The sequence below is a fragment of the Chenopodium album genome, chromosome 16, assembly GCF_948465745.1.
Source record: "Chenopodium album chromosome 16, dcCheAlbu1.1, whole genome shotgun sequence".
In the NCBI taxonomy this organism is placed as follows: domain Eukaryota; kingdom Viridiplantae; phylum Streptophyta; class Magnoliopsida; order Caryophyllales; family Amaranthaceae; genus Chenopodium; species Chenopodium album.
In genome coordinates, this window is record NC_137849.1 from 29,790,078 (window position 1) to 29,862,166 (window position 72,089).

The 72,089-nt window shown below is 35.3% G+C and overlaps 1 protein-coding gene and 1 pseudogene across 1 annotated transcript; one reads left to right on the forward strand and one right to left on the reverse strand.

The window, feature by feature from the left end:
* Window positions 1-802: 802 nt before the first annotated feature.
* On the forward strand, window positions 803-3,519 carry LOC145585092 (GDSL esterase/lipase At1g33811-like). The gene is made up of 5 exons (XM_081641833.1): window positions 803-1,105; window positions 1,341-1,465; window positions 2,195-2,443; window positions 2,581-2,842; window positions 3,092-3,519. Exons 1-5 carry the CDS (start codon window positions 823-825, stop codon window positions 3,313-3,315), a joined length of 1,143 nt encoding a protein of 380 aa, XP_081497959.1. The 5' UTR covers window positions 803-822; the 3' UTR covers window positions 3,316-3,519.
* Window positions 3,520-50,141: 46,622 nt separating this feature from the next.
* LOC145585093 (putative 12-oxophytodienoate reductase 11) lies at window positions 50,142-58,659 on the reverse strand (annotated as a pseudogene).
* Between the last annotated feature and the right edge of the window lie 13,430 nt (window positions 58,660-72,089).

Below are 72,089 nucleotides of genomic sequence, written 5' to 3' on the forward strand. Positions count from 1 at the left end.
AAACTTAATTGATAAATCAAATTCTAACACCTTAAAGTTTAGGATAATGATCGACGGAGTTCAAATTTTGATGTAATTTATGCTTTTAGGCGGTTTTACTCCATAAATATAAAGTGCTAAAAATGAATCAGTGTGTGGGCATAATTTTAGTTTGATAATCAATGATATGTGCATTTGTAAGACGATCAGGGTATGTGGTGCATTTTTTTACAAACCTCAAGGGTACATGGTGCATTTGAAAATTTTCAAGGGCACACGGTGCATTTTTCAAAATCTTAGGGTACACGGAACAATTTCTTTTTTTTTTTTTTTTTTTTTTTTTTGAAGAATCATTTATAAAATTTTATATTTCACATGCTATTAAATTTTATATTTCACATGATAAGTCAATAGAAATGTCATTATTTTTTTAACTAACTATTGTTTCACATTCTCTAGAGAATTTTATATTTCAATTACTATTAAATTTAAAACCGAGCATTGCTCGGGAAGTATCTAGTGAATTATCAAAGTAGAGTATGCCTTTATCTATTAATTAGAGCACCTCACCTCACACACTAAATCAACAAACTCACGGGATATAGGAACCTCGTCACCGTCCGTCAAATTACAAGCTAGCATCAATTAATCTCACCGCATATCTTATTTATACACTTGAAATTAAAATATATTAAGCAATTAAATGATTAAAGTACAAATTGCATGTTTCCCATGAAAACAATTGTTTTGACCGTCATTTTCATCTCTATATATAGTTTATACGTATTATCCAAAATAAGAAAAGAACAACAACAATTTTTTTTTTAAAAAAAAGAAAAAAAGATGGAAAATATGAAGTTTAGTAAGAAGAAAGTATTTTCAATCGTAATTGCATTGTTGTTGTGTTACATTGCTTCGGCATGTAATAATAGGACGTCAGCTACGAAACAACCAAAACAAGTGCAAGTGCCTTGTTTCTTCATATTTGGTGATTCTTTAATTGATAATGGTAATAACAATGGTATTCTTACATTGGCTAGAGCTAATTATCAGCCCTATGGTGTTGATTTTGCACAAGGAGCCACGGGTCGTTTTTGTAATGGTCGAACTGTTGTCGATGTGTTGGGTAACTAGACTTTTTACTCTCTCTGTTTCATATCGTCTAACCACTTATTTTTTTCCCATTTTCATCGTATTCGTACTCTATATCGTTTAAAATATTGTTGTGATATTAGTATTATATCAATTACCAACTTTAAATTTATTTGTAGTTGTAACCATGTAACTAAAATTTTATATAAAATTAAATTTGACTAAAGTAATAATTAAATACTAATAATGTTTTGTGTAACAATACACAGCTCAACTTTTAGGATTTACAGACTACATTCCACCATTTTCAAGTGCAACGGGTGATTCTCTTATAAAGGGAGTGAATTTTGCATCGGGAGCTTCTGGTATTAGAGATGAGACTGGCAATAACTTGGTACGATTTTTTTGCTTCTTTTTTTTACAATATATAGGTTGCATTTAATCGAGTGCTCGAGGTTCACTTATTTTAAAATGTTTATTCTGTTAAAATAAATGTGACAAATATTCCCGGCCTCTATTTATTTTTTCAGTCTCTTTCTACCCTACTTCGGTTTTTGTTTTACTCATTTTTAAAAGTTCTAACCTATCACAGGAGGGGTACGGTGGGGGTGAGGGTGCAAACCCTAATCACACCGGGGAAAGATAGAGGGACTGATCATCCCTCAAATCCTTGATCATCATATTAATTGTATAGAACTCTTATTATTATCGTATTCTATCAGATAGTTTAAAAATATTTTATTAAATTGCATATCTATAATATTTGAGTAATAATACAAAGAAAGAGGAAAATATAATCCCTCAATTAATTTGACTAGTTCACGTGTTAATGCATAATTTTGACCATTAATATATATAATCAATTAATCATACATTAGTAAGAACATTAAGATGTATAAAGCTCATAATGAAAATATACATATATAAGGCTGATCAAAAGATATTTTACATAGTAACATATGTTATTTATATATTGATAAAAAAAAATAGTGAAAGTAGATATAAAAATAGTGTAAAAGTCAAACTATTACGATTATTATGATATGAACCATTGTGTATAAGTTACCAATTAGGAAAAAGGATGATTGCTTCCAAGAGTTCTAACTCATTCATATATATGCAGGGTGCTCATATTCCAATGAATCAACAAGTGAACAACTTTGGGAGAGTTGTACAACAATTAAGGAGATTTTTTAGGGGAGATGCAAATTCCCTTCAAAATTATCTAAACAAGTGCATCATTTATTCCGGATTAGGAAGCAATGACTACCTCAACAATTACTTCATGCCTAATTACTACTCTACTCCTAATCAATTTACCCCTGAAGCTTATGCTACTTCCCTTCTTCAAGAATACTCGCGCCAACTCACGGTTTGTATTATTAACTCTTAAACAGAGTTCGTCTGTTTGACAAAAAAATACACACATAAAGTGACCACAGTTAGCCTAGTTTAGCATTACAAACGTTTTCTATAATGATTTTTGAAGAAATGAATAAATTCGTGTAGGATTTGTATCGACTTGGAGCAAGGAAGGTGATCATACCAGGAATCGGGCCAATTGGATGCATTCCTTATGAGCTAGCAAGGTTCAATGGGACAGCACAAAGCCGTTGTAACGAGGACAAGAACAATATTATCAATCTGTTTAATTCAGGACTAAAACAATTGGTTGATATTATAAACAATGGTCAATTTCCAGGGGCTAAATTCGTGTACTTAGACTCTTTTAAAGGCAGCAAAGAATTGACCGCTAATAAAAAATCTTATGGTACGTATTCTTTCCTTGATCGTAATGTGAGAATATCAGCAAATCTTTCACCTTATACTAGTGGAGTTGATCTCAAGGTCAAGTTGTTCACATATTTTAGAGTTTCTTATTGACTCAATTTCACCACTAAGCGTATGTAAAATGACACTAGCTAGTGGTACATACATTAGACTCTCTAGTCCTATTTAACTCGTGTTTGTGTTATTGCTTGGTTATTAATTTTAAATGTTATATTCGTTACGTGTGTAGGACTCGAGATAACAGAAGAGGGGTGTTGTGGAGTAGGGAAAAACAATGGGCAAATTACTTGCCTTCCTTTGCAAACTCCTTGTGAAAATCGCTCCAAGTATCTATTTTGGGATGCATTTCACCCAACTGAGGTAGCCAATGTGATATATGCCAAGATGGCATACAACTCCAAGGCCAATTCATATGCACACCCTATCAATGTTCGCCAATTGGCAACACTCTAATTAATAATTGTACGGAGTATTGTTTTTATTTTTATTTTCAAGCATCCAATTGTATTAAATTCTGTGAGTTGTACTATTTTTTTTAATATCGTTAGCTCTATTAAAACCACAGATAATGGATTTGAGTTGAAGCAATTTGTGTTGGGTTAGGACCAAATTGTTTAAGTGTAGTGTGTGGAATGACCATATATCACTATTTTTTGTTTTTGGATTGAGTTTGGATGGATGTTTAAACTTAAATATTTCGTCTAATTAACTTTTTCGTTGGTTTTTTTACTTGACTTGTTTTATTTATCGCAATTGTCAATGATTTATAAAATTAGTTGGATCTACAAATTGGGCAAAGGGATGGGACAACTACGACAGTATCCAACAAAGACTAACACTCTGTTTGAATAGAGAGAAATGGAGGAAAGGGAAGAAAAGAGAAAGGAAAACTAAAGATGTATCATCCATTGCTTGGATACCTAATGTCATGGCCGTCTAAGAGGCTATGCAAAGAGACCCTCTAAACAAGGCCTCACTATGTGAAGGGCCCCTAATAATTCCTTTTTCCCCTTACCTGAGCAGCTAATATATCTATCATTGCATAAACTATGATATTTTAACTGCAAATTTATAGTTTTTCATCAACCAATATCTCCGTAAACTTTTATCAGCCTTCTTAATATCTAGAGTTTCTATTAGTTAAATTCATTAATTACACAATTTTAATTAAAATTTTACAATTTAGTTGGCTTTTATGACATTCTAAGTTCATAATTTAGATTAAACACATATATTGTTTGTTAACCACATAATACTACTACATATATTTGATAGGGACCAATCTTTTATGGTAGCAGACTAATGCAAGGAAGGAAGAGGATGAAATTGGTAGGATTCATTGTTCTTTCCCTTTTAATAAACTAAATCCCTCTATTATCGAAGAAATTTGCAAGTAAAATGGGAGTTCACCTTCTCCCTCCCCTAATCTCCATTTCCCTTCCCTCTGTCTTCTTCTTCTCCCTTTCCCTTTATTATTGTTATCGAAACATAGTGTAATTAAATGATAACTCTATTATGGCCAAATGCAACAGATTGGATTTGGGGATTAGAGTATAGAAAGGGCCGAACAGATCACAAAATCCTCTTTAGATTGGTCGACATATACTTCAATTCAATATGACACAATTATTGCAATGCTAATAATAACATAATATACCAAGATAATAATTCAATAAAAGCTCATAACATTACTAAAAGGTCAATTTAAGCATTTTATAACACACTGAAAGCGACTATTTAGTGACCAATTAATTAAATACCAAGATTATTGGTCACCTAGCAAATAGGTTGTTCAAATTATCTTATCAAGCATGATCATAAACATGTAATATGGGTATTTATTGCTCCCTTCGTTTGAAAAAAAAAAAAAAAAAAAAAAAAACATTTGCTTCTCGTTTCTTTAGACACATATTTCTTGGTCTCTTGGAAAATATTTGTAACACCCCGACCCCAAACAAATTATCGAGGGGCCTATTGTCACGAAATGCGCATCGAGGGCCAACAACTGTCCTTACAGACCAATACAAGTCCTTCCGGCACATTTTGTTATCACTCATACGCACCCCGAGAAAACTTCCCAGGAGGTCACCCATCCCAAGACTACTCCGAGCCAAGCACGCTTAACTGTGGTGTAATACCTCGTATTTTTATACGTATTTTATTTAAAATAAGTATTTTGAGAAGTATTTAATTGAATTGAAATGTCCTATTTAAAGTATTTTAGTTATTTATTTTAATAGGTTTGGAAATATTTTTATAAAAGGAAAGTTTATTTTAATTAATTATTTTAATTAAGTTGGGGTTTAATTTAGGAAAGTTTTATTTTAGTAAACTTTTATTAGGGATGGGATTAGGAAAATTAAAAAGGAAAGTTTAGGGAGAAGGGTCTTAGAGAAGGGGTATAAATATTCCACATATGAGGCAAATCAAACTTTGCCCAGAGTGGAGAAAACTCAAGGTAAACTTCTCTCTCCTTTTTCCTTATTTTCTTTCTCTTTTTTTCCCCCTTCCCCTTTTCTTTTTTCGGCTACTCTTCACCACCACCGGCCGACCACCTGCAGCGGTGGCTGCCAGCTGCCAGCAGCCAGCAGCGCCAGCCGCCAGACGCCGCCAGCAGGCAACCACCGGCGCCGGCAGCAGCCTGGTGGCTGTCGGCTGCCAGGTTTTCCGAGAAAAAAAAAATTCAATCTTTGTTTTAAAAGCTAATTTAATCCTAGATCTAAATATTAATTATGGGTTTTGTGATTTGATTTTTGATGTTTGATTATGAGTATTATGTTAATTAATTTTCAGATTATGTTTTTAATTAAAAAGCCCCAATTTTTGAAACCCTAGGTTCTTGATTTATAAATTATTGAAGGATTATGATATATAATGGTGTAAACCTTTGATTAAAGTGTTTTAAGACTAAATTACAGCAAGTTTTAATTAAAATATAGTGCTGGAATTTTTGGTAAAGCATTAAAAATCAAGTTTCTTTAAGAAATTTTAATTACCCATTAATTGGGATTAAAGTATGATGTTTTAAATATAATTTCAGTTTATTTAAATAAATTATGAGGGGTTTTATAATAGTATATATTGCTGGAAATTTGTGTAGAGTGGATTTTAATACTCTTTAATAATTTTAAATTGGTAGGAGACTTTGAAGTGAGCGATTTTTATTAATTGTGGCGATATTAAGATAGTATACAAGGTACGTTCGCGTACTTAGCATAATTATGTTGATGTAGAAGCATGCTAAATGTGTTTGATTGATTACAAGTAGTATCATGCTAGGTTTGGATTGGAAATTATGATTTGGATGTTATTGGTGAATGGATTATGAGGCATGATTTATTCGTGATGGATTATTGATTGGAAAATAATAGTTGAAATATTATTTATGAACCACATATTTATTTATGGCATGATAGAGAGCATGTTTAATTAAATTAAATGTTTAATTTGGTTTGGAATATTAAAAAGGAATTTTATTATGGTTCATATAATTTTTATTGATGCTATAAACATGAGTAAAGAGCTATATAAGTGTCTATGTACACGAGGAATAAATTGTATGTTGGTGCCTTGGTGCACTTAAGGTGTTTTTTAATACCGATGGATAGGATTTGTGGCGCTTTATGCGTTTAAGGTGTCTTTGACACCGAGGTAGAATTAAAAAGGGTTCAACATTAAATATTATATGATCACTAATTATTCAAGACTTAAATTGGTATATTGAATTGTTTGATTAATTATTATGAATGTATAATTATGGTTTGAGAGTCATCACCAAGTTTAATAATATGTAAATAACGTAAAGTGAAAGAGATTACGCACCAAAACTCTTGGAACGTATATACCTTGAGTATGAACATATGGGGGGAGTTATGGGGTTTTATATTTAACCATAACTTCTACTGGAGTACAGGACGCTGTACATTCCTTTTTTTATTATTATGCGCAGGAGTTCCGCCACTTACGAGTGGTTTTTTATGCTGGCACGGTTAGCTCCCGTATCAGTAACCTCAATTTATTTGGGGGAGGTTAGTGGAAAACCCGTTCGATGCGTAATCAACGCTAAAAAAATTATTTAGTGTCTAGTGAGAACTTTTATTGAATGTTGTATGCTTGAAAAACAGATGCAACAAGGTAAGTCGTGTGTTGATAGGGAATTGTATGCTAGTGTGTTAATTACGCTTATGTACTCAGCTTTGCTGATTGTGTGTTTTGTGTGTTATTGGCCTTGTCTTTATCATGGCCCTATGATGACCCATTTTCAATGGAGAGTAGTGGAGATAGGTAGAGATAAGCTTTTCAGGTGATGAAGCATTTTCATGAATGGGCATGAGTGAAGAGCGAATCATGCTAGTTTCTATAAGTATATGATGTGGTATCGCTTTAATTAATTGTGATATTATTATTATGCATGACTAACGTAAAGGTTTTGAGTTCGGTTTGGTTTTTAATAAGGCCTATAAAGGTTCCAAGTTGTAAGTTGATTTTATTTTACTTCGTTTGACTTTGGTTTGACTTTACTTTCGTTGATGGACTTTTCAAGTTGACTTGTTTTGACTGGTTTTGAAATTTGTCTTCCGTTGTGTGTCTTTGATAGTTGCCTTAGTCGTTTTCACGGTGGTGGTAATGTCTTAGATATTCCTATTTAAAGTTTAATACAAGGCAAATCAGGTATTTTAAAAGAAAGGAATTTCTAGGGTGTTACATGTGGAGTATCTTGGCAAATAAGCTTCCTAAAAGGAATATGCACTTTGTTGATATGAGTAGTATATCAAATCATTTGAAAGAAATCTTGAGGGTATTACGTACACCCCCACTTGAGAATGGAAACGCCCTCGTTGCGCTTGGAAAGATAGGGACTCCATTATTACTCCTGATGGCAACTGGGTAGCCAAAGTGTTACATCCAATCTGGATACGGCCATATAGCCCCATAATTCTTCCCTGCTAGGCGATTGACATAGGATTAATTATCCACGGTCAGCAAGCGGTCGCAGGGTTGCTTTGATACCATTTGTAACACCCCGACCCCAAATAAATTAGGGAGGGGCCTATTGTCATGAAATGCGCATCGAGGGCCAACAATTATCCTCACATACCAACACAAGTCCTTCCGGCCCATTTTGTCCTCACTCATGCGCACCCCGAGAAAACTTCCCAGGAGGCCACCCATCCCAAGACTACTCTGAGCCAAGCACGCTTAACTGTGGAGTATCTTGGCAAATGAGCTCCCTAAAAGGAAGATGCACCTTGTTGATATGAGTAGTATATCAAATCATTTGAAAGCAATCACGAGGGGTATTACATACACCCCCACTTGAGAACAGCAACGCCCTCGTTGCGCCTAAAAAAAATAGGGGCTCCAGTATTACGCCTGATGGCAACTGGGTAACCAAAGTGTTACATCCAATTTGGCTACGGCCATATAGTCCCAGAATTCTCCCTCGCTAGGTGACTGACATAGGATTAATTATCCACGGTCCACACGCGGTCGCAGGGTTGCTCTGATACCATTTGTAACACCTCGACCCAAACAAATTAGGGAGGGACCTATTGTCACGAAATGCGCATTGAGGGCCAACAACTATCCTCACAGACCAATACAAGTCCTTCCAGCGCATTTTGTCCTCACTTATGCGCACCCCGAGAAAACTTCCCAGGAGGCCACCCATCCCAAGACTACTCCGAGCCAAGCACGCTTAATTGTGGAGTATCTTGGCAAATGAGCTCCCTAAAAGGAAGATGAACCTTTGTTGATATGAGTAGTATATCAAATCATTTGAAATCAATCATGAGGGGTATTACATACACCCCCACTTGAGAACGGCAACACCCTCGATGCGTATTTCGTGATAATAGGCCCCTCCCTAATTTGTTTGGGGTCGGGGTGTTACAATATTTGTGATAAAGTTTTGTTCAATCATAATGAATAAATTGGCCTCAACACTCGAAACTATAACTTCAATGTAATCAATACTCCGAACTTTGACTAATAGCTGAATCACCACCAACTATTGATAGTGCATTTTCATGGGTTATAAGGACATAGAGATGTTAAGTCAATCACATGGATATGTATGAATGACACATGATCGAACTTTGACTTTCTTTGAAATTCAAGTGTAGAACTTCCGGATATATTAGTGGATTCCTTTGACATGAGTGGAACACTGTTGTCATTTAATGACTGTTTTAACTGTGGGACATCAAAACGTCATGCCATAAAAGGGGACTATAAAGGGTGTTTCCTGGTTACTTCAAAAGTAATTGAGAGATTTAGTTTCAACAAGAATACAAGATTGGATTGAATCTACCTATAAAATAGGAAATGTGTTAGGGCCTCTTAAAGAGGGAGAATTCCGAAAAAGCATGGCCATGCTCAAATGTACATAGTAATTATTTGTTTTGCAATTCTAACTCAGAGGTTCAAGAAATAATTTGTAGATTAATATGATCTCGACATGCATGTGATGCAATAATATTATCAAACCAGACACAATTTGACTTAAGGAATTTGAATATTGCGCACTTGCAGCAGACAAGTGGGAAATTGCGTTTTGCAGACAAGTGAGAGATTGAAGGTTTTATGTCTTTGTCAGCTGCAATTACTAGATGTATAATGGATCTAATTATGGAGATAATTAAGTTTGTTCTTTTAGGTCATCGGTATATCATAGTTAGGGGTACTAACGATCTTTAGGCTAGTAAAATAGGCCAAATCCTAATTAAATGGATCCTATAAGGTCACATAAAGGTGCTAGATTAAACATAAAAGGAATAGGCCCATGATGGGCCTTCTCCCTTTAGGTGGCCGGCCATATGGAGGTGTTTTAGTGGGTTTGGTTTTCCTACCTAGTCTAGAGATAATATGATTATAAATATACTAGGTGCCTAGTTGATAACTTGTTTTTTGGTATGATTTTAGGGTACTTTTGAACCTTGTTTTCGTTATTATTCAGCATCAAAGTTCATTATTTATCCTGTTTTTATGTAAATTTTTTATCATCCATGCTTCACGGGTTGTTTGTGTTTTTGATGTAATGTAGCTGTTTTTAGCACAATGGATGTGATCAAGCATGAGTGAGCAAGGAGAAGGGAAAGCTTGATTCATAAAGCAATGCAGGAAGAAGGATGACTGCCTTAAAGAGAAATGAAAAGCCTTGAAGGGTTATTTGCACAAGGGTCAACTTCAACTGATCATAACTTTTATTCTACTCACCATTTTGAAGTGATTCAAATTGGAGATTAAAGCTCGTCTCACGAGCTTTCCAATGATTGGTCACAAGTCCATTTCCAGCGAGAAACAAAGAAGTTACAACCTCTCAAAGTCAAGCTGCTCATGCAGGGGTTTTTGCACGGACGTGCAACCAAATGGCACGTCCGTGCCAAAATATGCACGTCCGTGCAGACCTGCTCCAGACTTGGCAGTAGGTTCGGCCTCATTTTTACCTATCTTGCACGTCCGTGCCAAAGTTGGCACGTATATTGTTTTCGGGTTTTTTCTTGTTTTCATCGTCCTTTCTATTTAGGGGTAATATAAATATCTTCTTAGCTTCGAAATGAGGGGGAGACCTTCTTAGTGTAGTTTTAGCTTAGGTTAGGGTTTTAGAAAGAGAATCTCTCATTTTCTAGAGAGAGAAAGTGTGAAAAATTTGTTGAAAGCTTGGAATATGAAGAATTGAAGGAAGGAGACTTGAAGATTTGATTATTTCTTGCAATATCAATGAGGATTTCTTACACTCTCTCTTATTTTATTGCTTTAATTGCTTTTTTTTTGTATCTTTTCTAGTTTTATTACTTGTTTATGTTAAATTAGTGTTTGATTTCATGTTCTTAGTTGTTAATTATTCCTTTAGTTTTACTTGGGATGGTTGAAACCATTGATGAATTCGCAAATACTTGTTTGCACGTGTTAATTTAGCTAATGTGGGATGTTAATTAGTTGAGCTTAAGTGGTTTCATTGTAAGTTATTGTAAGTGGCCATTGCTAGAAAACTTTATCTAAGCTTTCTCAATGAAGGATCGAGAGATGAACTTGAGAGTTAGCTTTCATATGCTTAATTGACTTGAAATGTCATGAGAATAGAAATTTCCAGTCAAGGGAATGTTTATGTCATTGTGATTATGCTTTAACACTTGTTTTATGCTTTGTAACCACGAGAGTAGGTTGTAATCATGACTTAAGTAATCCTTCTAGCTTGAGAGAGTAGTTGGGTGCCTTAAATGACTTCCCCTAATTTATCCCCAAATTGCTATGTTTTGTATGTTAAATTGTAGTTTGTGAATGACTTAATTGGTGGGTACCTTCCCAAGATCCTTTTTATTATTGTTTGTAGTTTTTCTTTATAACTTAAAACCCAAAAAGACTTAAATTTGTTAGTGCTCCCCTTGGTCCTTGTGGGATCGACCCTTACTTGCCCTTTCTACCTATTAGAGAGACCAAGTTAGGTTTTTATATATCTTTGGTAGGCTCGACAACGACCTATCAAATATTGGTGCCGTTGCTGGGGACTTCGGTTGACATTGGCTAAGTATTGATTAGACAAGTCTAGGTCTTTGTACATATTTTATATTTCTTCTCTTTTTATTTATTTATTTATTTATTTATTTTATTTTGGGGTTTCTTCCATTGAAATAAATGACAATTTTTTCCCTACCCAATATGAGAATGAAATGTTTAGGAGATATTTTCATAGGGTTAATGATTATATTGGTTATAATTATGGTCATAGACTTTTAATGGTGGATATTTTTGAAGTAATTTTTGAAGGTTTAAATGATGAAATACGAGTTGTTGTTGAAACTATGTCTGAAGGTCAATTTATGTCTAAAACCATTAATGAGAATTGGAGTATGTTTGAGTGGTTAGCTAAAGATACTTATGATTAGAAGATGGCTGATCACGAAACGTATAATCATATTAATGATGCAAACTCATTTGAAGAATGTGGTGATAATGTTTTGGATTCTATTGTTTCGAGTTTTGGTGATGTAAACTGTCAAAACTCTTCAAATTTTTTCTTGGATTCCAATTTTATGTCATGTACTCCTTATGATGTGGCTAATGTGTATAATGTTGACACCTCTTCCCAATGTGATTTTCGAAATTTCTCCTATCCTCAAAAACCCAAGTCTTCTTTAGAGCTTGTTCTAGAATGTTTTTTGGGAGGGTTGTGAAGAGATTAAGAATCTAATGGACATAAAGAGAACTTGTACATCCATGAATCATCATAGTGAAGCTTCTAGGGTTCAAATGAATGAAAATGAAAATTTTGAGCCTCTTCTTGAAAAACCTTTGGTTGATGACCCTATTTTTCCAAATATCATCAATTTGCATAATGAGCCTAATGTATCATTAATTATGAATGATGACAAAGTTGATAATTGTTTTTTGAATTCCACTAATGATACAAGCCTACTAAAGTCAAAATATAATGTTGATGGTATTCTTCAATTTGATTATATTGATGATTATTCAAGAGGTGTTGAGGATAACTATCAATTTGGAAAGAGTAGCCTAGATATTCATGATGAATTTTGGACAAGTAAGGATAAAAGGTATAAAGTGGAGGAAAATCCCTCTTTTGAGGACCATAGAGTTGAGAGTGAGGTAATTGTCGAGTCTTTACCAATTGAACATTCTTTTTTTAAGCCTCATGTCCCTTTCTCAAAAACTCTTGATATTATTGTCTCATTTCCAAACCTTTGCCCCTTCCTCTTCCTAAGTTCACTTCACATGAGCCTCTTTGTACTTCATTCTATGATTTGCATGACCATTTTCCAACCAATGATGCTCAATTTGGTGAATTTGATGTTAATATCGTTTTTGATTTATCAAATGAATATCTAAAGTGTTTTGTTGATATTTATACTTTTATTTTTCCTTCTTCTTTTCAATCTAGGACCTTTTTTTAGATCTTTTCATTTTTATTTTAGGAAGCTTTGTAGATTAATGTATATCCTTTTCTTCTTTTCATTAAATTTTCTTCTTATTTTTATGGTTTTAATTTATGAAATGTGCTCAAGTTCATATGATAAGCTCCTTAGGAGTTTGTCAAATTACTTACTAGCTAAGGTCTAGCCAAAGACCGAAAAGAAAGGCAATTTTTCTTTTCCCTTGTTTTGTTTTGTTTATTTATTTATTTTTTTGAATAATGATCTGCATGGAATTTAACTGTATGATGATTTGAACTAACAAGATTTATGACATGATTCTCAATTAGGTACTCTCTATGATCTCTCTACTCCAAATTACATCTCACAGTCTCAAATTCACAAGAATTTTGGAGTTTTGCTACATTGGAAAGACACAACATACTCTACTAAGTTTTGAAAAATTTATGAAGAATTTTACATCAAATTGTGTAATATCTCTTTCTCTCTTCATCCCTTCTCAAGCTAGTGATTTTATAATTAATTTTGCCATTCATTGGTTGCTTGTTAAGGAGTTTGGCTTGGGGCTAGATTTTATTGTATGTTGTGGTTTTTCGTTGTAGTTATCGATGTTGGATTAGATGTACTTGTTGAGATTGATTGTGTTTCCTTCCCTCCATCCCCCTTGATTATCGCTTCAAAACATTGAGGACAATACTTCGTCTAAGCTTGGGGGGTAGCTTCACACTTTCATGAAGGGGTTTGATTGTTAGTTTGATGCTTAAATTTGTTCATAGTTATACATTTGGATATTCATGATTTTTCTTTTCTTTTTCTTCTTTTCTTTATTATAACTTTTAAAAAATTGAAAAAAATGAAAAACAATTGCCCAAGGATGAAACTCATATGACAATAGATGCTTATATGTTTTACTTGCTTGACTCTTGAGTGATGAGTACTGGTTCTTTTAGAAGGGTGTATGTAAGAGTTGGGGTCATTAAGAGGCTTATTAATCTTGATTGCTTTAGTGTATATGAAATGAAAGCCAATGAATGCTCAATTGCACGCCTATTATAAGATATTGTCTAATTTGCTCAAGTACGATATGTTTGAATTAATTTGCGGTCCCTTGTGCCCTTGATGTGCCCCTTTTCCTCCCCAAAATGAAACTCTATTAGGGAATTGATTCTACTCGTATCTTGTGTGATAAGTGGCATAATAAGCCACACATTCTCAATAAAGAAAGAGCTGCTTATAGTTAAAAGAGGCGAGGGCATTGAAAAATTGAAAAAAATAAAAAAAAAAGAGCACCATAGAAAAAAAAAAAAGGAGAACAAAAACTCCCCTAAAACTTCTCAAAAAAAATTTCTCTTCTTTAAAGGTCAACTCGTGGATGCCTCCCACACCTTGTTTGCATTGATGTTTATTATGAAATTCCCGAGTTAGAGTGTAGATAAGGGGCCTTGGGTGTGCATTTTGGGAGGTGGACTAGCATTTTGAGATTTTATAATCGAAAGAGGACTTGTTACAACTTTGGAATATCTAGGTGTGCTATAATGAACTAGTAAAAGGTTTAAGGAAGTATCCTAGTGCAACCTTGCTTAGTTCTCCTCTTTACCCCTAACACATGTGTACATTTGTATGATTGGTTATTCTTGAAAGTTACTCACTTGTCTTGCTTGTGTCTCATATCCCGATGAGTTGACTTGGGCGAAAAAATTGAAATTGTGTGATTTTTTGACGATGTGTTGTGGATTGTGTGAGTTGTGGGGCAAGCTCATTGGAAACCTCACGAGATAAAAACTCGTCCTCTAGGGTGACTTAGAGGTTTAAATTGCTTCTCACTTGGCTAAAAGTGATCATGGTTGTTACCATGCAAATTCGTGTTTATGTGCATGACCCCCTCCTTGTTTTAATTATAGCAAGTTATTTTTCTTCTTTGGTTTGACATTAATGTTTTGCTCGAGGACGAGCAAAAGCTTAGCTAGGGGGAATATGATAAATTGTTGTTTGGTATGATTTTAGGGTACTTTTGAACCTTGTTTTCGTTATTATTCGGCATCAAAGTTCATTATTTATCCTATTTTTATGCAAATTTTGTATCATCCATGCTTTACGGGTTGTTTGTGTTTTTGATGTAATGTAGCTGTTTTAGCACAATGGATGTGATTAAGCATGAGTGAGAAAGGAGAAGGGCAAGCTTGGTTGATAGAGCAATGGAGGAAGAAGCATGAGTGCCTTAAAGAGAAATGAAAAGCTTTTGGAAAGCCTTGAAGGGTTGTTTGCACAAGGGTCAACTTCAACTGACCATAACTTTTGTTTTACTCAACATTTTGAATTGATTCAAATTGGAGACTAAATTTTGTCTCATGAGCTTTCCAACGACTGGTCACAAGTCCATTTCCGGAGAGAAACAAAGAAGTTACTATAGGGTTTTAGGTACTATAATGCGGAATTTCACGAATCATATTCGTTTGCACCTAAACAAGATCTATTAGAGACTAAAGTTTGTCTCACGAGCTTTCCAACGACTGGTCACAAGTCCATTTCCGGAGAGAAACAAAGAAGTTACTATAGGGTTTTAGGTACTACAATGCGGAATTTCACAAATCACATTCGTTTGCACCTAAACAAGATCTACAAGCATAACACAAAAAGAATCACATAATACATACCTTTGACGCGTGATTTCCACAAGCGATTGACTGTCAATTAGGGAGATAATAGAGCCCCAAGCGTTGCCGCTCTACTTAGTCCATGGGATAGGGCTGAACCTCCATTACTACTAGGTAGTTGGGCACAAACACTTCAAACCACCTTCTACGGAGAGGGGAGGAGAAAACCGACCACGAACACCACCACCATGCGCCACCTTGCATTAGGGGGGCCGTACGGTTGTACGGATGGGAGGATGGGAGTAAGGAGAAAGATTGTGTGAGGCTAGGGTTTGGTTGCTCACTAGTCAATTCTCAATTGTCTCGTTAAGTGTTGTATATCAAACCTAGGCAAGGCCTCTATTTATACATCATATGTATAACTAGAGTCCAAACATAGCCCACAATACTCTCCCTTTAAAACCCATATGGCTGACCACTCCATGAGGCCCAATAATGGGGTTCTTTCTTTTGTTCAATCCAGCACCCTTTTGTGTGACCTTATAGGATCCATTCTATTGGGATTTGGACTATTTGACTAGCCCAAAGATAATTGATCACGTCTACCAACAGATAATGACGACCTAAAAGAACGAACTTAATTATCTGCATAATTCGATCCATTATATATCTAGTAATTACACTTATCGAAGACATAAATCCTTCAATCTCCCACTTATCTGAGACAAGTATGCAATATTCAAATTCCTTAAGTCAATATGTGTCGATTTGATAATATGATTGCATCACATGTCGAGATCATATTAATCTACAAATCTTTTCTTGAAATCTGAGTTAGAATTACAAAACAAATGGTTCACTGAATTCTCCCTCTTCAAGGTGCGATGACACATTTCTAATTAAATAGGTAGACTCAATCCAATATTGTGGTAACCAAAGCTCCCACTCAATTCTTGAAGTAACCAGGAAACATCCTTTATAATCTCCAGTTACGGGTAGACGTTTGAATGTACCACAATTAAATCAATCATTGAATTGAATTAGTGTTCCACTCATGTCAAAGGAATCCACTAATAAATTTGGAAGCTCTATACTTGAACATTAAATTAGGTCAATAGTTCGATCATGCATCATTCATGCATATCCATGTGATTGACCAAGCATCACTATGCCCCTATAGCCCATGAAACTGCGCTATCCAATCAATCTTACATGCCAGTCCATTTATTGAAATTATTTATGTCCACTTTAATGATTTCAAACTAGAAACTTAAATAATGTATAAATTTAGTTCACCTGTGGGGTTTCATTCACCAGGTCATCAACCTGATGAGCCCATCAATTCATAATTATTTTGGAAATTTTATTTAATTTCAAAAACCATAATTAAATAAGATTGAAACTTTGTTTCAATTGATAAACATAATTCTGCAAGTTGAGGTATTACTTATGTAATATGTTTTCTAAAAACATATACAACTTAAATCACATAACCTGCTTCAATCCAAGAACCTTAGTATGACTCTCATACCTTGGTTATGGAAGGGGTTTAGTAAGTATAATTCATGAGATATTCTCATAAATATGAATTTTGCAACTTCTAAATTTTAATAATAATATTCATCTCCATACACTAAGAACAAGTGATGATAGATATTCAAGTGATGATAGATTCTCATTTCTTAAAACATGTGAATCAAATAGACGAGTATAGTCCATGACATACTGTAGGGAATATTTCAAGCATTACCCCAAACTTGAGCCCCGCTGTGATCATACACTTAAGCATGGTGGCGTCCAAAGGGAAGGAAGCTAGAGCAAAAGAGTCGCCAACAAGTTTTAGGAACTTGTAAACCATTCACAGGATGAAGGTTACACCCCTTAACGATCCATGAGATCGTCAACTCCAATAGGTCTAGAACCATGACTGGTGTTCGGGGATGAGGGTACGAATCCAATCTAAAAAAGAAAGAACTCGCCCTATAAAATAGGCCTCTACTTTATTCTACTCGTATTCATGTGCGCTTTCTGACTAACATGCAATCAATAGATTAACCATAAACCTGTTTATCTATGTTGGTTGAATATTAATGCACAAATAAAACTATTATTGGTGGTGATCACTTGAATTATAATCATATTAGCCTAAACAAGATTATTGATTATCTTATTAAGCGTGATTACAAGTACAAATTCCCTTTAAACCTGCAAGAGAGGGCGTGATCAAGCAATAACAATGACAATATATATCAAGAAACATAATAACAGCAATCATCATCATAATAATAATATTCTCAATCTCAAAGCATAATAATAATAGCAAGACCCTAGGCATGATACTAACAAGATTAATGAAAAAATCCTAGCATGTCACTAAACATTAAAGATCAAAGCTTTATCCCTAACATGATACTAACATGATATTTATATGATATTAGAAAGCATAGGAAGCACCCTAAACATGATACTAGAAAGCAATAATAACATCCTAACATGATGCTAGGAATTAATAAATAATAAACATGCTTTCTACAAGAATAGAGCAATAAGACTACATACTTTGATGCCTCGTCCTCTTTCTAATAACAAAATACACGCGTTAGTAACTTCAAGAAAAATAATAAATCAAACAATTAAATTAAATAATTGAAATAGGAATTAGGGACCAAACCCTCAAAAATATCAAACCTTTCACGCCTAGGGCGAAGGCAACTTTTAACTTGGCTAGGTGTGTCTAGAGCTAATGTATGAGGAATTTTGTAAGAGGGAAGGTTTGGAAAAAAGAATAGAGAGAGAGAAAGAGAGAGATGATGATTGTTGATTGTAGATAATTGTAGATGATTGAAAACGGAGGTCCAGGGACCCTATTTATAAGAAAATAGTCCGGAAAGAATCAGAGTTCGAAAAGAAATAAAACACGCTTTTGTCGCCAACGACAAGGCTCGTCGCCAGGCGACGAAACTGTCGTTGGGCGATGTAGAAGGTTTTCCACGCGTTTTCAACCTGGAATCTATTTTTCGATAAAATCAAGTCGTAAAATCCGTACGAAGAGTAAAATCGTAATTTCATTTAAAACACTTCTTTTATTCCAAATAAAACTCATAAAACATAATTATCAATCCTAATCCCCTTAGGATTCAAAAGAACCTCCTAGAAGATTCTAGAAGACTATAATCAATCCTAATTGCATTAGGAATGATAATTCATAATAGGCCCTCCTCTAGATCATTGGGCCGCATATAAGAACCAAACCGAGCCCAGTTTAGTATTTTGGCCATAACTTCCTCATTATTCATCGGAATTGGGCTTATAATATATCATTGGAAATCTCTTTTCGAGCCCAATCCAACTAAACCATTATTAGACCCTTGTCATGGATCAAACTAAACTGGATTGACTATTTTCATAAAAATAGAGCAGGTTTTTGAAAACAGAAAAAAAGATTTTTAATAAAAACTAACCACAACATTAGATTTTCCACACTTTCACCTCATTCAATTATGATTCGACGCGAAAGGTATTCATCATTGGGTTTGGTTTTGGGGAGACACATTTGGGTGTCTACACATACATGATGCATTTTTTGCAAATGCACAAGGAGCATCACTCAAAACCTTAATTTCATTAACACTTTCTCAAAGCATTGAATCTTTAAGCAATGTACCATGTTATATGGGATTGAAACTCTTTTCACTATAATGATGAATCTCATAAGAGTATTATCAATATAAGCTTCTTAACTAAGCTCAACCATCAAAACCTATCTTTATAGATCTTGAATCCCAATTGTACTCATCTTCCTCTTCAAGGTTTTTCATACAAAATGCATTAGCCATTACTTAACTCTTCAAGCAATGAATAATTGCTCATTGTACTACACCAAGAAGACTTCATAGCTCCCACTAAACATCTTGTTATACATAACATCTTCATTTTATGAGAACATCAAACAATTTTGATTAACTCACAAAATTAAGAATACTAACTCCATGATGCTTTCTTTGATCCATAAATGGACCTCTTACACATCTTTAAAATTATTAGATCTTCAAAACTATTGTGATTGTATCGTATACAAATCTTATTTCATGAACAATCTCAAGAAAGTGTCTTGAGATCCATCTACCAAATCTCATAAGGTAGAAATCACTAAAATATCTTTAATAGATCTTAGATGATTATTCTATAGGCTTCATCGTAGTCATAATCTTTGCTTCATCGAAGATCAACAAATTCATAGGATTCAACATTAAATATGAGTATAACTAACGTAAAGTCATACTATGAATTTGTTGAATCCTTTAACAAGTCTTTGCTTTGTTTAGAAAACATTTTTCTTTCTTGTTTGTTTTGCTTATAATGGGTCTCACCCAATTAGGCAAATTGATCAAGTGTCATACAGTTGCTTACAGACTTAGAATCTATTTTAGATTTCCATAGTTTTTAAACCACTTGGAGTTATAACTTGTCAAATCATCTTTATTACTTGCATAATCATGATGTTCCAAAATCAGTATTTTAGAACTCTTAGTCAATATGAAATCATATTTCTTTGGCTAAGTTTCAAGATTTTTGAATTAACTTTTCTTGAACTCTTTCAAGGCTCTCGAACTTTTAGAATTAGTTTATACTCCCATTTTCCTTTTGAAGAGGCATATTTAGCATAGGGTGAACCAATAATGGTTTGAACCATGTTTGTTTGTTGTTTTTCTCAAACTCTTTCGAGATTTACACTACCCCCGCTTGACCTTTTGAAAATTACATGTTTTCCATAAGGGCATCTACTTGGGCAACAAAAGTTTTGTGCTAAGTATGACTTGTGCAGTAGTACCCCGTGCTCTATATAAAACTTGAACGTGCATTAAATGATTTAATACGACTTTCATTCCTAGCTTTGTAGAAAGACTTTATAAGAACTTTTCTTATCCATATCATACATGAAGCATTTGCTACATTTTGATTTGACATATATAGTTTTGTTTAGTTTTGTAGCTTATCTGAACCTGAACTTTGATTTTGTATGAAATAAAGAAACTAAAACGGGAGATCAAAGACACAAGGAAAAATAGCCGAAGCAACTAACAAAATCTATGCTTAGTAAAAACGAATCACAAATACCTAGAATGAAACCATTAGTCTCCGGAAACGGCGCCAAAATTTGATAGGCGTGTCGCGTACTCAACAAAAATAACCTAATAAGACCACTACAATGTAGACAGGCAAGTAAGGGTCGGATCCCAAGAGACTATGGTTCAACTAATTAAATAGACTCAAGTAAATACTAAGCAAGTAACCAAAGTATTAGTGAGAATTAATAACTAAAAAACTAATTAAAACGATTAAATCTATAATTAATATGACAAATCAATGCTAAAAACATCCAAAATCAAGCATCACCACGAATACAATTAATACAATAGTCGTTCTACCCCTAACATATAATTCAATTGATTAATGAGGAAAAGTAATCCCTGTACCAATGGTCTCTCCCGAGTTATCATTGGCTTCCCTAATCAAAATAAAGCCTACTTCCGTGAAATCATGTAAATTAAAGACTTTGAGCACATTACTCTAACTTCCTAATCATCCATTCAACTAATCCCGTGATGAACTTCAAACCCTTAATTGATTTATTCAAACCCATCAAAACCCAAATACCGTTGCGATTAAAATAATGGATTAATAACAATACTAATTATCCCTAATCTAGTATTGGCATGAGCACAATCAATTAAGCATAACAATTGCAATTATCATTAGAGAATTTAAAGAATTAAATCATGCATTAATCATATTCGAGTTCCTCTAGATCTTGGAATAAGGAAACTACTCAAACATCTTAATAAAAAAAATAACACGAAAGAAAACATAATTAATAATAAAAGGAATTAAAGAGAATAAGAAAATACCAAATCTTGAGTTATGAGAGATAAATGAAGAATCTTGAGTGCATAATCTTCAATTACAATGAAAACAAAGTCTAGAGAGAAAACTAGGTTTCTAAGATGATATATTATGAAATTATAATGCTAAAGGATATTTATAATAAAGCCAAAAGATAGGATAGAATAAGGAACAAAATCGGATTAAAACTGACCAAATCCGTCCAGGCATGGGCGTGTCACACAGGACATGCCCGTGCCTAAAGTCAGAATCAATTTTTCTTCAAAATCCAGTGATACATGGGCATGTCAAATTCTGACATGGGCGTGTCTCGCTGGGCCAATTTCACTGATGAGGCATGGCCATGCCCGCATTCAACACGGCCATGCTTCCTTTAGCACGTAGCTGCTAGCTCGAAACACTTGACTCGACATGGGCGTGCCCTAAATGAACATGGGCGTGCCTCAAATAGAACTTTAACTTCCAACTTCCTGCCTCCTCAAAACACACTGACACGCCCATGTGTCTGTGTGACATGGGCATGTCTGGTTGGAAATTAGCTTCTTTTCCCTTCAACATCAAACATTGGCCTTCAAGATGAATGGCAAGCTATGATCAAGATCCGTAACTTCGTAAAACCTTCATATAGCCTCATTACATCCTAAAATACATCAAAAACAACGAATATACCCATAAAAGCATCATATGATCACAACTAAACCAAAACTAGCAAAAATAATCTATGATCAACTAATCTAGACTCGAAAACTACCTAAATAGACTCTAAAAACACGTATCATACATGACTTATCAAACTTCTCCAAGATAGACCAATGCTTGTCCTCAAGCATTGAACCATGAAACACAAGAAGAGTGAGATAGCCCCTTAAGCAAGGATATATGTGCCAATGAATTAAAACCAAGTGAAGAACAAGAAATGCAAGTCAATGATTATAAAACCACCATAAACGTCATGCTCTCGGAATTGACAACCAATCTTCCCACACATCTCCCCTTACCAACTCATTCATACATGAATAGCATCTCACTTTAGTTAAGAAAAATAAAACAAACAAGACACTCATGTGTTTACAAGGGTTAGAATACGAATTTACTCATCCTAATTGCATTAATGCACGTCGACTTCATGAAATTATCCTCTTTAGATTTGCTAATAGATTTTCTCTACTTATAAAAAGATGATGCAAATACGAAAGTCATGAAATCCTAAATAAGGGTGTGCTTGGTTATAAATGGGGTTAGGCAGCGTCATTTAAGAATGTGGTGCTCAAAAATAACAAAAATCCTAATCCCACTACATAGCAAAATGTCGGGTTCAAACCAACCTTATTTCCTCCGCACAACTTACAAGCAAGCCCTTATTCTCACTTTTCTTCACAAGACAATATAGATTTCTATGACAAATATTGCCTTTCTTTCTTCTTTCATAGATTTCTAATTCGAATTCTCATGAAACTTTCACATTTTTCTCATTTCCTCATCTTTTTTTTTAACTTTTTTTTTTTTTTTTTTTTGAAACTTAGAGAATACACAAACTTATTTTTCTTATTTTTTCAGTTTTTTTCTAACTTCTTTTTTTTCTCTCTTTTATTTTCCAAACACAACTCAATAGGGCATAAATAATACATTGATTCTCCATCAAATAAAACAAAAGGCTCTAAGGCATAAAAATATAAGCCGTCAAAGAAGGGGAATCATGGCTCAAATTGGTTCATCCTAAGAGTTAATGTAAAATAAAAAGAAAATAAAATAAGCATTAAGCACCTAAGAAGCTTTGGCTCTAATTACCTAAAAGGAACTTCAATCACTCTTCCACATTGCATCATAAAGTCTCAAATAATCACAATGCAAATCCAAGAATCAAATTACATGAAGGAAAATCTAACACACATGAAAAGAATGACTGAAATAAAATGTACCAGTTAACAATGGCTCAAAAGTCTCACATAGGTACTCAAGCTATCCATATTGGTCGAGCGGGGAGACCATTCTAGCCACAAACAAGTTCAATTCCAAGCCAATCAGTGAATGGGTTTTTAAAAACAAGTTTTCAATTTTTAAAATCACACATATATTACATATCATCATCGAGGTATAGTCGTATAAAGATGCTAAAAATCAACCCAAAGCAAAGTAACCAGTATAAACAAAGCAAAAATGTAATCCCTCCCCCAAGCTAAACTTCACATTGTCCTCAATGTGAACATATATCGAATAAGAACAAGCAAGGGAAAGAGAAAACTAGGCCCTACTGGCAGAGGAGGGATCATTCCTAGGGGCGGAGCTAGGACCGCCCTTAAAATAATGTCACATCGTCCCTAAAACACTAAAAAAAAACAAGAATAAAGCAAATAAAAGGAAAATAAAATAAAAAAAAATAAATGGGTTGCCTCCCATTTAGCGCTTATTTAAGGTCTTTAGCTCGACCTCTCTTTAGTAGCTCAACCCGGGTCACCATACAGAGAAGATACTCTATGGTATTGCTCATTAATATATCCACCTCGAAACGACTCCTTCGAATTAGAGTTGATGTGCTTTGTATCCGAGCTTACTTTGATGTAGCTAAACCCAGCATGTGGTGTAATATTGTCCTTTTTGCTCACAAGATTTCTATTAGAAACACACTCATCAACCAAAGGGTTAGTAGCATCAATTCTCAAACAAGTACCACCATCAAAAGTAAAATTATGGTCATTAAAAAGCTTAAACACAACTTGTTTATCCTGAGCTCTTATGGTCACTTGTCCTTTAGGAACATCTATTAAAGCTTGACTTGTAGTAAGAAAAGGACGACTAAAGATAAGTGGGATCTTAAGGTCTTCTTTCATATCCACTACAACAAAGTCAACAGGAAAAACAAGTTCACCAATCCCAACTAATACATCTTCAACTACACCCTCAGGGAGTCTAACAGTTCTATCAGCCATCTGAAGAGATATCGTAAAGGGTTTAAGTTTTTTCAAACCTAATTTTTTGTACAAAGAATAAGGCATTAAATTAACACTAGCACCTAAATCACACAAGACCCTATCAAAATATGTTTCATTTATCATGCAAGGGATAGTAAAACTACCAAGATCATGCAGTATAGGTGATAGGCTCTCATGCAAAATATTAGAGTCTTTCTCCTTCGCTACCACACTTTCTAATTCCTTATCATTATGATTATGATCTAGAATTCCTTTCATAAAATTTGCAAATTGAGGCATTTGAATCACAAGATCGAAAAAAGGGATGGTGGAATATACCTTCTTAAGATTCTCAGAATAATTCCCAAAATGCTTATCGAGCACGGCTTTTGATAACCTTTGCGAGAATGGCATCGGTTCTTCATAGGCTTGTGGGGAAACATATTTGGGACCTTCATTCACACGCAATTCTGTTTTCGACTCCAGATTGCACACTTTCTCCACTAATCCCCCCGTAGTCAATTAATCTCTCTTCACGAAAATTGCATTGCATTGTTTCACTTGGACTTTTGCTTGATCTTGAAGAGTTGTTAGATGACTCACTTGTTGTGAAAGTTGAGAAAGATGAGCTTTTATCCTCTTATTTTGAGCAACAACCAATTGAATAAAATATTCATTTTGCTTAGCTTGTAACTCAAATCGCTTTGATATAAGCTCTTGTTGTTGACGTTGGGAGGTAGCAAAAGTCTCCATAATGGATTCAAGATTTGAAGATTGAGGTGGTGGTTGGTGCATGCATTGATGATTAATAGGCGCCCTTGCTTGAAAAACGGGTGGTGGTGGAGGATTCACTTGAGCCTAATTGTTCATGTATGAGAAACCTTAATGATTTCTCCACCCTTCATCAAGTGGCCTTGTGGAGGTCGTGGTATAAAAAGCATTAGCTTGCTCAATCGTCATTCCATCATAATTGGGTTGACACTCCCGCGCAGTATGGCCCTGCGTTCCACACTTCTGATAAGTTTCCATCGAGGGTTGAGAAGACCCGGCTTGGAGTTGATCGACTTTATGAGTTAATGCCTCCACAAAACTAGTCAACATAGTTAAAGCATCAACATCATGTTTATTACCTCCCCTCTTGGTGACATTTTGTCCTCCTGGATGGTAATTATCATTAGTCGCCATCTTCTCAATCAAATCCTTTGCATCGGTTGAGTTCTTAGTCATGATAGAGCCTCCGGATGCTGCATCAATGTATATGCGAAACTCATGAGTCAAACTATTTTAGAATGTTTGGATCAACATCCATTCTGGGATACCATGGTGAGGGAAATTGTCTCTGTAAACGCTTGAATCTTCTCCATGTCGCATATAAAGACTCATCATCGGTTTGATGAAAAGTAGCTAGCTCGTTCCTTAACCTTGCAATTTTCTCTTGCCCCAAGAATTTCACTAAGAAGGCCTTGACAAGCTTATCCCACGTATCAAAGTAACCAATACCTTCATGTCGTAACCACTCCCTTGCTCTATCCTGTAGTGAAAAAGAGAAAAGGCATTGTCTAATAGCATCATCAACGACACCATTGAGCTTCATAGTGTCACACTTCTCCAAGAAACTATCAATGTGAGTCACTTAACAATCATTCGGTAAGCCCGCAAAAGAATCAATGGAGATGAACTGTATGAATTGGGGCTTCAACTCAAAACTTTGAGCAGTAACAGGTGGTCTAACAATACTGGAGAGGAATCTGGTTGTTGTATCCGGAATACAATACTCCAAAAGAGATTTTGTTCCCGGATCGACTATGTTTCGTGTATTTCGATTTTTCCTCATTCTAACTCTTCGTCTTCTTGCAGTAGCTTCGATCTCAGAATCAAAAGGTATTAAATCATCTGAACCTAAACTTCAAGTTTTCATGCAACAAAGAAACTAAAGCAGGAGATCAAAGAAACAAGGAACAATAGCCGAAGCAACTAACAAAATCTATGCTTAGTAAAAACGAATCACAAATAACTAGAATGAAACTGTTAGTCCCCGGCAACAGCGCCAAAATTTAATAGGCGTGTCGCGTACCTAACAAAAATAATCTAACAAGACCACTACTATGTAGACGGGCAAGTAAGGGTCGGATCCCAATAGACTATGATTCAACTAATTAAATAGACTCAAGTAAATACTAAGCAAGTAACCAAAGTAGTAGTGAGAATTAATAACTAAACAACTAATTAAAACGATTAAATCTATAAGTAATATGACAAATCAATGCTAAAAACATCGAAGATCAAGCATCACCACGAATACAATTAATACAATAGTCGCTCAACCCCAACATATAATTCAATCGATTAATGAGGAAAAGTAATCCCTGTACCAATGGTCTCTCCCGAGTTATCAATGGCTTCCCTAATCACAATCAAGCCTACTTCCGTGGAATCATGTAAATTAAAGACTTTGAGCACATTACACTAACTTGCTAATCATCCATTCAACTACTCCCGTGATGAACTTCAAACCCTTAATTGATTTATTCAAACCCGTAAAAACCCAAATCCCATTGCGATTAAAATAATGGATTAATAACAATATTAATTATCCCTAATCAATTATCGGCATAAGCACATTCAATTAAGCATACCAATTGCAATTATTATTAGAGAATTTAAAGAATTAAATCATGCATCATTAATCATATTCGGGTTCCACTAGATCTTGGAATAAGGAAACTACTCACACATCTTAATGAAAATAATAACAAGAATTAAAGAAAACATAATTAATAATAAAAGGAATTAAAGACAATAAGAAAATACCAAATCTTGAGTTATGAGAGATAAATGAAGAATCTTGAGTGCATAATCTTCAATTACAATGAAAATAAAGTCTAGAGAGAAAACTAGGTTTCTAAGATGATATATTATGAAATTATAATGCTAAAGGGTATTTATAATAAAGCCAAAAGATAGGATAGAATAAGGAACGAAATCGGATTAAAACCGACCAAATCCGTCCAGACATGGGCGTGTCACACAGGACATGCCCGTGCCTAAAGTCAGAATCAATTTTTCTTCAAACTCCAGTGATACATGGGCATGTCAAATTCTGACATGGGTGTGTCTCTCTGGGCCAATTTCACTCGACGAGGCATGGCCATGCCCGCATTCAACACAGCCATGCTTCCTTTAGCACGTAGCTGCTAGCTCAAAACACTCGACTCAACATGGGCGCGCCCCAAATGAACATGGGCGTGCCTCAAATAGAACTTCAACTTCCAACTTCCTGCCTCCTTAAAACACACTAACACGCCCATGTCTCTGTGTGACATGGGCGTGTCTGGTTGGAAATTAGCTTCTTTTCCCTTCAACATCAAACATTGGCCTTCAAGGTCAATGACAAGCTATGATCAAGATCCGTAACTTCGTAAAACCTTCATATAGCCTCGTTATATCGTGAAATACATCAAAAACAATGAATATACCCATAAAAGCATCATATGATCACAACTAAACCAAATCAAGCAAAAATAATCTAAGAACAACTAATCTAGACTCGAAAACTACCTAAATAGACTCTAAAAACACGTATTATACACGACTTATTATTGGAAGATAGGTTATTTTCATCCATTATCAAAATATATATTATATAGATTGATAGTTCCTTTATAAACACTTCATAAGGTTTTTTATCGGATTTTGTTGTTAAACGATTTCACAATCGTTGGATGTTTATCAAGGTCCTGGATCAAATTCTCATTATTACGATTATATTGCAATATTTTAAATATGTTGCCAAGTTAATCTCTTGTCAAGTTAATACTGAAATTCTTACTGAACCTTTTGAACTTTTCAAAATTTTCACACTGTAGCTTCAACTAAGAACATGTGATCATATCACAAATGAAGTTTCATTGTCCGTCTCTAGAGTTTTAACCTTTGGTTTTCTTACATCGATATGTATTCGACATTGAGTTCATATCATCATTTCTCTAAATGGTGACTTTGTCAAAAATTTCAAATTAGAATGAAGTTCACATATATCAATAGATTCATAATCTAATGATAATGAAAGTCCATCCCTTTGGATCTTCCGCATGCAATGTTTATTTTCATTCGAATCATTTGAGATATAGAGACAATTTATATACATAGAACTGGTTTATCTATATCTACCATATAGAGTTTTTAAACCTATTTAGCTATTCAAAACACATAGTGACTCAATAAAGCATAGAATAACATTTACTCCATGTTTTTGAATCTTCAATGCTTAGTCATTACTAACATTGAATGGTGTGTGTTTTGACAATGGAAAGAATAAATAACATTTATTCAATTCTAGCCATAACTAGGTAAGGAGAAAACAAGCTTGTACTTGTAAAGTTGTATCCTTTGCTTCTAGACTTGTAAATTCTACTTGTGAATTAGCAACATTTGCTTCTAAATTTGTAGATTCATTTCTCCCATAGCCATACTTCTTCATTTAGTTCAACCACATTCTCAATGAGAGTGAACTAAACATGACATCACATATCTAAGAAGTAGTAATATGCTAAATCAATTTCTATAATATACTTCTTTATTTGGAACATTTCCATTCTTTTACCTTCCAACTGTTATGAGGTTGTTTCTAATCAATTGGAATCGGTCCATTTAATTGGAAATATTTGTTGTTCATAACAACTTTTAGCATGTAAGTAGTTCTAGGTTTGAGAAGTAGCAACTTGTTTGCATTTCTTGGCCTATAACTTCTTAATGCAATCCTCATATATTCACAAACCTTTCCCATTTGAGCCACTCAGAACATTTCTCTTAGGTTCAAAATGATGCTTTGCTTAACTTTTAAGCACTTTTCATGATTTTGCTAAGTATATTCATTCATTATTCATATTTGAGTTTAATCAACTATTTAACACTATATGAAATGGATGAGGAATAATGTCATTTGATCAACTTTTGATCATAGAGACTTCCAATCACTTTCTTATTTTCAATCATATTGAAGACAAGAGATTTTATTAGACTTCTATCTGTCTTTTAGAGGATTTGCACCTCCCATCTCATTCTAACCTTTGAAACACTTTTCAAAATGAAGATGATGTTGGTATTTTATTCAAACAATTTATGATAAAGTAAACCAACTTTAGACATATGACATGGGTTTCAAAAACCTGCTTTTAGAACCATCTTAGCAAAATTGGAATATAGGCTTATGGATTATCTTTTAACCTTTTGAGAACGTTTCTCAATTTCATTTTCAATCGAGGAGATTATATATTAAAATAAAATTAAAACAAAATATTATTTATTTAATAAATGCAAAATTCAATTATGTTTAATAAGATTTAAAGTACCATAAGAGAATTAAATATGTTACTTTAAAAGGCACTTTTTTCAATATTAAGTGATCCCAACTGAATTTTAAGTGATTCCAAAATCTTATTCTGTGCAATAATTGACCGGAATTTGGCCCTACCATCAACCATTACATTTTCAAGGTGAGTAAACTCTTTACTGATTGCGACTTTGCAACTCTTGGTTGAATAATTAACCATCTCATGTTTAATTATTACCCTTTGCTTCAAGGTTCTAAACGCTTTAGGTAACCTTGTTGAGCATAACCAATTAAAATTGTAAAACTTGATTTACCCCAACTCTCCCAAGATATAAAATGACACCCAGCTTTGGCATGACCTATCATAAATATCAAAGGTTTATTGGGTTTTTAACTGGAAAAGCAACCTCAATATTACCGGGACCTAGATTCATTATGTTGTGATTAATTTAGTGAACTCTAGCGCATCATCACTAACATCAATAAAATCTATCATTCATAATATACTGAATGCATAAATAAGACATAGCATGGCCCTAATCCTAAGAAAGCTAATAAAGTAAATGCTCCCTCTTGAGTCTTCATGGATCTCATCCACCTTGCTCCTTTGGGCCTTCACTTTACGGGCATCTTGGAACAACTGCAACCTGTAATTCTACTCTATTCTATTTACTACTTAAATAAAATAAATAAAATTACAAAAATACTTTATCGGTTCATATACCGTACTTAGATTACAAAAATACATCACGGTGCGTAGATCGTATTTAGCAATGTACTAGGCCATACTAGTCCATATATAGCAACATAATATCATATATTATAAAATTACCACATAATAAATTACTCATCATGCTTTCTTAAACTATAACATTGAATGTCCATAATTAAGGAAACACGACACCTAAATATCTCAAATTTTAATTACTGCAATTAGATAATATCATATATTATTCATGACTAAATAAAATATCATATATTTTAAATTAGGCATCAGATAGAATCAAATCTTATTTTAATTTAAAAAGATAAATCATATTTATCCTCAAAGATTATCCTAACTTATTTAGGAGATTCTATCCTAATTACTAGCCAATCACAAAATTTAAATCAATTACCTAACTAATTATGGATAATCACATTATCAAGTCAATCTTTATCTGGAATCTTGCTCAATTATCCCTTTAAAATATATTTTCAAAGATAAAAACAAATTTTAAGATACGAAAATATCATTTAATTTAAAATTATCTTTTAACTTTTAAAATTATCTTAGATAAAATCATATTTTATCTAAAATTAAAATAAATATATTAAATAAAATAATTTTTTTTTTTGAAATAACTGGAAAAAACTGTGACTGGGCTTGTTGCCAGCCACGTTCCAGCCACCGTGGCAGCCAACCCAAAGTCCAACCACCGCAGCAGCAAGGACTCATCCCAGCCACCGTAGAGGCCAGCTAGCGTAGCCAGGCCTCAAGCCCAGCCCACGCAGCCAACAGGCAGAGCAGCAGCCAAACCGTGCAACTGTTGCACATTTTAGCCACTGCCCTCCCTTTATTCCGCCACCCTGCTGCCCTCCGCCCCATCTGACCACCGGAGCAGCCACCGTGGCCCACCAGCAGGTGGTTCTGCCACCTAGCTGTGGCTGTTCCCACTCAATTTTTGATTTTTTTTTTTTGAGTTAAATCAATTTCACAACTTTTGCAAAATTAATTTAGTGATCTAATTAATTAAACATAAACACTTTTATGCATAATTCAAAACAATTAATCCAAAATCTCTATTTTAATTAATTGAGGGCTTTTCATACAATTTAATCTATAATTCACATAAAATTCTTTTACATGAATTAATTAATCACACACAACATTTTATGCATGGATAATTAAATTAGATCAAATTATATTAAAATAATACATTAAAATTATTAAAAATTAGGGTTCATAACACTACAAAATTTTCGAAAAATAATTAGGGCTTAGGGTTTAGTTCGGATTTTGCTATGAGAAATTGAGCAATTTAAACCACATTTAAACAATTCCAAGAACTTAAATCTCCATTTAAAATAAAGATTGAACCATAATTAGATTTCTCCCTTTTAATTGAATTAAAATTTGTGGACATCAAAGATTTATGATCAATATGCGTAAATGCAAGAGGCTAACTGATACCACTGTAGGGTTTTAGGTACTATAATGCGGAATTTCATGAATCATATTCGTTTGCACCTAAACAGGATTTACAAGCATAATACATAAAAAATCACATAATACATACCTTTGACGCGTGATTTCCACAAGCGATTGACTGTCAATTAGGGAGATAATAGAGCCCCAAGCGTTGCTCCTTTACTTAGTCCACGGGATAGGATTGAACCTCCACTACTGCTAGGTAGTTGGGCACAAACATTTCGAAGCACCTTCTATGGAGAGGGGAGGAGAAAACTGACCACAAACACCACCACACCAACATCGTGCGCCACCTTGCACTAGGGGGGCCACACGGTTTTACGGATGGGAGTAAGGAGAGAGATTGTGTAAGGTTAGGGTTTGGTTGCTCACTAGTCAATTCTCAATTGACATGCTAAGTGTTGTATATCAAACCCTAGGAAAGGCCTCAATTTATACATCATATGTATAATTAGAGTCCAAACCAAGCCCACAATACTCTCCCGTTAAAACCCATATGGCCGGCCACTCCATGAGGCCTAATAATGGGCTTCTTTCTTTTGTTCAATCCAGCACCCTTTTGTGTGACCTTATAGGATCCATTTTATTGGCTTTGGACTATTTGACTAGCCCAAAGATCATTGATCACGTCTACTAACAGATAATGACAACCCAAAATAACGAACTTAATTATCTTCATAATTCGATCCATTATATATTTAGTTATTGCACTTGACGAAGACATAAATCCTTCAGTTGCAGCCTCTCGAAGTCAAGCTGTTCATGCAGGGGTTTCTGCACGGAGGTGCAACAAAATGGCACTTCCGTGCCAAAATATGAACGTCCGTGCAAACCTGCTCTAGACTTGGCAGTAGGTTCTACCTCAGTTTTACCTCTCTAGCACGTCCGTGCCAAAGTTGGCACGTCCCCTAAGAATGTTTTCAGGCTTTTTTCTTGTTTTCTCCGTTCTTTCTATTTGGGGATAATATAAATACCTTCTTAGCTCCGAAATGAGCGGGAGACCTTCTTAGTGTAGTTTTAGCTTAGGTTAGGGTTTTTAGAGAGAGAAACTCTCATTTTCTAGAGAGAGAAAGTTTGAAAAACTTGTTGAAAGCTTGGAATATGAAGAATTGAAGGAAGGAGACTTGAAGATTTGATTATTTCTTTCAATATCAATGAGAATTTCTTACCCTCTCTCTTATTTTATTGCTTAAATTGCATTTTTTTGTATCTTTTCTGGTTTTATTACTTGTTTATGAATTAGTGTTTGATTTTATGTTCTTAGTTGTTAATTATTCCTTTAGTTTTGCAATTTATTATAATTTGTGAGTAGTTCTTTTACTTGGGATGGTTGAAACCATTGATGAATTCGCAAATACTTGTTTGCATGTGTTGATTTAGCTAATGTGGGATGTTAATTAGTTGAGCTTAAGTGGTTTCATTGTTAGTTCTTGTAAGTGGCCATTGCTAGAACTATTTATCTAAGCTTTCTCAACGAAGGATTAAGAGATGAACTTGAGTTAGCTCCCTTATGCTTAATTGACTTGAAATGCCATGAGAATAGGAATTTCTAGTCAAGGGAATGTTTATGTCATCGTTATTATGCTTTAACATTCGTTTTATGCTTTGTAACCACGAGAGTAGGTTGCATTCATGACTCAAGTAATCCCTCTAGCTTGAGAGAGTAGTTGGGTGCCTTAGATGACTTCCCCTAATTTATCCCCAAATTGCTATGTTTTGTATGTTAAATTGTAGTTTGTGAATGACTTAATTGGTGGACACCTTCCCAAGATCCTTTTTATTATTGTTTGTAGTTTTTCTTTATAACTCAAAACCCAAAAAGACTTGACTTAGCTTATCACAAATCGATATTTGTTACTACTCCCCTTAGTCCTTGTGGGATCAACCCTTACTTTCCCTTTCTACCCATTAGAGAGACCAAGTTATGTTTTTATCTTTGGTAGGCTCGACGACGGCCTATCACTAAGGTTTGTAAGAACAGTTGATGTGATCAACAAACCCTAATTAGCAAACACGAATCCAATCCCGTCACACACACACTCCGCCTATCTTTCTTGCTCCATGCGCCGGTGGTGTGCAAGATGGTGGTGGTGATTCGTGGTGGTGTCGGTTGTCCGCAAAGGTGATGATCGTGGTGTTTCCTCAATCATCTGACTAATATAGCCTTCGTGGACGTTCGATTGAATCCCGTATGCTAAGTAGAGGAAAAATATTAGGGCTCTACTGTCTCCCTAATTGATAGTCAATTGCAATGTGAAATTCATGCTTCAAAGGTATAATTATGTGATTCTAATGTGTTATGTATGTGATCCTATTTTAGGTGCGTATAAATATGATTTAGGAAATTCCGCTTAGAGTACCTAAATCCCTACAGAATTACCCTGGAAAATTCCTCATTTTAAAAGGCCCTTTTACCCTAAATAAGTCTCACTTTAGGAAATGACCACAATATTACCGCCTCCGTGATAATGGCTAAGGGTTTTCAAAGTCACACAACGGAAGTCTTAAGCTAAAATAAAACATTTGAAAATAAATAACTTGAGTTCACAATTGCAAAACCAAAGCACAAGTTGGAACCAATATATATTGCCCTTCAAAAACCAAATCAAATCAAACCATCAACAATGTTAGTCCAAAAATAAATCATCAATCCACGAAAATTCAATGTCTAAGAAAGCATAACAAGTAACTCTCAACACTTGTCCCATCATGCTTTTCATGCTTTAAGTACCCGTCACTTTCCATTCATTTCAACCTCACTACTTGCTATATAAAATGGGTCATAATAAGACCAATTATCCAAAGAAAAAGCCAAACATAAACAACAAAGTATGAATCAGCAAAAGTTGCGTACATATGCACATATAAAACTAGCACACTAACATTATCATCCTAGCAACAATAATTAAAACATGCTCGCCATACTATCACAAGTCAACTTACCTTTGACTTATAACTAGCAATATTAATTATTAAATAGTTTTTGTTTTGGGTGTTTTTGTCCCTTGGGAGAGTTACAACTCGAAGACTGGTCCTGCTGACTCTGTACCTGCAAAAACAACGGAGACACCGGTTGGGTGGTGCTCCGCCTCCAACGCTCAAGTTAGTAACTTGAAGGAGAATAAAAAGTGCGGAAATTTAGGTGGGGATCTGCTTGGATTCCAAGCTCAGGTGTTTTCTGATGAGAGAGAGTAGGATGTAATAAATGATAGTAAATTTTCTGAATGTCCCCCATTTTGGGGGAATATCTCCCTATTTAAAGGGTCCTTGGGAAAGGTGCCCCTTCCTAGGTTATTTTAACCTAGGACTGATGGGCTGCGCCACCAAATAGCGGATTTATGGGCAATTGGGCCCTTGAAGGCCGCAACTCTAAGGGAATATCTGGAGAGGCCACGTGTCAGCTGGGGATTGGTCAAGGGTGACCTGCCAGCCTCTGACACGTGGCACCTCCTCATTGGTCCACTTGTCAAGGGTAAAAATACCCCAAACATTTGCCCCTCACAGGTGGCACGTGGCAGGCCACGTGGCGCCTGTGACACGCGTCAGCCCATGAAGGGTGAACAGTGAAAACGGCTATTTTTTGACAGTGGTGACGGGGATTCGTGCCGTTTCACCCCCTATAAATAGGGATTTACCCCCCCTCCTTCTCCTCTTCACTTTTCACAATCTTGACTTTCTAGAGAGAGAAAAAGAGTTTTCTAGAGAGAGGTGCTTTGATTCCGGTTGCGTTTAAGCAAGTTTAAGATTTCCGTGTGCTCTTTCGAAGTCACCCGGTCACCGGTTGCTTTGCCGTTTTCAGATTTTTTTCAGAACTCAAAGTAAGGTAACCATCCGTTTCCTTCTTTAAGTTTTCTTCTTTTTCCTTTTTCTTTAGCCTGTATACACTCATTTCCGGCTGTATACATTAACTTTTCAAAAAATAAAATGAACTCTCCATTTGCACACACCGCACTGCCTAGGACGCTCAGCCGGTCACCAGGGACGGCTGAGTCTAGAACCGGGGGTGCCTTGTTTGGAGTTTCTGGAGTGCTTTGCTCATCTCCGGCTTCTTCCCTCTCTGTGTCTGTGAAGGACACAATGGCTAGAACTAAGCAGACGGCTACAAAGCCCAGCAGGCGGCGCACTAGGGAAGTGCCCGCAAGTGAAGTTGTGAGGGAGGAAGACTACGAGGCGGCTGAGCAAAGTAACTCAGCTGAGGACACCCCGTCTACTTCCAGCAACAACAACTCAAGGGGAGACGGTGAGGAAACCGCCTCCTCTTCAGACCAAAGTAACTCAGCTGAAGAAGCGGCTGAGGAGCAGGAAGGATCCGGGGCGGAGGGAGAGAACCTTGCTGAGGCTTATCGCCAAACAGCAAAGAAAGAAGCAAACCCGGATCCTACTAAAACCCGGATGAAGCCTGGGGACAGGGCCCTTCTTGAAAGTAGCTTTGAGGCTTTCAAACAACTACACCCCTTTGGGGAAGACTGGGACATCATTGTCCCTCCGGCTGATGCTGTTTTAGCCTTGGGGGATGACATTGACAATGCAGACAATTACTTTGTCTGCTATGAGGCGGTAATAGAAGTCGGCCTCCGCTTTCCCCTTCATAGAGGCATCCGGAAGATCCTGAAGGGATATGACTTGGGAGTGTGGCAATTAACGCCTAACTCTTGGGTCAATATCCTTAGCTATATCGCCACCTGCGAGCTCCAGGACATTGAGCCCAGCTTCACCGCCTTCGCCCATATGCACTACCTCAAGAGTGCCCCAGGCGGATATGGAGCGTGGTACACTATTTCCACGCTTCCGGAATATTTGATGACCTTGGACAAAGTGTCCAAGTGGGGAGGTTGGAAAGATAAATGGTACTTGGTCTCCTCCCCTCAAGTGAGGATAAACAAGATTCTCCGACGCTATAACAAAGAGCCGGCTTTGGTGGGCCAGAAGTGTGTACGCCCAGCTCTTACTACCAAAGCCCGGGAGCAAATAATAGAGCCGGAGCTCTTCAAGACAACAACTGAGCCCTTGGGGGATGAGACTCACATAATTGTTCCAAGAAACTGGATCCCCCACCCGGATTTCTTTGCGGATGAGAGATTCTTGTCCGCCTGCGGGTTGAGCCCTATGTTTCCAAAGGGTAGATACACTCACCCACCCGGCGGTCTTCCGTCTGCAATTTAAATTTCATTGCTTTGAACTTTCTCTTGCTCTAACTCTTTTATGTTTTTCTGCAGAGGAAGCAAGGAAAATGGTCGATCCGGCTAAGACCCCTCAAAAATCTGCGGCTCTGCTCCGCAAATAGAATATTTTGGCCAAGAAGGCCAACATTGAGGCCAAGGAGGCCAAAAAAGGAGGGGTAAGATAATTCCAACTTCCCTTGAAATTTTCCAAGTTCTTTTGATTCCGGATGACTTATGGTTTCCTTGTGTTTTTGCAGGCTTCAACTGGCATCCTCCCCCGTTCCATGACAAAGGTCTTAAAAAGACCTGGGGATGAAAACCTTCAAAAACCGGCTGCTAAAACCGGGAGGAAGGCAACCCCAACGGCCTCTGGCGTTAACGCCAAAGGTTTCCCTACAACCGGGGGAAAGGGCCCCGAAGCCATGGCAACTCTGAGTGAAAACTCAGAGAAATCAAAGAAAAAGCCAGATGCTCATGAAGCATCGAAGGATGGCGAGCCATCCAAGGCTGCAGGTGGTGCTGCAGCCGCAGGGGAGGAGCCGGCGAGAGTCGACTCCAAAGGTAAGATTGAAATTCCTTGGCCGCTTGACTTTATGCGCGTCAAGACTATGACTGACCCTTCCGGGGGGTCTGTAATTTGCCGGCAAAGAATGAATGCCAAATACGCTGCTAGCCTCTCACCAAGTCCTTCTTATGCTGCAGATGCTACTTCTGCCCCGGACCTGGCGGTGTTTGGCAAACGGATGGTGAGAACTCTCACCCAGTTGGAGAAGAACTCCATACCCAACCGCCACGAGGTCGACTTCGACCAGATTCTGGGGCAGCTGGCGGAGGTAAGTGAAACTTGCCCCTTATCTTTTTTATTTCTTTTCATTTCATTTTGTCTTTCAATTTTGCTAAGTGTTTAGATTCCCAGATGACCTTGCTCAGGTTATGGTCCGGGTGGATGGGCTCCGGTTGCCTTTCCGGAAGAAGCAAGAAGAGGTAACTGATGCCAAGAGAAGGGCTCAAGCCAATCTCAACTCTGCTGAATATGCCTATATAAATTTTGATGTTGAGATTAAAGCCCTCGAGTTGAAACAGGAGGAGCTGGTCAGGACTTTGACGGCTGCTAATGACGAAGCCAACAACAAGATCAGCGACTTGGAGCTAAAGCTGAAAACTGCCGGCTCCAACCTCAAGGCCTTGGAGGGGGCTGATCAGGAGAACACTGCCCTAAGGGCAGACAAGTCCCGGCTGACTGCTGAGCTTGCCACTCTGAAGGGCAAGCATGCTGAGGAGCTCGAAGCTGAGCAGGCCCGGCTCATCAAAGAGAATGAGCGGGACAATGAGATCCGCCTCCGATACGCTTGGGGGCTTCTCTATCCTGAAGTAGACTTTGAAGTCTACAAGCTGAGGTACAACTACGCCACTGAGGTGTACGATGCCAAGGTTCTCCAGGATCCTGCTCCGGCTCGCTTCAAGGAATGGGACCTGGACGAGATTATAAAAGAGGTGAACAAGGACAGCCAGCCTGAAGAGGCTGTGGTTCCGGATGATGTTCCTTCAACAACTCCAGCCCAGCCGGAACAGCCAGCAGCATAGCTCCCCTACTTCTCTGCGGCAGTATGCCAACCTTTTGCTTTTCCGGCCTGTGCGCCGAGTAATTATGTAACTTTCATTTTTCCTTTGTCTCTGTATTTCGGATATGGATCCGGTTAACAATTATTCCTGACCTTGAGCCAGTTTATTTAATGGAGTACACCGATCCAGTCGGTTTTCTTATACTTGCATAATTTTTCAATTTTTTCACTTTTGCATATATACTCAATATATATACTTGTGGATTTGCCTATCTGATGAAAAGCATGCGGCAGATTCGAGCCCGGCTGTCCTTGCCCCTGGGCGGCTGTGTGGTTGGTTTTAATCTAAGAAAGGATTGATTGCCTTGGAAACTTCTCATACTGTTAAAGAGTATGGGATGTTTGTAAGGCAATCAATCACAATAGTGATTGCCCCAAACCAAGTACACAGCCGGACAAATGACAGACATACAACCTCTACCCCAGTCGGTATCAAACCGGCTGGGTATTCTTTATAGCCATTACGCAAAAAAGGGTTTACCCTAAAAGTGCGCAACTTGGAGAAAATTTAACTAAGTAAAAACTTATGATGGTACTCCGGTTGATACTGGTAGGCAGCCAGAGCACTTACAACCAAATATTACTTAGTAGAAATAACACGGTCAAATAGCTATGAGTTGGCTATTTTAACCACTCAATCTTTGCCGCCTGCATGGGTATGTAGAACAAGCAAGGTGGCTGTTCTCTGCGACGATTGCACCCGGAGGGGTGTCGCCGGACGCCTATATCCATATTGGAATAGACGAATTTGTGAAAATGGACAACCATCTGGCCCTTGGCCTCAGGTCTTGTTGTAGACCGGCTGATAGCCACTAAACGGTTTTATGCTTAGCTTAAGAATCCGGCTGTTAGCCTCATGTCATTATGGACTTTTGATTTCATATACTAAGTATCAAACTTAGTTATCTGGCCATTGGCCTCAAGTTATTCATATATTAAATTTGCTACTGAACCTTTCATCATTAGTATGGGTAAACCCAGACGGTTAAAAAGACAATAAATGAAACAAAAAGCATCTATCATTAATACTTCTTGTTACAAAAAACTTTACATTACTCAGAAGTAGTACCTTTTTAAGTTGTCTACATTCCAAGTTCTAGGCAGGCGTCTACCGTCTGGGGTTTCCAAGCGGTATGTGCCGTCCCTAACTTCTTCATAGATCCGGTAGGGGCCTTCCCAATTAGGAGTTAGCTTTCTAAGCTCATTGGCCCTACCGGTTGCCTCCATTTTCCGTAACATAAAATCGTCCACTTTCAAAGGACGTTTGTGCACTCTTTTGTTGTAGGCTCGCGTCATTCTCAGACGGTATATCTCATGTCGTAGGGCAGCATTGCCCCTGCGTTCCGGGAGGGAGTCCAATGCCAGCCGCATGGCCTCCCAATTTGCCTCTTCATCATAGAGCATCACTCTGAGCGTAGGCTCATAGTGTTCAATGGGTAAAACGGCTTCAGCCCCGTATACCATGAGAAATGGGGTTTCTCCGGTTAATCCCTTGGCAGTTGTCCGGATGGCCCAAAGAACATGAATTAACTCTTCAGCCCAAAGACCACCGGCTTTTTCAATTTTCTTTTTTATGCCGTCTGAGATGAGTTTGTTGAATGCCTCAACCTGACCATTTGCTTGAGGTCGGCCAACTGAGGCAAAGTAACTTGAGATACCCTGATCTCCTAACCAAATCTTGAGCTGAGGCGTCTCAAACTGAGGGCCATTGTCAAATACCATAGACATAGGTACCCCAAACCGGGTGATAATATTCTTCCATATGAAAGAGATGACATCCTTTGTCTTGATATTCTTGACTGCCTCTGCCTCCACCCATTTGGTGAAGTAATCCACAGCCACCAAGATATAGCGCTTCCCGCCTGGAGCAGGCGTATAAGGACCCAATATGTCCATGCCCCACTTAGCAAACGGGACTGGGCTGTGGATTGCCGTCAGAGCAGTAGCCGGGCGATGTATTAGCTTGCCAAACCTCTGGCATTTATCACATTTCTTCACAAATTCCTTGGCGTCTGCCTCAAGAGTAGGCCAAAAATAATGCCGCCTGGCTCTAACGGCTAGGGACTTGCCGCCTATGTGGGAGGCGCAAAATCCCGCATGCAGCTCTTCGAGTACCTCCTTCCCCTTTCCTAGGGTAACACATTTCAACAAGGGCTTGAGAAATCCAGCCTTGAAGAGTTCTCCGTTCCTCAACTCGAAGTTTGCTGCTCTCTTTTTCATGACGGCTGCTTCCTGAGGTGAATCAGGGAGCGTACCGTCTGCAAGATACGCCCGGATGCCATCCATCCAAGTAGAACTTCGATCCAGAATTCCAATGGGCTCTTCATAAATACTTCTTTTTTCAAGAATTTCCCAAAAGACTGACCGAGGCGTATCATGGCAGGCGGATGATGCCAGTTTTGACAGTGCATCCGCCGGGTGGTTATCTGACCGGGGCACTTGATTCAATCTGAATTCCTCAAGGGTCCCGGCCTCATCTTTGACAGCCTGAAGATATTTGATCATTGTCGGATGGGTCACTTCATAAGTGCCCTCATACTGGCTAACAACCAATTGAGAATCAGAATGGGCGTCAATCTTTGTTGCCCCTGCTGCCTTACACATACGGATTCCGGCTAGCAGGGCTTCATACTCCGCCTCGTTATTCGAGGCCTGAAACTTGAACTGTAGTGCATACTCATATCTATCTCCTTCTGGAGATTCACAAACAATGCCTGCACCACAGCCGTTTTTTGTAGAGCTCCCATCTACATACACCCTCCAAACCTGATCAACATTATCCGGAAGAACCGGACGAGTCATTTCAACAATGAAGTCGGCAAACGCCTGACCTTTCACTACTTTCCTTGGTTCGTAAGAGATTTCAAGACTTTGCATTTCAATAGCCCATTTCAACATTCTGCCAGATGACTCTAGAGTGGACATTGGCCGCTTGAGGGGCTGACCGGTGTAGATTACCACCGGATGTGCCAGAAAGTATGGCTTCAATTTTTTGAAGGCCATATATAGAGCAAGACCAAATTTTTCCACCATGGGGTACTGGAGTTCAGCATTTTTTAACGCGTGGCTTATGAAATATACCGGGAGCTGCGTGCCGTCTCGTTCAGCAAGGAGAACGGCACTGAGAGCATGGTCTGAGACAGCTAGGTACATGTACAACTTCTCTCTTGGCAAAGGACTAACAAGCCTTGGCAAAGAGTGCAAGTGCTCTTTCAATTTTTGGAATGCCGCCTCAGCATCATCCCCCCATTCAAATCTAGTCTTCTTCCTGATTGCTTGGAAGAAATAAAGGCATTTGTCACCTGACCGGCTGAGGAACCTCCCCAAGGCGGCCAGGCAACCGGTGAGTCTCTGGACTTCCTTGACAGTGCGGGGTGACTTCATGTCAATTACCGCCTGTATCTTCTCAGGGTTAGCCTCTATCCCCCTTTGATCAATCAGGAATCCGAGAAACTTCCCAGACTCAACACCAAAGACGCATTTCTTAGGATTTAACATAACCTTATGCCGCCTGAGTGTGGTGAAGGTTTCTCGGAGATCAGCAAGGTGATCCGCCTACTGCTTGGATTTGACTATCATGTCATCAATATACGCCTCTACATTCCTCCCAATTTGATTAATGAAGACTGTATTAATCATCCGTTGGAACGTAGCCAGCGCATTCTTCAAGCCAAACGGCATCACAGTATAACAGAATAACCCCTGATCAGTGACGAAGGCCGTCTTTTCTTGATCTTTTTTCCACAGAGGTATCTTATGGAAGCCGGAATAGGCATCCATAAACCTCATCAAGGCATGGCCGGCTGTTGAATCAACCAGGCTTTCGATTTTAGGAAGTGGATAACTATCCTTTGGACATGCCTTGTTGAGATCTGTGTAATCTACACACATCCGCCAAGTACCATTCGGCTTCTTTACAAGTACAACGTTTGCCACCCAGTCGGGGAAATTACAAGGCCGAATGAACCGGACATCTAGCAGCTTTTTTACTTCGGCAGCTGCCGCCTGACTTCTTTCCTCACCGTGGTTTCTCTTCTTTTGCCGGATGGGCTTCATTTCTGGATCCACGGCGAGCTTGTGGACAGCGAGATCCGGACTGATGCCTGGCATCTCTTCCACTTCAAAGGCAAACACATCTTTGAATTATTTCAGCAGAAGGTGCAAGTTTGCACCTAGAACAGCATTAGCAACCGTCCCAACCTTAACAGTTCGCTCTGGACGGCTGTCGTCCAGAACAAGATCAATACTGTCACCAGCCGATTGGGGACGGAGCTCCTCTGACCGTTCACCGGTCAGTGATTGCTATTTCTTTTCTTTCTTCACCACCACCAGCTCTACAGCTTTTCTCTTTTTTCCGGTTGCTGGTGGAGGTGAAGGAGCATCCTTGACGTTGTCAAGGTCTATTGGTTCCTTCCCTTGGCCGTCTGCGGCCACAGTATCTTTGACGGCTGAGAGGTAACACTCCCTGGCCGTCTTCTGATCCCAGTTCAGGGAACCAACAGAACCATCATCCCTCTCATACTTAATAAGCATGAGAGCAGGGATGATTACAGCCTTGGCTTCGTTGAGGGTTGGCCTCCCAAGAATAATGTTGTAGGCAGTCAACTCCTCAACGACCAAGAATCTGACGACAATATGTCGTCCCTGGACCTTCTCACCCAGCCGGATGGGTAGGTCAATTCTTCCGGCTGGATAGACCATCCCACCCCCAAAACCAACTAAAGGGTGGGTGACCGGATGCATGCTGCTGGAGTTGTATTTCAGCTTCTGCAAGCACCGGAGGCTGATGATGTCTGACGAGCTGCCGGTGTCAATAAGGATGAGCCCAACTAGCTGGTTGGCGACCTTGCATTCAATAACAACCGGGTCGTCATGCGGGCGGCGGACGCTGCCCCTGTCCTCCAGTAATGAGGACATCCGGAAAAGTGGAGCTGGCAGACGCCTGCTCCTCATCATCCTTATCCATCTTTCGAAGATGGCTTTTGGTGCCCCGGATGGTAGGGCCACCACAAGAAAATCCGCCTGCTATGGTGAAGACCGGATCCCTGTCGGTTTCCGAACTACTAGCAGGCTGGGGGGTAGCCTTAGAGGACTGACCCTTGTTCTTCTTCTTTGTCTCGGCTGGGGACTTAGAAATATAGGACTTCAGATGCCCTTTGTCAGCCAGACGGTCCAACGTCCGCTGTAAACTGAAGCAATCGTTGGTGTCATGGCCAACCTCCTCATGGAATTGGCAATATTTGTTTTTGTTCCGAAACTGGACGGAACTCTTCATTGGATTCGGCTTCTCAATGGACAGCCGGTCCTTTACCTCCATGAGGATGGAGTTACAATCTTTGTTAAACTCGTACCGAGGAATGTACGGTTTAAACTCTTTCTTCTTCTTCTGGGACGGCTGCTCAGAATCACTGACCGCCCAGACTTCTTTTCTTTTCTTGCTCTCTTCTTTTTTCTTCGCCGGCTGAGCAGACCGGCTCTCTTTTTGCTTGTCAGACTTCTTGGAGTCTGACAGGCTACCAGGCGTACAGAGGTCGGTTGCTTGTATATAGCTTTCCGCCTCCCTCAAGGCCGCCTGTAGCGTAAATGCCCCTTTTCTGACAAGGTCGAACTTAAAAGTCGACCCGTCTCTCAGACCCTTGAAAAAGTCTGTGAATGCTACCTCGTTAGACAGCCCCTGGATCTGAATTCTGACCAGGTTGATTCGTCTGACATATGAGCGTAGCCCTTCTCTCTCTCCCTGCTTAATGGTGCTCAAGTCTAAACTTGTTTTCTTAGCAGGGATGTTCATTGAGAAGTTGGTGGCAAACAAGAAGGCTAGCTTCTTGAAGCAGTCAACAGATCCGGCTGGCAAGTTGCCAAACAATTGCTGGGCAATGCCCTTCAATGTAGCCGGAAAACAACGGCACCAGGTGGCATCGTCCCAACCTTGTAAACACATTAGGTTGGTGTATGCTATCAGGTGATCTTCAGGGTTGGTGGTGCCGTCATAAGCACCAACCAAAATGTTTTTAACCTTGGCCGGCTGAGCCGCCTCGGTTATATTGGCTGCAAAGGCAGACGGCTATTCGCCTAGCCTCATCAGCCGGAGCTGCCAGTCCAGTGGCTGGACATTAGTATATGTCGCCTGACCTCCGAATGGAGGTGGCTGCATGAATTGGAGGCCATATTGCCCATACTGTGCCTGGGGCGCGTATGGCATAGACCCTATCATCAGCTGAGGTTCGGTGTTGACGGATTTACCGCCTGTCCGACTCTCGTGCAAGGACACAGAGTTCCTTGTAGAAGCTTCCTTGAAGCTGTCTGGAAAGCTTGAGGTAGAAGCTGACTCAGACTGCTACTGCCTCCTTCGATTGATGACTTCTCTAGCATCGAAGGTGGACGTTTTTCTAGCCTCCGGCTGGGGTCGCCGGGGCATCAGAATCTTAGACCAGTCAAGTGTTGCGGCTGCCTTCTCCTTTGGATGGGGAGTTGGCTGCCTGTCCTTGACCGTCTTCTTCTTCTTCCCATCATTGGGAGTCTTTTTAGCCGGCTGACTCTTGGAAGAGCCTGCCTTGTTGTTGATCATCTTCTTGATTTCACCCTTGAAGGAGTTCATGAATTTCATGAGCTCATTCCGGGTGACTGGAGCTTCTCCTCTGGTCTTCCGGGTTTCCCCGTCTGACCTCCCAGTGGGCCGGCTGCTTGGGCCCGCCTGATCCAGATTTCGTTCCAGCTGGTCTCTGGAACGGATGGATTTAGAGATGAGAAAACCATCTTTAGTCATATAGGTCTCCACATCATTGTCTTCTTCTTCCTCCTCCTCTGTGAATACCTCTGGCTGAGGCTGAGGTGGAGGCCGAGGGATTTCAAACCCTACCGGTTGCAGGTCTTCCGGGTTACCCGTCTGAGTACCCGGACGTAGAGAGGTAGAATTGAGAATTGGTACAGAATTTTGAACCATCTTGAGGTACTCTCCCCACAGACGGCGCCAAATGTTTTGGGTGTTTTTGTCCCTTGGGAGAGTTACAACTCGAAGACTGGTCCTGCTGACTCTGTACCTGCAAAAACAACGGAGACACCGGTTGGGTGGTGCTCCGCCTCCAACGCTCAAGTTAGTAACTTGAAGGAGAATAAAAAGTGCGGAAATTTAGGTGGGGATCTGCTTGGATTCCAAGCTCAGGTGTTTTCTGATGAGAGAGAGTAGGATGTAATAAATGATAGTAAATTTTCTGAATGTCCCCCATTTTGGGGGAATATCTCCCTATTTATAGGGTCCTTGGGAAAGGTGCCCCTTCCTAGGTTATTTTAACCTAGGACTGATGGGCTGCGCCGCCAAATAGCGGATTTATGGGGAATTGGGCCCTTGAAGGCCGCAACTCTAAGGGAATATCTGGAGAGGCCACGTGTCAGCTGGGGATTGGTCAAGGGTGACCTGCCAGCCTCTGACACGTGGCACCTCCTCATTGGTCCACTTGTCAAGGGTAAAAATACCCCAAACAGTTTTGGATAACGAATCTAACAAGTCTCCTTTTTTACCTAACCCTTTAATAAATATTGGGCTTGCAACTCGGAAGCTACCCAAGTTGGCACCTACTATGTCACAAGAGTGACAAAATTCTAGCGCATAATAAAAGAAATTACAGCGACGTCCTGTACTCCAATAGAAGTTATGATTAAATATAAAGTTACATAACCCCCCCCCCCATATGTTCATACTGAAGGTGCATATGTTCCAAGAGTTTTGGTGTGTATCCTCTTACACTTTACGTGATTTACCAATTTAACTTGTGATGACTTCAACCAATCATTGAAGAATATAACACAATAACCATCAACACATACTTCAATTTAATTATTTCTTGATTTAATTAGTGAGCACATACAATTTATTTTAATTAATGTTCCTTGTCTAGTTTTGTGCACAAAATTGCACTATCTATTAGTATGTACCTTGGTGCATAAAATGCACTAGTAAACTTTCTAAACTCGACTCAACTTATGTGAGTGAGTAAATAAATAAATAACCTCCTTAACTCAACTCTAATAATATATGGGTGAGAGTGAAAACCATGAACCATGCACAATATTTATAATTTTAACTCCTGTAAACATATATAAATCTTGCTTAATAAATTCATGCTTCCTTGATATTTGAAAATAAAACATACTATCATGATTCATACATAATTCAACTTGTATCATGCCTCAAATAACATGTTCACATGCTTGCACATAATTTTATAATCATTCAACAACAATTCCAAGTATTTATTGACCAAATATGTTACTAATTCGTCACTTGCTACATACTTTAAACTCCTAGCATGACACTAAAAATACATAATTAGTTTTATGCACATACGTACCTTGAATGTCGCCTTTTCTTGACTACACTCACTAGAAGTCACCTAACTCAGCTCGAAACTTCCTACAAATAAAATATATTACCAAATTTAATTCACTATTAACACAAATTTCTAGCAACTTTTGAATGTTTTAAACCTTACTAATTAACCCAATTAAATTTAATGGTTTAAAAGCCATAAAACTTTTTCTTTAAGAGAGTACTTAAAACTCCTTCAAAAAGACTTACTTTTAATGACTTAAATAAAATTCCAGCATACTTATTTATATAAAAATATCACTAATAAACCAAAATATTATATTTAAATCATTGAAAACCTTTTCCCTTTTATGGATGATTAAACCCTAACATAATAATTAAAAAGTAGTGTATATAATAAATTTTTAACATTAATTGAGGACTTAAAGCTCATTAAAAACATGTTCTAATCATCAATTTATCAACCACAACAATCTAAAACCAAACCCTAACCAAAAATATCAAATTCCCAAATTCTAGGGTTTATAAATTAGGCGTTTTTAATCAAATTAAAATCTGAAAATTACCACAATAATTGTCAACACCAAATATCCAAAAACAACATCGAATCATATTTAAATATTAAAATAGAAGATAAAGAAATTTTTTTCTTTGTTACCAAAACCGAGAAGAAGAAGAAGAAGAAGAAGAAGAAGAGAGAGAGAGAGAGCGAGAGAGAGAGAAGTGGATTGTCGCCGGTGCTACTGGTCATTGGCGTGGTTGCTGGTTGATGGTGGTCGTCGGTGTAGTGGTTGCTAGTGAGGTAAGAGAGGTGGGGAAGGAGAGAAGAAAAAGAAGAGAAAAAAAAAAGAGAAGAGAAAAAATCTAATATATATATATATATAGAGGGGAGTTTTTCCTGAGTTTTTAGAGCGCCATGTAAGATTTTATTTTTTATAAAATTATTAGAGCGTCACTTAAGATTAATATTTTTATGAAGCTACAATCAAAATATTCCACGTAAGATTAATTTTTTTAAAGCGCTACGAAGGTTTTTTTTTTTTTTTTTGTAAAATTTGACAAATAAACTTGAGAGGAAAATCTTTGGGTTTTTGAGGTATATATACCCTCTTTTAAAATCTGAAATAATTTATTTACAAACTTGTCATTATAAAAATCCTATTCCCTTTCAAATTCGCACAGGGCTAGTTGGTGGGACTTTTTTTTTAATTAAAGAATAGTTGGTTGGACTTTTAAAACTCTATTTCTTTCCAACCAATTAAGTCCAATATTTTAAACCACTTCAACCTAATTTAAATGCTTAGTTGCCGCAATTAATTGATCATATTAATTTATACGCACTTGTTTGATAATTAAATGATTAATTTCATTAAAAATAAAATAAACCATTTCTATTTAGAAAAATAAAGTATATAACTTATACACATAAAATAATATAAATATACGGGGTATTATAAGGTGCATGTGGCGCACATACGTGACAGCCTTCGTGTAGCTCTTAGTTTGCTTAAAGGCTAAGGATGGGAGTTCTATGACGGTTCAAGACGTTGGGTTTCCAATTTGGGCTAAAAAAGACGATATTGGGTTTTGAAAATGTAAATGGAGGTTTTTATTTATTTTTTTTTTTTTGAAAGAAGACAGGTAAGTAAAGGTTCGTTGTATGGCTTTTGGGATTTTTAGATTTTAATTTGGTTTTCAGGCCTCAAAAGGCTTTTAGGTGGTTTGTTAGGATTTTTTCACTAGGTTGAAGACTAGGAAGTCAATTATTAACGCACTGGACACTTAGCATCGTCATTGCTCGTCGTGTTACCCTGTTTAGCAAGTAATATTTTCATTATGTGGTGCTTACTAGGAGAAACTTTTTAGTGTCTTAAAATACAAAACAAATTTACTAGATTTGGTGTTGAGATTATGTTATTTGGTTTTGAGATTATGTTAACTAAGTTAGCATGAGACAATCTCTCTTGAGACAAACTCAATATTCAATTTCTACTTCTTGTTCTTTTCACTTCGAGATGGAAGCTATATTCACAGCCTTAATGAATTGGAATTTTTAAAAAATGCAATAATTTAAGGAAATTTTTCATTTAACCACCTTTTTAATTCTGTTTTTTGCAAAACCACCTTATTAAAAAAAATGTTATAAAAGAACATTATTTTTAAAAAAATATGTTGCCACTTACCACCTATTGGCGGAAAGTGAATATTTAACCAACTGCTCCGGCGTTGACCGAGTCATGTGCGTGGGCACGTGACACCCCCTTTTTTCCCTTTCCTTTTCTCTTTTGATTTCCCCTTTCTCCTCCTGTGGTTCCTCTTTGTTTCTCTTCTCTGTTCCTCTTGTTTCCTCGCATCTATGTTCCTCCTCCATGTTAGATTGCTCCTACTTCTTAACAATTCAAGTAAGTTTTTTTTTCTTTCTCTTTCTTCTCTATTCATCTTCTTCTTCATTTCTTCCCTGGTAATTGAATTCGTTTAATTGAATTCAATTTTCCCCTTAATGAACCCTAATTCTCCCCCAAATAATGACAATTTATCTTTCAATTTCCCTCTTTTCCTCCTTTGTTTCCCTTCCCTCCCTTGTCAAGTCACCGCCTCTTTTCTCCCTCATTGTATCGACACTTAGATATGGGGTTTTTGAAGGGAAGTGGGTTATGATGGGTGGGTTGTTCTTGGATGGTTTTTGCGGTTGGGTTGGTTTTATGGTTGGGTGGGTTTTTCTACGGAGGCCGGGTAAGTGGGTGGTGGGCGACCTGTGAGATGGGATTGTTGGTGGTGGGTGACTCGTGGTTGGTGGAAGAATTGAAGTAGTTGCAATTAACAATAACTGGGGTTCCTAACAATAGGAATTAAAGAAGCAGCAACAACAACGACAATCAACAATGGAGGAACAAAAAAAAAGAGAAAGAAGGAGAAATATAGGAGAAGAGGGAAATCGAAAGAAAGAAAAAGGGGGAGTTAGAGTTAATTAATAGTCATGTGCCACGCACGTGACTAGGTCAACGCCGGAGAAAGTGGTCAACATCCACTTTCCAGCAATTGGTGGTAAATTGCAACAATCTTTTTAAAATTGGTGGTATTTAACAACATTTTTTTTAAAAGGTGTTTTTTTTTTTTTTAACAATAAACAAGATTTAAAAGGTGGTTATATGCAAAATTTCTATAATTTAATTAGACATAGAATTGGAATATGGTTAATATGTTGTTGCAGGCATATATACTTGCAAAAGTACTTATCACAATATTAACTTCTTTAGTTCTCAATGAACCAAAAAAATGGTACAAAAGAGAAAGTGTATCTTTCACAAATTTAATGAAGAATAAACATACTTGAAAATATCTATCAGGGCTACATGGAATCTTCTAGGAATGGATAATCAGTGTAGACAACAACGGGATCAGAGATGTAAAAGGTTTCTCTATTATACTTATTCAAAGGTCCATTAAGCTCAAATCTTCTTGGCAAATCTGGATTTGCTAGAAACAAGTGACCATAAGCTACAAGATCAGCATAATCCTTCATCACAACCTTATTACCATCTTCCTTGTCATAACCTCCTGCAACAATGAAAGTACCATTGAATGCCTTCCTTATGGGCAGTAAAATATGAGGAGATTCCTTCTTCTCACCAATAGTTATCATCCTAGGTTCGATTGCATGGCAAAAGAGGATTCCACTCTTGCTAAGAGATTCTGCCCATGTTAAGTCATAGAGCTTCTGGATTTGAGTCACCTGATTCCATGTAATTAGAAAAGGGAGAAATACGAAACCCAACTCTATTTGCACCAATCTCCTTCACAACTGCTTCCACTATCTCTAGAGCAAATCTACAACGATTCTCTAGAGATCCACCATAATTGTCTTTTCGGTCATTAACTTGGTCTTTCATAAATTAGTCAATAAGGTAGCCATTAGCTCCATGAATTTCAACGCCATCAAAGCCTAAATAAGAAAAAAGTTTGAATGATGATAGGTAATCAAAAGGCACTATATCTAAGGATCACACCTTTTAGAAGAGTGAAATTAATTTTAAATTCAAGAAATATAAACAAAATGGTTTTCATGCCATCATCTACAAGATTACAACCATGTTCATGTGACATATAGTGTTTTCCACCATAAATTTGTCATTTTAAAATTCTCACTTGTTAATAGAGGTAAAAAAAATAAAAATAAGGAGAAAGAGTAGATAATTAGTGGGAAATTGTTCACTTAATTCCTTTTTTTTCTGGTTTTTTTTTTTTTTTTTTTTTTTATTTTTTTTTACTTCTCCTTCCTTATTTATATGGTGCGAAACAGCGATGACTAATATTTTGTTTTACAAAAGTAACTACTTTAACTACTAAAAGGATTAAAAATATGCAACAGTTCGTCAAGCCACATCATGTGCACAAAGGAAATTCAAAAGTATTGTAGCTCAACAAATAATTACACTTTGATATTATTTAATAATTCATGATGGAAGAGTCATGAAATGTGGTGTTCAACCTAAATAATCTTTTTACACATGTTGCAGTTTCATATTTATCTTCACTATATAGTGTTAGATGCTTGTAAAATATGATATTTAAAAATATTATATCAAATGGTCATTCAATGTATTGACTTTTCTAATTACACATTAAAAAAATCACATAAAGAATACAAACAATTCATATGTATATCCATTATCGACCTTTTGGTATGTGTAAATGATGAGAACATGAGAGTGGATTAGTACATCTATACATCTATTCATGCAAAATCCATTATTTTTAGTGAAAAGAGATGGAAAAGGGGGAAGAATTTAGGGGAATGGTAGTCAATAGCCTTCTAAGTTACTCGGACTAAAACTACTAGTGTCTAATAGAAGTGCATGTCTAATTGTCTAACTTGAAAAAAATTATAAAATAGCATGATTATAATTCAACATAAGTATCAACTTTCTTCCATGCAGGAGTGTTGTATAATGAATGAACCTAAATACTTAAGGTGAAATGAAAATTCCAAAAAACACTAATAATTTTCAGGTCACACAATTTCAAATCTTGTAGAAGGCATTGGGTTTTAAAAAGTGAGTTTAGATATAGTATATATATTTTCCACTGAACATAAGAATATATAAATTGAACATATATGTTTGTTATTTTACTTTTGAACACTTACGTACCAAATATGGGAGTGAAAATAGCTAAAATTCTTCAATTTTTTTAGAATTTCTTTCTTGTTTACATTCCTTCTCCTACTTACACCTCGTACTATTTAACCAATTAGTCTTAGTATAGGCCATGATATTGGAAGAATTATCATCTTTATTAATAGGAACTAGTGCTTTGTGCCCAACAGTCATTGTATATACTTATTATAATCTAACTCAATTAAAACACAACGACATTCCTAAGTAATTTCTTTCACAGACCTTTTTCCCTCTTTAACACTTAACGTTCTTGTTGTCACAAAAAAAAAAAAAAAAAAAAAAAAAAAAAAAAAAAAAAAACACTTAACATTGTTAAACTCTATATGATTAAGCATAGACATTCATAAAGCTATAACAAAAGGCTTAAATCATACAGTTTTTCCACCAAATATGATATGAATTTGAATGGATATAACCTTCAATTGTAGTTGAAAGGTTGGAATCTTGAGTCTCGGTTAAAAAATGCTAAGTAACCCCAGCTTAAAACCTAAACTAGTCCAAGAACACATAAGCCCAAGCTTACGTAAAACTTTATATATTTTCAATCAATCAATCATACTTTTCATTTAACACCACTACTTATTTATAAGCTAAATAATTAGCCTAAAAATTGTGTATAACAAAACATAATACAACTAGGAAATCTAATCCTAACTTGTAAACATAAAGTTTCGAAAATATGATCTGTAATGCTAATCTATCTTCTAATAACCGAATTATATATACTAACATTTATATCCTAATTAATTATGAAAATAAACAATTTATTCTTGTAAGGATGCATAATTTTTGGATTGATGCCACTCAATCTCACGGTTAACAAACGACTCAATCAAAATTTTTATAGAAAATAATTAAAATCTTAATCCCAACAGCCATACCAATTTCATATGGATTTGAACTGGATATAACCTTCAATCGCAGTTGAAAGGTTGGAATCTTTAATCTCATTCTAGAAACGCTAAACAACACGAGTTTAAAACCTAAACTAGGCCAAGAATACACAAGCATAAGCTTAAGTAAAACTTTATAAATTTCAAATCAATCAATCGTACTTTTCATTAATCATCATCATTTATTTATAAGATAAATAAATTATCCTAAAAAATATGTATAACAAAACATAATACAACATGGAAATCTAATCGTAACCTGTAAAGATAAAGTTTTGCAAATATGATCTTTAATGCTAATCTATCTTCTAATAACTGAATTATACTAACAGTTATATAAATATAAAAATAAACAACAAATTCTTAAAACCATGCATAACTTTTGGATTGATACCACTTTATCTCATTGTTAATAGACGACTCAATCAAAATAATTAAAATCTTAATCATGATGCATTTGATCTGCATCAAAATACCCCCTCAGTTTTTAGTTTATTTAACATATACCCCTAGAGATTTTTAAATACACCATATACATATAATTAAGTCTTCACAAAAATGCACCATATACCTTTAATGATTTAAGATTACTGGAGTTTGGTTAACTATGCCCCGAAACTATCCCCACCCCTGAACCACCCTCTCTTCCTTCCCCACCCCTAAAATCTTAAGGGTGGGTAGTTTCAAGGGAACGGGATGTGGGTGATTTAAAGGCATAATTTAACTCTAAAGATTGACAAAACTAATACTCTCTCCGTCTCATAATATAGTTTTTCACGGTATTTAACGAATTGGAGGAGCAAGTGGATGAACTACATTGATAAAAGTGAAAAGTACAATCATAGACAAAAGTGAGAGAGAGAAAGTGGAAAAATGTACAAAGCATGTGCAAAATTGAGAAAGAGAGAAAGTGGAAAAAAATACAAAGCATGTGCAAAATTCAAGGGTAAATTAGAAATTATAATAAATATAGTTAAAAAGTGAGCGTATAATAGACTTTATATACTATTCAAAATACAAACGGAAACAACACTTTGGATCTCTTAATAAGAAAACAAGAACTATATTATGGGACGGAGGGAGTAATAGTTAGTCATTCAGGGTATTTGATGCATTTTTGAGAAAACACGGCGGGAGGGGATATGGTTTATTATAAAAAATTTAGGGTTATATGGTGAATAAACAAAAATCTCGAGGGTATATGGTGAAAAAATCGTAAATTATATTTGACTAGTTTTGTAATTATTTGGTCATCACTCAAGTAAATATATAAGTAATGTTAATGATTGTAACAAAGAAATTCATGGTAAAGACAATGATGAAATGCTACCATGCTTGTATGATATGAAAATACAATCGAAGTTACAATCTCCCATTAAATACTCTTAGGTTGATCGAAAACTTACCAGCTTCTATGGCATTCCGAGCAGCAAGTTTGAAATCATTCACTACTGAAGGTATCTCTTTTATTGTTAATTGCCTTGGCATTGAGAATCGTCCCCGAACTTTTAGTGTTAAAGGTTTATTAGTGCAAGAGATTGGAGATTGGTTATTTGGCTGTAAACCTGTGAACAAGCAAATTTGAATTGAGTTAATTAAGTTGAGGGGAGATCGAAAAATGGGATTAAAAAAGAATCTAATAACTAATTGAAAAAACTAGAAAAATTATGAAATATAAGTAAAAGTAATCAGCATCCAACCAAAATCAATCGACTTATAGAAAATTGAATTACCATATAATATGTCCAATCAATACCGCCTAAATTTGAATTTCAATATAAATGAAACCAAGCTGCATAACTCATTAACACTATGTTTGGATAACAATAGTGAAGGGAAATGGAGGTGAGGAAGGGAGAAGGTGAGCTTTCATTTTCCTTCTAAATCTCTCCAATAATGGAGAGATTTGGTTTATTAAAAGGGAAAGGAAAAAGGATGGTTTCTTCCAATTCCCTCCCCCTTCCCTCCTTGCATTAGCTATCCAAATAAAGGACTATGCATATTTCCTTTTTCTCTTCTCTTCCCTCCATTTTTCTGTATTCAAATATATAGTGTAAGAGAATAAGTATAATGTATATGAAATTTTAATGCATGATTAAATTAGTAAGTCTCTTTTCAATGATGAGCATAAAAGAAATGATAAACCAAAACCATAGAAAAAAATAATTATCTCCAAAAGTTTATATGAAGTATTTAGTAACTTGAGAAAAAAGAAAAGAGTATGATTCAAATTAGTGGACCTTCATTAGAAACTCGTCCAGCATGCCATATTTGACAGAAAAATATGCTGCCTTTTGCATGTACAGCATCAGTAATTGGTTTCCATGCTTCAATTTGCTCTTTTGTCCATATACCAGGTGTATTTGGGTACCTGCGCAGTAGAGGAGTTTGAACCTTGTGAAGAATTTTTTGTTTACTTAAAGTATACAACTAAAGCTAACTACCACAATGTACTCTTGAGCAGTTTGAGAAACTCTGGTTGCTTCAGAAATGGGCAACCCTCCATTTGAAGTCCGTTGGGAGTAATATAAAATTGCATGTGGTTGAGGAACATTTCCATATGACCTTACTCGTGTTAATGGATCCAATACAACCCTGTTAAGTTAAAATCTTAACGATTAAAATAATTGTCACGTTGTAATAGAACAAATCATTTATCATCCATAACAGACTTCAATATTGGCTTGACCAACTTACTATGTTTCTACTAAGCTGAATGTATCAAGAAATCACATACACACACATATGCATGCACACACACACATAAAACACATTATTAAAAAAAATGTCAAAATAATTGAGCAATAGCAGAAATTATTTATTGCAAAGATCAAGAATTTTAATAGTCATAATAACAATTAAGTACGTAAGAACAACATAATAGACCAGACAGTATCTTAAATTGTCAAAATTTTTACTTTATTCGTTTCTCAACTGATGCACCTCATTCTTTTTAGGATATTTTGTAATTGGTGCGTCCATTCTCTTTTTAGTAAAATTTTATATTTGAAATTACTATGTGTTCCCCTCAACTTAACTGGGGATGTAGTTCACTTTTACTTTACATAATATGGTAAAGGTTAGTATGTGAAAAATCACGTAAATTTCTCCACTTTCCTTTCTTTTCATTGGATTAAGTGCCAACATGAAAACTAAGATGCATCAATTTAGAAATGCCAGAAGTATTAGGTAATCAAAGTGCTGAAATAAGATCATTTTACCAATGATATAACAAGATCACCAACTACAAACACACAGAAGCGAATGAGTAAAATTCCATTTTAACATAAGTCATTATTTAGACGAAGGTGTTAATGAGAATAATGAAGAGAATTTATATTTATTTGATTTTAAAAATCATACACGTGACTATTACACTTATACTATCGATGATACACTACCATAACCCTTTCTACTTGGCACATAATAGGGATCGTCATACCTATATGACTCCATCTTTGAATTGTTGCAAACTATATATCTTGAAAATAATTTCTCAAATTTGTTTTAATGTCAATTATTAAAGATGCAACTAGCCTTTTGGCCCGTGCCATGCATAGGAAAATTAAAAAAGAAAAATCATTAGCAATTTTTTGTCCCTTGGAAAATCAAAGAATGTTTTTAAATAATATTGTAATTTTTGCATGAGTGGTTGATTAAATATCAATCAATTCAATTAAAGTTAAGAAGTAGGGGAAGAAAATAACTTGTATGTGAATTTAATAGAGAAATAAATAATACAATTGATGAAGAATATTAAAGGGATTTAAATGCTAGAGATGAATGAGAACGATAGAGTGTTAAGGCAAAAAGGAATTATAAAAGTTCTTTCATAAAAAAATTAAAATAAAATAAATTCAAATGATGAAGGAGAGAACGACATGTGATGTATATAGTTTGTGTTTTCATGTTAATAGGTATATCAGAGGAAGTAGATTAATTAATTTAATTCAAGGTCTCCATTGTTTAACATTAAGCGGTTGTTATTTATGCACTATTTGATTGAATATTTAAGTTTTACTTTTTATAAATCACGTGTCGTCATTTATATATTTGTTTTAGTCTATAGATTTATTATTATTATTATTATTATTATTATTATTATCTTAAAAATATCTTAACTTATATAGAGATATGTAAATTATGGCTAAGATGATATAAAATTTTATATTATTTCCATTTTTAAAAAAAGCAAGAGGCGTTGACTTAATGTATGTTAAAAATTGTACAATGTTCATTTTATTTTTTACTAACTTCAATTTACCAAAATCAATTTTGATTTGGTAAAATATATTGTGAATCTTGTGTAATCAATGTTTAAATAGTAAATTTCATGTAGAATGAAAATAAAAAGGAAAAAAAAATCAAAATAGTGATTTTGTAGGGAAAAAACAGCACCAGAAAGTGACATGTGTCACTTCTAGTGTCTGTTTTAGTATTAAGTTATTCATTCTCTCATAAAAAAACTATGAAAAAAAAAAAAAAACAAATTCAAATGGTGAATGAGAGGAGGACATGTTGTGTATACAGTTTGTGTTTTCATGTAATAGGTATGTAAGTACGGAGGAAGCAAATTAATTAGTTTAATTTAAGGTCTCCATTATTCAACATAAAGCGGTTGTTATTTATGCACTATTTGATTAAAAATTTAACTTTTACTATTAATGAATTACTTGTCGTCATTTCTATATTTGTGTTAGTGTATAGCTTTTTTTTTTATTATTATTATTATCTTAAAAATATCTTAACTTATATAGGAGATATGTATATTATGGCTAAGATGATATAAATTTTTACATTCTTTCCATTTTTAAAAAATGCAACTTAATGTATATTGAAAATTGTACAATATTCATTTTATTTTTTACTAACTTAAATTTACCAAAATCAATTTTGATTTGGTAAATAGTAAATGTTTACCAAAATTAATTTTAATATTGTGAATCTTGTGTAATCAATGTTTAAATAGTAAATGTCATGTAAAATGAAAATAAAAAGAAAAAAAAAATCAAAATAGTGATTTTGGAAGGAAAAAACAGCACCGAAAAGTGACAAGTGTCACTTCTGGTGTTTGTTTTAGTATTAAGTTATTAATTTAGAGAGATAAAGCAGTTTACAAAAATTTTACTAGTAACAACAAGAAAATGCCCCTTTTTCATTGGCCGAAAATCGTCGAGAAACAATGAAAATACCATCAGTATATGCATGGAATTTTGTAACTAGTATTACTACCGACAACAATTGTCACCTTGAAAGTATTCAAATCGTTCATATTTATACAACTAATTCCAGTCTTACGAATATGAAACTTAGAATTCTTCAAAATAAACGGTTATGTTATAAAGTCTCATAATCATTCTAGAATTCGAATACTTGTAACAATTCAAGATGATCTCTACTAAGCAAAACAAAAAAAGGTTCCATATTGCAGCATGCATGTATTGACAAACATTTACAGCAGATATACCTGATAAATTTTAAAAACTTTACGCCCTTCATTTTTTATTTCATTTATAATTAAATTCCAGGCGATTTGTCTACACTTCGACATATTGATTTGTCTTCTCACTTTATTTTTATAATTTGTATATAAGCTTTATAATGTACTTTTTTTTTTATATATATAATCGGTAGTTTTGAGAATTTTATAATAACATATTGTATTGAAAACTGTGAAAAAAAAAAAGACAAATAGAACAAGGAATAAATGAAAAAATTCAACTCACCTATGAGAAAGATGGAAGTTGCCCATTTGATAAGGGGTTAAGAGAGGGGTAGTTGCAGAAACTGAAGCCATTTTCACACAAAATTTATAATTTTTTTTTTTCTTATTCACTCAAAAAATCACTAAAATTAATAAGGATTATTGTGCCAAAAAATCTACCTAAAGCTTTTGAGGTGGGTGGATTGGTGGTGCCACATACTACCTACACATGATAGAAAAGATACTTATGTATGATTTTAGAAAATTTGAGAGGTATGAAGTTTATCATTCCTTATCTTATCTCAATCAATAGGTCAACAAATCAAAGTAAATAAGGTAATGAAATCAAGTGAAGGATTGTGTGATCTTTCCTTTTTCTAGATCTAGTATACCTCTACAGCAGTGACATCTGCGATAGCTCTCTATATAATTGGCTAAACAGGTGGTAACCCATAAATAAAACTCACTTGTTTATGGCTTGCTTTCTTCAACTTATTTTAAGCATTTTATTATTGATTTTTTTTAATAAAATCGGACCAGATTAGAACTTTTAATATTACTCATTTCTTATTTGCTACCTTTAAAAAGTATACAATCAGATGAATCTAATAACAAGATACAATCTGATACGGAGTAATGGTTTATCTCATAGGTTAGTGGGATAATGTGATCAAAGTTTAGTCAAATAAATATATTTTTCAAGTTAGACCAAACTAAAAAATTCAGATAAGAGCAATCCAAATCATCACTTACTTCCTTTGTTATCTTTTAGTTGTAACATTTTCAATTTCATGCTTTCCATTACATGCATGGTTTCAAATCTTTATATCTTTAGCCAAAGATACTATCTCTGATTCCAAAAAAAAAAAAAAAAAAAAAAAAAAAAAAAAAAAATACCATTTTGATTGGCCACGTATGTTAACTCAGAATTTTGATCAATATTATCTTTAATTATCATTATGTATAAATTCCAAAATAAATTGATATTTAGATTTTATACATCATGACAATTCGATCTTACAAGTACCCACATGACTATTTTTTTATTATGTATAAATTACTAACATTAGTCAAAGTGAACTACGTGAATGTTCAAAAAGTCAAAGTAGGAAATCTATTTGAATTGTAGGGATTAAGTGATTAAAATTGTAAAAATTTAATACTGTGAAAACATCAATGTAGTCGAATCTAACAAAATATCGCATAAATATATTTAATCAAACATATAAAATAATAAAGGTGGTCAAATGGAATAACGCAAATCATATAAATTCCTAAGCACTGCAAATGAAAGAGCAAGAAGGAAGTATTTCAAATTTGATTAAAAAAACAAGTGTATATTAGCGCTAATTCTTATACATAGGCTGGCCACACAAAGCTTACGTAAAAGATATAGTTTGGGTCTTTAAGACGAACTAAACAAAATTGTCTTCTATAGTTTATTTAAAAAGAAAAGAAAAAGCGAAAAGGGTGCAGCTTTTGTTTAGGGTAAAAATTACCCCTACACATGGTCCAATCCAAAGGCGATACATGGTCCTGTAAAAGGGCGACACATGCCCCAATAGAAAGATGACACGTGGCAACATGAGAGCACCTGACAAGAGGAAAGACCTCCATTACATCAGGAGGCATAATTCCCGAAAAAAGCATCATAACGACGCCCCCAAGAGACATGTTTCTCAACCTGATTGCACCGCCAATCAGTGCACTCTATTTTAGGGAACCAACCCTAGAATGAACACATTCCTATCCCTATAAATACCCCAATCATTTATATGGGAAGGGTGGACTGAGACATATCATTCAAGGCTTATTAAATTGCTCTAACAACTCTCTACTATCACTCTCTAGTTATTTTCGTTGATCACTAACTTGATCGTCGAAAGTGAATATTCCGTCAATTGGAATATTCGTTATTTTGCAAGTGTCTGTGGCTGATCGGCTATATTCACGACCTGTATCCCAAGATATTTCAGAAATCCCCAAAACACCTTTCTTTCTCCTTATATTCACAATTGTCATTTCTATTATTAGTGCTAAACACCTAATTAAATGTGTCTCCTTAAGATGAAGTTCGATGATGAAACAATCTTCAGTGTCTACTTTTCTCTGGTTTGTGTAATGGATCAAATAATTACTTGAATAACTCCTACTATCATCTTCTTCTTAATACACTAGTTTTTTGTAAGCCATTTTACCATTTTAGTAGCCAAAATCCATAAACCTTTACCCAATTTTTTGTTCTCTTAATCACTAACGGAATTAAATGAAAAATGTATATTAATGGATATCCCTTGAAATAAAATTTTCAATGATATATTATAAGCTCAATTTAAACCAAAAGAGACATGAGAAAAATACAAAACTCAATTCAAAACCGACATTCTTGCACTATTTTCGACATATATTAAAATATAGGAGGCAAGTTTAAGCTTCTAATTACTATGAATTTCTTGTCCTTTGAAAACGAAATTAAAAAACAAGGAAAAATACAGTAAAAATAAGAGAGATTAGGTGGTGGTGGTGGTAGTGGTGGCAGTGGTAGTGATGGTGTCAGTGGCGTTGGTAGGTGGTGGCGATGGAGATGAAGGTTGACTGGGAGGAGAGTGAAGGGAAGGGGAAGGCTGACTTTTTTTTTTAATAATAATATGCCAATTAGAAAACGACACGTGTTAAGTCTCCTCCTCCAACAGGTTACCAAACTAACAAAACTGGCCAGGGATTGTAAAAAAAATGGGGGGGGGGTCAAAGGTGGGATTATTTTGGAATAAATTGAAGGCGGTATTCTTTCAGAAGACCGAGCAAAGGTGGGATTATTTTTTTTTTTTATATTTTTTCATATTAATATAGGATTTATAGGTATATTTATGCTTTTTTTTATAGTTTCTTTTCATGTCTTTTAGTTGCTTTTTAGGTTTAAATGCGTAAGTTGTCCATTTTGTGTTATGTTACTATTTATTTGTGTTTTCTTAATGTTTCATGTAGTTTTCATAATTATCTTGACGCTTTTGGAGTGGTTGTGGAAAAATGGGATAATGATAGGATGAAAAGTCAATGAATCGAAGTCATTGAATGAAGGATATGTGTTTGTGGAAGCTTAGGTCAAGATTTAAAAGATTACAGAATGAAAGTAGCATCCACAAGATTTTAAGTCGTTGAATGAATGACCTATGTGTTTGTGGAAAAGTCGATGAATCGAAGTCGTTGAATAAAGGACATTGTTTAGGTGATGATTTTAAAGAATACAGAATTAAAGTAGCATCCACAAGAGTGACAATGTACCTCCCGGAGATGAATTTGAGTTAGAAACAAAGAAAAACGATGGTTTATAAAGTGTAAAAATTACCTTTATTCACTCGTTTGATCATGACTTTTGTTCTACATATCGGATAAAGATGATTTAAGTTGGTTTGGCAACTAGACTTGAATATATTTCCAAACATATAGGTCATATGACCCCATACAATAATTAGAACAAGAGATACAACCTTTATAAATCTTCCCTGCAAACCAGAGACAAGCTACGCCCGTAGTTTGACACACCCAGCCACAAGCAGCTTCTACTTGGCCTGCCAGATACCCAACAACTGCTGGTTTCCGCGCTCAGCGGGCTAGACTTCCCATCGATAATAACCTTCCTCGAATACGACTCCTTTAAATCGACGATCAATCATATCCCGACTTATGTATAATACATTTTCATATTTTATTTAATATTATTTATTTTTATGTTGGATTTTAAGATAATCTAAATACTCAAAGGATTTTGTATTCCCTTATGCCTTTCATTGGTTTACGTTCATTGCAGTTGAACCCTAACTTTTCGTGGCATCTTCATGGATTCTTCTATTGTTGATTCTTAGGTTTACAATTTCAGTTTATTGTGATATATTTATTTCTATATTTTGCTTTCAATTATGGTTTTGTTCATAGATATAAGTTTGTTTAATTATTTTATGATTGAATAGTTTTATTTCTAAGATTTGGGAATTCATGCTAATACTAAGTCTTTATTTATGTTATTGATATTTTGATTATTGATATCTCTTATTGAAAGTGTTACATTGTTACGTTAATCTTACAGCCTAATCAATTATTTGATTAAATATTGTTAACAAGAGTTTGAATCAAAAGATCATACTTTTAAAGCTTACTTACAGTTAGCAATTTTGATTATGTTAGCGATCGTATTGCATGTGTTAAATTGAGAGCGTTAAGACCAAATCGTAGGCTTGACAATTGCTCTAGATACTTGATTAATTTAATTGTGAATAGTATTCTAATTGATTCTGAAATGTAAAAATGGTGAACCATAACCCTAGGCCTTTTTTCATTAATTAGACTCTTATATTTAATTTAAACTACCTTTCTATCCCTATTTTGTGACATTTTTTTAGTTTCTCCAAATCCTTAGGAGTTAGATTGAATAGTCGTCTCCCTGCAAATTTTACCCTAATACTTACCTTCTTACACTGTTGATTGGTTTTGTTAGGATTTTATATTAACAGGCGTATGAAAACCTATCATGAAGGTAAAATCCGGAAGGAGATATCAATTTTCCTAACTCTTTTTTTAATAAAATTTATTTCTTATTACTTTCAAGTTTTTTTTGAAGTTAAATAACAATTTATCCATGATGTAGTATTCAAAGTTGCATTTTTTCTTTTTAATTCTTTTGGTATAATTTACTCTAGTACCGTGGCGGAGCCACACTGGAAGATTGTCCCCCCATTTATAGAAAACAAAAGTTTTTTTTTTAATTTAAAAAATACAATAAAGGTATAAATACAATACACTTACATTGAATATTGCAAAGATTGTTATGGTTTGGTTGTTGAGATGTTTAGAAAGTAGACTCTTACTCTCAGGTTTGATCCTAATTCTATTGTTTTATAGTTTTTTTCTTCCTAATTATTGTTTTTTTTTTTAAATAATTTATTTCATTTTTTCTTTACAAGGTTTTTTTTATTTTTTATTTATTCTAATGTTCAACAGCTTATATATATATATATATATATAGAATTGAGATCTTGTGAGAACCAAGGTGAATAATAAGAACTAGGAACTAATCTCAGCCATTGATGGCACTCTATCTAATGGCTCACATTGCACCCGCCCTCATTAATGGCATTCTCGTAATTTTGCTGTTTTCAAACTTTTTTCCAGTTTTTTTAAACTTTTAATGTAATTTCATTTACTTTAAGACTGATTTCATTTACTTTTACTAAATTTTCATTTACTTTTGAGAAATGAAAATGGAAACTACTTTATAAAAATAAAATATTACAAAAATGCCATTAATGACACGGAAAGCATGTGAGTCGTCCGATTAACATGATCTAAGGGCCTATATATATATATATACACACACACACATATATATCTACACACACACATACATATATATATACACATTACGTAGTATTTTATTTTTTTCCCCATTTTTGTTGTTGGGTTTTCTTTTATAGTTTATATAAAGTAATATTTTGTTGATAGTGATTATTAATGGGTTACTTCATACGCAATTACAATTATTAATAACTACATACATATTCATGTTTTTATTTTATTTTATCTTATTTTTTTTACTAATCTCTTCAACTAAGTGTGCTTAAATTCTAATTTTTTTTTTACATTTCTAATTAATAGATTATTACAATTAATTAATTGTTTGTAATTAATTTTTAAATTTTATTTATATATACGAAGTACAATTGTAGTAATTATGATTATTGATTTGAGAAAGTTGCGTTTATTTTTTTCGAATCTAACTCAAACCCCTTCATCTTTATCATCAATTTGTTTAAATGCTAATTATTTGACTTTATGATAAGGTAACTGTAGACACCCATTTGTGTCTCCCCAAAACCAAACCCAGTGATGAATGCCTTTCACGTCAAACCATAATCGAATTAGGTGAAAGTGGTTGAAAGTCAAGTGTTGCGGTTTAGTTTTATTTAAAATTCTCTTCTCTCTGTTTTTGAAAATAACTCTATTTGTTTGAAAATAGCCAAACCAGTTTAGTTTGGTCCATAATTAAGGTCCAATAATAGTTTAGTTGGATAGGGCTCGAAAAGACCTTTCCAACGATATTTTATAAGCCCAATTCCGATGAATATTGAAGAAGTTATGACCAAAATACTAAACTGGGCCCGGTTAATTGTTTACATACGGCCCAATGATCTAGAGGAGGGCCCAATGTTAATTATTATTCCTAAAGTTATTAGGATTAATTATAATTTTCTAGAAGTTTCTAGAAGATTCTTTTTAATTCTAATATTATTAGATTTAATAAATATTTATTTTAAAATAGACTTTTATTTGGAGTAAAACATTATTTTATTATCTTAAAAATACGTATTTTATCTTCTGTACGGATTCCGTAGATCAAGTTGGTTAAAGATCGGATTCCGCGTGAAGAAAACGCGCTAATACAGGTTGTCGCCAAACGACAAGTCTATCGCCACGCGACAGACCCTGTCGCGTCGCGACAGAGTCGATTCCTGGCGACAGCGTGTAGTTTTATTCCTTATCAAATTCTATGTTTTCCGGACTATTTTCCTTATAAATAGGGTCCGAATCTCTGTTTTCAGAATCATCAACTTTCATCAACTCTCATTAATTCTCTCTATACTCTCATCAAGAATTACTTAATTCTTTCTTTTTCTCTCTCTTTCTAAACTAGCTTTTACAAACACAATCCCGCATTCACAAGATCTTGAAACACCTAGCCAAGTTCGAAGTTGTCTTCGCCCTAGACGTGCAAGGTTTAATATTTTCTGAGGGTTTGGTCCAAAACTAGTCAAAACTTTATTTAATTTGATTTCAATTTGATTCTTTAATTATTCTTTATTATTTTCATTGAAGTTTACTAACTTGTGTATTTTGTTATTAGAAAGAGGTACGAGGCTTCAAAGTAAGTAGATTAGCTTACTCCCTATTTTATTAACAATGTAGAAAGCATGCTTATTATTGTTTTATATTCCTAGTATCATGTTAGGATGTGTTTAATTCCTAGTATAAATCTATAATTAATCTTCTAATAAGAAGCACTTATGTATAAATCTAGAATGATTCTACCAAAAACTCTTATTAGTGTTGTCGTCTTTTGACCCCACCTTACCTCATCTCTCACTTGTTTCATTGTTTTCCTTCTCTTTTAATTTCTCCCCATCTTCTAAGGTTTTACAAAGTTCAAAAACTCTTTTCAATATGATTGTTTTTAATTTCCTTCCCTTCATTCTTACTCGTCTTTTATGGTTTTGCATATTTCATAGCAAATTTCATTGCCGATTTTTTATTTACTTTGTTTTTCCATAAAATAAACCATACACTAATTATATTCTTTTTTTTTAAAAAAAAAATGATCAATATCTTGTCTTCAAATTAAATTTGAAGTGGTCATAATTTTTTTTTCTTTTTACTACGCTTTCTCATAGTTTTTAATTTTGTTAATATTATAAAGTCAATTCCCAGTATCTCCCCTCCTAATCTCTCCTTTATCACTTCCCTCTTGTCTTAAATCCTCTCTTAGATTGACAAGATTTTGATATTGTACCTTTAAGAAAAACGATTTGATACTTATTCTATACGAAACCGTACTATTTTATATTGCCGAATACCGTCATACCTTTAAGAAAAACACTTTGATACTTATTGAGAGCTAATCAATTAATTGATGATAATCCTAAGTAAATAATGATCTTTAACGCCCTTTATTAATCATACCATGAGTTGTTAGTTGAAACTTAAATTGGTTGATTAGCTATACATGTATTTTTTTTCCTCTGAACAAATTCCTTATTTTAAACACATAAACATTATCTTTTTTAAGAATTTTATCTACATATTCGACAATTGAGAAATTTTTTAATAAAAAAAAACATAAAAAAAATTCAATTGAAATTTATCAAAAAATTAATGGATTTTCCATTTGGTACAATTGTAGTTTTGATTTTTCCATTTGGTACCCAATTTTTATTTTATTCCACATGGTACCATTGTAATTTTGATTTATTCTTTACTATAAGATCCCATTAATTAAAACATTTGTTTTGTGTGATTTTGGTCCTTATTTTTCTAATTTCGGTTGCAAATTTTTATCCTTTAAAATCATAATGACCCCAACACTTTCACTGGACTTTTTTTTATTTTTTTTTTAATTTTTTTTTTATTTTTTTTTGTGCTAAACAAATCAAAATAAATAAAATGAGACTTGTTTTTGCACATAAATCGTGACATTTTAAGCGTTCTTTTTTCTTTTTCCTAATTTTGACCTTAAACTTGAACCTTAAGGCAGGCCGCTAAGATTCAATATGAATTACAAGCACTTTTAACAAAGTCTTTGTTAAAAGTGCTTATAATTCATAGTGATTACGAATTAATCAATAAATTTATCAAAATTATTATAGGTTTTAAATGTTGAACAATTATCTTAAAGGTTTTTCTTTTATTATAACATAGATAACTTGTACTTATTGTGTTATTTTACGAAAGAGGTCTTAAAGCTATAATCAATCTTCTATCTAATAAGAAGCACTTATGTATAAATCTAGAATGAATCTACCATAAAATCTTATTAGTGTTGTCGTCTTTTGATCCCACCTTACCTCAGCTCTCACTTGTTTCATTGTTTTCCTTCTCCTTTAATTTCTCCCTATCTTCTAAGGTTTTACAAAGTTTAAAAACTCTTTTCAATATGATTTTTTTTCCTTCCCCTCTAAATTTTTCAATAACTTACATAATTAAAGAAAATTCAATTGAATTTATCCAAAAATTAAGGGATTTTCCATTTGGTACCATTGTAGTTTTGGTTTTTCCATTTGGTGCCCAATTTTAATTTTTATTCCACATGGTACCATTGTAGTTTTGGTTTTTCCATTTGGTGCCCAATTTTAATTTTTATTCCACATGGTACCATTGTTATTTTGATTTATTCTTTACTATAACATTGCGTTAAATAAAACGTTTGTTTTGTGCGATTTTGGTCCTTATTTTTCTAATTTCGAGGGAAAATCTTGATTCTTTAAAATCATAATGACCTCAACACATTAACCGGACTTTTTTTTGTGCTAAACAAATCGAAATATATAAAACGAGATTTTTTTTTCCACATAAATCGTGACATTTTAAGCATTTTTTTTTTTTTTTTTGACCTTAAACTTGAACTTTAAGGCACCTAAGGGCTAAAACATCCTATTAAAACCTTAACCGATCAATTTTTGTTGACACTCAAATTGAAGACTAAATAATTTATTTGACAGAATGATATAGTAATATGAGGTGCATCCTTCCCCCCCCCCCCTCTTCTTTTGCTCCATTTTCCTCTCTTTCTCACATTCATTTTTAATGGATTGTTTATTTTAGATCTCTTCGTACTTGATTGTAGAGTCAAATTATACTCTATTTATTTATCCTTCGTAACCTATGCGTAGCCACTTTTTTTTTCCCTACTCACTCAAAAATTGTTATAAATTTTAGCAAGTCTCTTTCTACTTGCTCCTTCCCCCCACTCTGTCTCTCAACTTTACTCCCTCCCAACCCCTTCCATATTACTCACCTCTCAACCTCTACCTCCCCCTCTCTGAACTCTTCTTCTCTCAATGCTAACTTTTGTGATTTTGCAAAATTTGGGATTTCTCTTCCTATTCCCCCCCCCCCCCTTCTTTTCTCTTTCAGCTTTCTTCAGTTTCATAGCAAAAACATTAGATGGTATCAATGCTTCTACAAAAAATGATCGAGTTTGAGCTGGTATGAGAAAAATCTAAAAGCATCCGCACTTCCATTTATAAAGGAAGGATGTAAACTTTAATTGGGCCCAAATGCCAAAATTTTCACCTGCTTGTTGTTTACCGCCTGTTCAATTTCTCAAGATTTATTAGCTAATTTATAATGCGTTATTATATATAAAAAGAGAATGAGAGAGAAAATGAGAAGCAGTTTCATTCTTCACCTGTTTGTTGTAAAGGTAAAACGTGATTTTTTTTTACCCGACTTTGTATACATATAATTAAATTAATTTCAATATCATGAATTAATTTAAATTAGTTGATAAATATGAAGACTACGCATTAATTTTATTGATTTCATATATCATTTGGTAAATTAAGGATGAGTTGCAAACGAAGAATAAAAGTTGTTAGTTGAAGGTTGAAGATGAAATCACCATTAAAGAAAGTCGAAGCTATCTATATGACTTTGGATTGAGAATTATTTAGTTGATTTCTAAAATTAAGATAAATACAATATATAAGTATATATAAAAGAAAATTACTCTTAAAAAAAAAAATAGCACATTGATAACATATCATGACATTAATCATGTGTTTAAGTGTCTAGGCTAGATGATATGATTAATTGGTTAATTAGATGACATGATTATTTGTCTAGATTATATAAATAACTACTTGGATAATATCTTTAACACTTTATTTACTTGAATCAAATGGAGGGAAAGAAAGGGAAGGGAAAATGAGGAATGGATTATCTTTCATATGGATAACAAATGAGGATGGAAAGGAATTGGAGGGGGGAAAGAAGTGGAGGGATTATATTGTAAGAATTTGATTTCTCCGACAATGAAGAGAATTGGAAGGAAAACTCGTCTTTTTTCCCTCCCTTCCTTTTCTCTTCCCTCCCCTTCACCTCCATCCCCTTCCTTTCTTTGCCAATTCTCTCTCAATTCTTTATCCATAGTATTCTATAATTCTCTTCCGTTTCGATAATTATATACTAAAAGACGTATTCAATAATTTGTTATCTGGTATGTTTATTGGGTATAATTAGGGATGACAATGGGGCGGGTCGGATGTGGATGATGGTACCTCCATACCCATACCTGCTTAAAAATCTTATACCCGTCCCCGCCCCATCACCCATGACGGGTACAATTTCCACATCCATACCCGTCCCGCTGGGTACAAGTAAGATCCATCTTCGCCCCACCACCCACTTGGATATCCATATCCACCTCATACCCACCCCATGCCTGCCCCAAAATCGTCCCAAACTCACTATCATGATGTATTATATCACATTAATGACAATTACATCAAATTAGATTAAAAAATTTTGGACTCTCACGGTTTGGGGGGATTGAGCCTTAAGGGGTATCAAGTTTCATAAATTTTAAACTCTTCTTAAGGAAATATGTGGTGGGTATAAGGCGGGTAAGGATGGGGCGGGTATGGGGCAGGTCTAATTTAAAATCCACACCCGGCCCATCATTCATGGCGGGTACACATTTTGTACCCATCCCCGCGCCATCACCCGCCAAACCTCCTTCCATCCCGGCCCCACTGGGGCGGGGATGGGGCGGGTCTCCCATTTAACCCGATCCACTGTCATCCCTAGGTATAATTATACCCAATAAAAATGATACCCAATAACCATACCCGATAACAAATTATCGGAACGGGTACCCGAACCGTTATGGTTATCGAATCAGGTACCCTAATTTTCGGAACGATCGGATTGTAGGTTTCGGTTTTTCGTATAGTTTTGCTCAGCCCTAGACCATAGGGTGAATTTTATAATATAAAGTATAATTATTGGAAATATATTTTATTGTTAGTAGGAGAGAAAAATCATAAATAAAAAAAAATGGGTAGTATAAGTGTGGTTTGTATTAGAGAGAAATAATTAAATATTTATGCAACTAGGGGAGTACGTGAGAGAGAGAAATAATAAATTAAAATGGTAGTGGGTCCTTACTAAAATAGAAAGTGTTCCAACTATTATTAAACGGGTGTAAAAGAAAAGTGTTGGAATTATTATGAAACGAAGGGAGACGGGAAGTTGAAGCTACAACTAAAAATTGTAAATATCCAATCGACATTCTATGCTTTTATTATTTTATATCTAATTTATGATTAAAATATTTATCTATCATTAATTTATAACCATATTATATATTGATCTCTCCATTTTTTAACTTCTCATTTACTTTAATTATTCATTAACTAATTATAGCTCTTGATCTTATTCAAATCTTTTCAAAATGTAATATCTAAATATCAATACATTTTTATGTAATTTAACTTATAATTGGTCCAACATATGTGTTCGTTGAATGATAGAGTATAAAACAAAATCCCAGGCCTCAACCATAAGGTTAAACATTTGGTTGAGATGGTCCACTAACATGGTATCGAAGCCAGTGTGACACAAAGGTTATGCGTTCGAATCTCATCCATTCCCCACTTTTAAGAGGAATATTTCGCTCAGGACCCATGCTGCATCCACAGTGGAATATTGGATGAAACAGTTCTCTCTAGATTTTATCCTTGAGAGGGTTTTTTTTTGTTTTCCTTTGGAAGGGTTTTTCTAGCCTCCATTGCTAGATTTATTTTTGCATTTTTTAAGGTTTTCCTTCACTCTTCTCCTTTTTTCCTTCTCTTTTCTTTTGATCTCAATTGTAAATTTTTGTAGGGGCTTCCACCGGTGCTTTTACTGGTGGTAAGCCCTAAAAAAATTCTTAATTGCTTTTAATAAATGGATCCTATCTTTATGATGGTGTTTATTCAATTAGGCTTATTTCTTTTGTTTGTTCTTGTGCTAAAGATTGAAGATTTAGGGTTTTATCGTCTCCGAAAGTATCTAGAAGGCCATCCTAAACAACTACTCATTCGTGGATCTCAAGCCGAATTAATGCTAACTTGGTTCGGATGAAGGTTTTTATTAAGGCGACGATCGTTGATCGAATCTGCGATGTAACTAGTTTTAGGGTGGTTTGTACTTGTGTTGGAATTTTAGATTTCCTAGGAATTGTTTGTAAGTGTCGTTTGACTACCTTCCATTAATGAATTCCTTTTTCTTCTCGTCAAAAAAAAAAAAATGATAATAAACAGTGATTGCCATGCGTGACATGAGACCAAACCTAGTTTTTTTTATAAAAAAAAGTTATATTTGTAAGACCAAATAAATTAATATTGACCAAAATTAAAGCAGTGCTTAGAAAACCATGGATAACACCGCAAGTAATTAAAGCATGCATAGACATCAATAACATTGAAACATTATAATTCCAAGTTTTAGTCCTTTTTCATTTTTTTTTCATTAGATCAGATTTATTAACAACACTTATAATAGTGAAGTTAATATAGATCATAGAAAAGTGACACACTATTGTAATTAATTAACTAAGAAGCTAAGGCAGGCTAGTACGTAGTTTGTTCAATCAGTTTCAATGTCAAGAGCAGCAAGCTGTTGAATGTTCATCGGGTAAACAACGTCGCTGCCTCCATTGAAGGCCTTACGCCCTAAGATAACGTTCACGTGTGATGTAGGGTGGAAGGCGTCCCAAAATACGTACTCGTCTCGGTTCATGCACGGTGTTTGGAATGGTAGACATGTTATTTGGCCTTGGTTGCGCCCGATCCCACAACATCCTCGGTCGATCACCTTAAATCCTGCATTTTACTATCCAACATAACGAAGATTTACAAAGTTAAAGTAATTAATTTATATTTATGAAATTAATCATCTAGGTCTTAAGAGAATACATGTACTAAACTACTAGTACC

Excerpts from the sequence above, each read along its gene's own strand:
- LOC145585092 (XM_081641833.1), top strand. The coding sequence starts at position 823 with ATGGAAAATATGAAGTTTAGTAAGAAGAAAGTATTTTCAATCGTAATT. Across the intron at positions 1,466-2,194 it reads ATGAGACTGGCAATAACTTG|GGTGCTCATATTCCAATGAA; the intron begins GTACGATTTTTT and ends ATATATATGCAG. Across the intron at positions 2,444-2,580 it reads AATACTCGCGCCAACTCACG|GATTTGTATCGACTTGGAGC; the intron begins GTTTGTATTATT and ends AAATTCGTGTAG.